Source organism: Sprattus sprattus (genome assembly GCF_963457725.1).
Source record: "Sprattus sprattus genome assembly, chromosome: 7".
NCBI classification, from domain to species: Eukaryota; Metazoa; Chordata; class Actinopteri; order Clupeiformes; family Clupeidae; genus Sprattus; species Sprattus sprattus.
The window spans coordinates 23,928,093-23,999,269 of record NC_137926.1 but is presented as its reverse complement, the minus strand read 5'-3'; the positions used below and the strand labels follow the sequence as shown (position 1 = coordinate 23,999,269).

At 42.8% G+C, this 71,177-nt stretch overlaps 4 protein-coding genes across 4 annotated transcripts; 1 reads left to right on the top strand and 3 right to left on the bottom strand.

The window, feature by feature from the left end:
- Positions 1-3,782: 3,782 nt before the first annotated feature.
- On the top strand, positions 3,783-15,128 carry prrt4a (proline rich transmembrane protein 4a; the record flags this gene model as incomplete). Its single annotated transcript, XM_080841762.1, has 3 exons — positions 3,783-4,605; positions 5,871-6,035; positions 13,150-15,128. The coding sequence occupies 3 exons, from the start codon at positions 3,783-3,785 to the stop codon at positions 15,126-15,128; spliced, it is 2,967 nt and encodes a 988-aa protein (XP_080697888.1).
- Positions 15,129-18,403: 3,275 nt separating this feature from the next.
- Positions 18,404-31,761, bottom strand: impdh1a (IMP (inosine 5'-monophosphate) dehydrogenase 1a; the record flags this gene model as incomplete). The annotated part of the gene is made up of 15 exons (XM_080842206.1): positions 18,404-18,425; positions 19,624-19,707; positions 20,119-20,262; positions 20,438-20,582; positions 20,675-20,818; positions 21,093-21,188; positions 22,270-22,360; positions 22,705-22,904; positions 23,369-23,456; positions 23,669-23,875; positions 24,093-24,167; positions 24,406-24,507; positions 25,675-25,723; positions 29,010-29,108; positions 31,541-31,761. The coding sequence occupies 15 exons, from the start codon at positions 31,759-31,761 to the stop codon at positions 18,404-18,406; spliced, it is 1,767 nt and encodes a 588-aa protein (XP_080698332.1).
- A 12,442-nt stretch (positions 31,762-44,203) lies between these two features.
- Positions 44,204-50,676, bottom strand: LOC308367771 (interferon-induced protein with tetratricopeptide repeats 2-like; the record flags this gene model as incomplete). The annotated part of the gene is made up of 3 exons (XM_080841761.1): positions 44,204-44,771; positions 44,990-46,324; positions 50,111-50,676. The coding sequence occupies 3 exons, from the start codon at positions 50,674-50,676 to the stop codon at positions 44,204-44,206; spliced, it is 2,469 nt and encodes an 822-aa protein (XP_080697887.1).
- A 4,997-nt stretch (positions 50,677-55,673) lies between these two features.
- LOC308367732 (TERF1-interacting nuclear factor 2-like) lies at positions 55,674-58,554 on the bottom strand. The gene is made up of 7 exons (XM_080841723.1): positions 58,487-58,554; positions 57,336-57,529; positions 57,154-57,258; positions 56,961-57,050; positions 56,531-56,641; positions 56,092-56,212; positions 55,674-55,762 (listed from the first exon to the last, which is right to left on the bottom strand). The coding sequence occupies exons 1-7, from the start codon at positions 58,512-58,514 to the stop codon at positions 55,704-55,706; spliced, it is 708 nt and encodes a 235-aa protein (XP_080697849.1). The 5' UTR covers positions 58,515-58,554; the 3' UTR covers positions 55,674-55,703.
- Between the last annotated feature and the right edge of the window lie 12,623 nt (positions 58,555-71,177).

Sequence of the window (71,177 nt, the reverse complement as noted above, 5' to 3'; positions counted from 1 at the left end):
ATCTGGGCCATTGTTTCACCCTGATCTCTCTCCCACACTCTCACACATGCACACACACACTCACACACACACAGGCTGCCCACTCACACTCAAACCTCATTTAGTGCCTTCCTGCTTGCTCATTCGGCACAACAAACACACCCTCACTGTCCAAGTCTGTCCACACCTCTCCTCAGTGTTTCCCCACCTCTAGCTCTCTCTCTCTCTCTCTCTCTCTCTCTCTCTCTCTCTCTCTCTCTCTCTCTCTCTCTCTCTCTCTCTCTTTCTCTTTCTCTGCACTCACTGTCTAGCCCTGATTCTCATTTTTTAAATCAATTTCTCACCACTTCCTCTTATTTAGTTTAATTTGTCTTCTTTCCTTCTACTTGGTCTGTCTCATTCAACCTTTTTTTGGATTTGTGTTTTAATTTCTGATACTTATATAACCATCTCCTTGCCTTTGATGTCCCACGCCACCCGTGATGATATATACCACTGAACAGAGAATATTTACTGTTTCATGCTCAGGATCACCTCAGAGCCCTTTGCATTTGTTTCTTTTTTCATTGTGTATGAATTCACATTAGACCACCAACAGTTCAGTCTACAGTGGAATGCTTTACAATACTCCCTTTCATAGAAACTATAAGCACGGTGATGTACTGTGTGATACATTTGGGAAGGAAAGCACCAGTCAGCATTATATTAGAGAACTGTTTGGAGTATTGGTCCATGTTGTGCCAAAGACTGACGGTATTACTTTCTCAGTAATGGAATGATATTTGCAGGGATGGTCTTCTCTCTGCTGGTGTCCTAATTCAGTCAGACCCCCTCTGGGTTTGTTTAAATAGACATTGATCTACATGCTCGCTGTGTTTGCCTCCCCCGTGGCCACACACACACGTCCACATTCACTGGAGTTATCGCAACAAAATGGCTGATGTTTGGTTCGGTTCCATCACATAAACCACTAAAAAAAATCACTCCAACAAAAGGAGGACCTGCAGCCATGATTTTATGTGGTCATAAACAAAGCACTGACTCTTGATAATCCAGTCTGCAGCCTCACATCGCAAAACAAACAGCAGATCACCTCAGAACCTCACATACCACTGCTTAGTCTTAATAAACAGCAGCAGCCAGCACACGGCGGAATATTAAAACATACAGAGAGTCCCAGACAGCTATTTCAACAACTCCTTCCCTCATGCCTCTACAAGAGAATTTAATCTCACAGCAGCCACTGATAGCAAACCTGGCTGCTTTGACTGCATTTCAGTGATGCCTAAACTATTGACCATGGTCTGTATTTATGGTGTCCCGATGCAGGACAATGGGTAAAAGATCAGACCTCCTCTGGCCCTTTCCTTGTCTTCATCTTGGCACATGCAGTGGCTGTCTATGTACGCACATAAGGTGATTAAATGACCACTGATCCTGGATCAAGAACAAACAACACTGGCCTCAGCCACGTACCAGCTTTGCCCAAAATAGGCCCCAAAGGCTACATCCCCTTTCAAAGCAAAACATACTCTTTCAGTGTGCAAAGTTCCCTGAGATTTTTTGCAGGTAACTTATAAAACTCTAAAGGGAGCACGGTTTCCCTGCACATTTCCTGTCCTAATGAGCCCAGATCTGATTGGAGAGGCTGAGCCTGTGACTGCTGAGTTTACTACAACCTCAGAGCAGTTACGTCAGTGCAGTCGAGAGGGTCATGTGAGATGTTATGAGGGGCAGTCACTCCGTGATTATGGAGGAACATCGTATTCACGTGGAGTGGGCCCCTCGGACTCAGGCACAGAACTGGGCAGATTTCGGCAAATGTTCCACCCCGAGAGGTTGGCCATAAGGCGTTAAGTAATGCTGTGGTGTTTGTGATGACTCTTTAATTGCCATAATAACATACTGTGCTGAAGGGGTTAACAGAACCATAGAGAGGCCCTTTCTCTCAATTTTTAAACTCAACTGTTCCTACAGTCATTCCCTCATTTTCTGCCACGCCAAAACATGTATACATATAAAGCAGTAAATTATATATGGAAACCTGACATTCACATCTCTCTCATTTTATTTGTTGTTTAGAGCAATACTTGACAATAATTCAAAGGTTTCTATTTCTATTCTTAAGTAAGTATAAAAATACAGATAGAGGCATACAGACATACAGTGAGACAGACAGTATGTTTATAATAATATATACACTATAATAATTATATCATCCCCTCAAGGGAATCAGTAATGAGATGGAGAAGCTAGGGGTATGTAAATATACCTAAAAGAGGAAAAGGGGAAGTGGAATAGGATGTGAAAGAGTGGCACATGAATGGCACATGAAAGAGTGGGGGATGGCGGTGCATGTGCTGGAGAGAGAGAGAGGGAGAGAGCGGGACAGAGGGAGAGGGAGAGACAAGAGAGAAAGGAGGGGGAGCACTATGTCACACACACGCAAGCACACACAGGCAGACAGAGACGTATCTTTACAGCAGTGCAGCATCGTGCAGAGGAATGACTCCATCCTTTCATCTCCTACCCCTCACATGTGCGACGTGTCTTCCAGGGTGAGTAACTTCTGCAGCCCGGGAGCTGTCAGTGTCTGAATTGTTTATGAGAAGGAGTGCTTGTCGTGGAACCTCTATATATTTGAGCACTTATACAGTCAACCGGTGCAGGGGATTTTTGCTCGTCTGGATGGAAATGTGGAGCAGGTTCTCTCTCTCTCTCTCTCTCTCTCTCTCTCTCTCTCTCTCTCTCTCTCTCTCTCTCTCTCTCTCTCTCTATCTCTCTATCTCTCTTTTCCCTTCTTTTCCTTTCCTATCTTCCTTTCCTCCACATGCTGAGGGCTTGCAGAATGAAATAGCTAGATCTGAAGGAGGGAAAGATCCAGGACACAGCAGAGAGAGAAACGAGCACTGATGAAGTAAAATTATCAAAGAGGGTAGACAGAGAGTAGATATATTGAGAGCTATTCAGAAAGAAGGGAATTAAGGAAAAAAGCACGACTTTGGCTGTTCAGTCATTTGGGCTGTCATGGCCATGGTCAAAGGCATATGGAACAGCGTGATGTGTCTGGGATACATGTCTGTCTATTTGTATGCTTGTTGAAGGGGGGGGGGGGGGGGCAGGGGGGTGTATGTCACACAGAGCAGGAGACGAAATCACGCACGAGTCCTCTACAGCCAGTGCGTGAAACTTTAATAAATTGAGTTAAACGTGGCCAGAAACTGCATTAGAGGCATGAGTCTCAATGTGTCTTTTTAAGGTTTGTTCGGTTTGGTAAACAAGAAGGCTACTATATTATATGTATCTTACACAGTCAGATCTCTTTTCCCTTTAAATATGTTGATCTGTGGATATGCCTGATGACTTTTTTTTAACCATTGCTGTAACGGTTCCCAATGCTGTTTGTTTTGAGCCCAAATCAGTACTAAAGTGCTACAGTCCCCAAACTAAAGGTGCGTCTGAGCAACTTCAATGTGTCTGTGCTAATTAAAGTAATTCATTAATTGGAATTAGTCGTTTCCCTCCTAATCTGGGTCGACTGAGTCGAGTCTGAGCAACAGTGACAAACACCACAGGGATTGTTTTTGCCTTCAGAATGTGAAATGCACCTGTAATTATCATTGTCTTTGTCTGCATGCTGCCATTGATGTTTTAACTATTCTTGGCAACCTTACAACTGTGGAACAGGCTCTCTACTTTGATAAAAATGCATTTTCTCTCTCTTGGTCTCAGTGCTGAAATTTGTGCCTTTTCTGGCTTGAAGTAGTGAGATGGCAGAGAGACGTGACTGAACAGACGGATTGATGTTGATGCTCTCAGGGGAGAGCACCATGTCTTCCCCCAGTGGAGTCCTTGCAGTGTTCCTCTGCTCATCCCTGTTTGGCAGCTGTCATGCCATGGCACTGACCACAAACATGGCCACTAAGGCCTGGTCAAAGATGGATGAAGTCAGTGAACCGACTGACCCCAATCTGCCATCGGACCTGCCAATGTGGACTGCCTTGGCCGGTGGAGCCAAAATGGCCGCAACGGCCTCTCCTCTTGATCTGTGGACGCCGTTGTCAGTGAACGCCAAAGAAATGGACATGCACAACGTAGGCTCACAGGGAGCTGTCGCCCAGCCGTCAAGTGAATTAAAAACTGTGCAGAGCGTAATGGAAGAGGGGACTTTACATTTTTCCGAGCCAGACGGTCACTCTTTGAAAGCCGGCACAGACCAACTGGTCAACAGCCAATCAGACTGGGCAGATGAGGAGCACATGTCTGACATCTACATCAGACAGACTGAAGGGGACTTGACCTTTGACACATCCTCCCTAGCTTCACAGACACCTCAGTCCTCTGTTGCTCCTCAAGACCGGAGCCTGATGGACACTGTGGGTACTGCCACCACAGCACCAGACAGGTCCTCAGTTGCACCTGACATGGGCATGTCGATACCAGCTCTCACACTTCACTCAGATACCCATGGGCAGGCACCCAGGGATAATACAGATACAGGTTTAGACACGGTTGCCATGGAACCACAAGGTGCAAGGACAGAGGTTATGACCTCAGTGCTTCATGAGGAAGATTTTGCAATAAGACCAACAGAGGAGACATCATTGATTGCAGACTCTTTCAGAGGTAGGCATTTCTCCAGGGTAAAGCTATTTGATTCATTCCAATGGTTTCCATCCTCACTACTGTCAAACATAATCAGAATTCCTTGTTACAAATCTTTTCCATGTTGTATGGGGCATGGTTACTCGATGACAGGTTTAGAAACTCATAGTAGAGCCCCCTACATGTCCTCCTCCACAGCTGAAGACCTCAGAGATGACAGTATAATAGAGGTCCTTTTGAATAAAGGCCAATAAAAGGTCATCAACGATAGAATTATCACCTTTTTGGTAATTTAGTTGTATTTATCATGATTAATGTTTGTAATTACTATTTTAAAGATTGGAATAAGTAAGGAATATTTGGAATTCATTAAAAACAAAGCAGTGTTTTTGTTTATTATTATTATTATTATTATTATTATTACTAAACTTGCCATTGGACATGTGCTTCAGGCTACTATGAAAGAGTCTAAGAATGGTACATGCCTATTTCATGTTTGTAAAGAATCACCACTGTCAAACAATGAGGCATCCCTCCCTCATCTACAGTAATTTGCCTTGAGCTGTTTAATGGGTGGTGGGGGATTTGTCTGTGTGATTTATCCTGTGATGGTCGGCACTTGGTTTTATATGCTGACAATGGTACAGTGCCGTACACAGCGCTAATGCTGCAGTACAACATCAGTATTCAGCATGCATGAGATTACCCTTCACCCGTCACAGTCTTTCTCGCTCTTCCTCTCTCTCTCTGTCTCTCTCTTTCTCTCTCTCTCTATCTCATGTAACGAGAGAGGATTCTCTTTCAACTGCACACATCTCATAGTAGAGCACCTATCAGAAACAAGTGCGGTTTCAAACCAGTTGTATATCAGACAGAATGAACAGAGATGCGCTTTATTACAAACTAACTGTGTAGATGCAAACACAGGAACAGAGATAGTGATCTGCCCAGCTTCTTCGCACTTCACCCCGCTATTTACCAAGCTAAAGCTTGTGTAGTTAGGTGTGTCTGAAAACAGTTTGATCACTAACGGTTAGTTCTTAGATGTGATTTGCGCATAGCTCAGCAGGGACAGGCTGTAAAACTGTATAACACTAAAACATTTTGGTGGCTGGAGTGTCTGATGTTGGCAGCAGTCCAGACACTGTGAGATGTGAGAGGGTCCCTGTCTGTTGAGAATGCTTACAGTTCTGAAGAGATCTGGGGGTTCTGTGTATGATAAACAAAGATGTTCTGCACCTCTGTCCAGAGTGAGTAATCAGATAACTTTTTGTGCTGATTTAAAGAATCATGGGATCAGTCAGACTTCAGGAGTCACGCAGGGCCATTTGGTGCAGATGGAGTCCAGCAGGAGAATGCAGGAGACCCAGGAGAGCAGGAGACACTGAATGATCCAGTGACAGCACCAGCAGCAGGGAGATCTCTCCCAACAGTTCACCCTGACATTACAGGTAAATGGGTCTGTCTGTCAAGCAGTCTACTCACATAGCCTATATTCTAATGCTAAACCTGGTTATGTGAGTAAAGTTTGATTGCAAATCTCAATATTTTCTGGATGGGCCAGTCTCCTAGGATCACAGTCTCATTTTCTGATCTCCATCTCTTAGTGGTTATGGAGAGGGCAGTGTGGTCCTAGAGTTGTCATTCATTGGATTCTATTTCATTGCCCTTCCTTTCCACGAGCCATGTTGTACGAAATATGCACATTTCAGGTCAAAATACAAACAGTAGAAAGTTATACATCGTACAGCTATATTCTCTCTGTTACGTTTAATACAATATGAATATTTACATCACAATACGGTGAATGGACAGTAGAGTGAGTGAATCGGTTCGCTGTTCAAAACGTAATTTGTAAAAATCAGGACAGGTTCTGTTTTTAAATAGTTACAAAAATTAGAGCAACTGACAGGAAGGTCGGCTCCCTCCTAATCTCCCGCTCTCTCTATCTCTCTCTCTGTGTCTCTCTCTTTCTCTCTCCCTCCCTCACTTTCGCTGACCCATTTTCTGCAGCCTACTTCCAGTGCTCTCCCTGTAGAGTGAGCCAACCAATTAGAAGACTATAGACTGCACATTTTCCTTTTACAATGTTTGTATGCTTCCAATTTCTTGGTGTATTTCTGTCCTCAACCCCGCAGCATGCAATCAACTGGAGGACCTTTCTCTTCACATTTCTGCCAAGTTCGATAAACTTTTAATCACTGGAGTATTAAGGAAAAGATTTCACACATGAATCAGGAGCTATTAAGTAGTCTTAAAGGGGCCATATTATGAAAATTCCACTTTGTTTAGGGCTTCTACTCGTTAATTTGGGTATCTGGCATGTTTAGCAACCCAAAAACTGCGGAAAAAAACAACCCCCGCGATTTGTTATGGTTCTTGTACGTCAGAAACGTCATGCTTGAGTGACTGCGAATGAGATTCCTGTGAACTCTCCCGTCACAAGACAATGGGAGGTTCCCTAGAATCCCTACATGGCCTTGGCCCACCCCCAACCTCACACCCCAGCCCCCCCCCCCCAAATCATTTGCCAGAGTGAATCATACCGTTTCTGCAAAGCTTGGGTATACTTTGAATAGCTAGCTAGCAGCATGGCGAAAAGTTCTGGAGCAAAGTTCTCAAGATGTGCTGTGGTCGGCTGCACGGATCCGCACAAATCTATACATCACGTTCCAGCCTCAGAAGACACAAGAGTGAAATGGATGGATTTCATTTTTGAAGGCAATGTCCCGGAAAGAGTTGGGAAACTGTTGTTTGTGTGCGCAAACCATTTTGAATTGGACTGTTTTACCAACCTGGACCAATATAACACTCGACTCGCAACAAGACTGACCTTGCAAGCGGGTTCAGTACCATCTATCCGTCGCATTTCAGACGAGGGGAATGTAAGTATTTTTAAAAATAATTCTTGTATGTGCATTGACCATTTAGTGTGGGTGGTTGGCAACGTAAGGAATGTAGTTGGGGAGACGTTAGCATTAGTTCGCTAGAAATGTGGGCAATGTGTTGAGGCTTTTCGTAAAAGTATCCATTACATAGGTAATGTATTTCACGTATGTGTACAACTTATTTAGAATGGCTGACCATACTTAAAACGGCAGTGAAAGATACTTGAGGCAACAGTAACTTTTGCCTCTATGAGTGGTGCGTGCGAGAGGATATTAGCATGCTAACGTGTTACTTTTCAGCAGCGAGGCGTTAGCTACAAACTCGAGTGTTGGCGTGTGCAGTTAGGAGTTCGCTAGAATGTGATACCTTATGCTAGTCATGTATGCCTTGTACAGCATTTAGTTTGAATTTGCCTATGGCAAACAATAAGATTTCTGTGAAGTAGTTTGTTAGGACTTCGAGGTGTTGGCACTAAAGCAACCTGAGGGGCTTTGTACAAGTTAGCGACATTAGCATCTTGTAGTGTGTAGGAGCCAGCTGACCCATCAATTGCTAAAGTGGCCAACGAATTTTTGTGTTAGACTAGCCTATTTAATCTTGGTTAACAGTAGATGGTTCGTTTGGATGTCTATGAAGGGGAATTTGTGTCAAAGTATATAGTGTCTTTACGTAACGAGAAATAGTTTTCTCATCCATAACATTCCCTTGTGAAAATGCTTTGTGTTGGGGCGGAGGGAGGTTAGTCACCTGCAAATACGAAGGCAATTAGTCCTGCTGGTGACACCTTCGACACAACAATGATGGGGTCATACATGTTAAATGGGCAATTAATTGTTCGTGAACGACGTGAGACTCACCTGCATTTACCAAAACCTGCATAACATTGCTGCTCTCTTATTGTTTAGGCAAGCACCTCTACTCAGGGCCAGAGAGAGAGGCTAAGTGGACCTCCATCCTGAACCATCTCCAAGACATCCACTCCCATGATGACCCTCTCTACCCAAAGTGTTTGCATCAGCCACGCATTTCAAGTGACAAAAGCAAATGGTTGAAAGCAGGTATGTTCACCCAATTTGCATTGTAAATGTAAGGCTTGTGTTTATCTATACATGTATAAACAAACCAAATAACCAATGCCATAATCACTTTGAAGCTAAATATATATATATATAATTTTTTTTTTAAAGGGACACCAGCCTTCTTCAAGTTAGAGAAGGCGTTGACTAACAGGAGGGTCCTGAAAGATGTGGGGAAGCTGAGCCCTCACTACCAGACCTCGTCGTTGGAGGCTTTCCACAGACTCATTCTGCGTTTTGTGCCCAAAAACGTAGTCTTTCCTTTTCTTGGAATGTTATGCAGGTAACAGTACGATATTTTTTTCTAAGAAATGTATACCTATTATGTATTATACTAACTATTATACACCCATTCACACATGCTCTCTACCTGGCAGCCCTGCATTTCAATGTGTTTAAAGTGAACTTCCCAAAATATAAGAAGGGCGAGTGCACTGCAAAGCCTGTGAAAGCAGATCCAACCTTCCGTGACTGGCACAGGCTTTATTTCAAATTCCACAAAATCAAACAATGTACAAACAGTATGTGAAACATAAATAGCATAACATTGTCTTTTTAAATAGTCTTCATAATAAATAGAATATAATTACCAAATAATTATAAAATATACAAAAATGTGCAACAATGTAAAAGTTTTGGATTGTTTTTTGTATTATAGGGTACTTGGATAACCTCTTGGACCTCATCTTTGACAAGGTTTTTCAGAACCCGGCCCCACATGTGAATGAGCTGCTGAAGATCCCAATACCCGCGTTTCTCTCTGCCCAATTTGAGAAACCGGACAAGCAGGAAGTTATAGACCGCTATGTGTCCAGGTTCAATCGAGGGCAGGTCTGAACCCTGTATACCTTCCCTGTGCATCAGGGAACACTCTGCGTATCTGGAGCACAAGAGGGCAGGACCACTCTGATTCTTCAGCCCAGATAGCCCCAACACCAGCTAACAAAACTTCTGTACCTGTAACGTCTGAACAAATGTGTTTTAGAGAATAAAAGGTTACACACATATAAAGTGTTCCTTTTTTAACAGTATGGCAATTGATAGCAAGAAGTGTAATTTTGTAATCAATGTTTTTAATATACCTTTGTATTTATAATATACCTTGTATTTATTACCTATGTACCAGCCATTACATTTAATAACTATGTTTAAAAAGCTCTATGGCATTCATTCTAGCAATCTTTCTGACAATAAAAGTGTGTATACACAGTTTTGTGTGCCTTCAGTGTTTGATAAGTCACATGTCAAAAATTGACACATGTAAGATGAGCAGTTAGCAAAGTAATACAGAGGGAAGGATAATTTATTGTATTTTTATTCTTGGTCATATTTGTATTGCAGAAATGACTGATAACTCATGCATACAAAAAAAAACCGTACTGCTCTATTCCTCTTTCACGTAAAGGCCCATAATCTGCCCTATATATGTTATGCATTCTGCAAAGAATAGACATTCAAACACAGGTTCAAGGCCTGGATGGTCAACCATGCATGCTGTCGGGTTCTCGAGCTGAAGTATTCTTCTTGTAACCTTGAATATTGAGAGTAAGTGACGTGGAATATTAAACAGATGATGACTGCATATTTACAATGTCAATGTAATTCACAAATACTTCTACCTGTGGTATCTCCCTGCAGCATACATTTTCAGGCTCCGTAGGCATTTTAGCACACTTGCCACAAGTAGGCTACACCTGTATAAACAAAGAGTATTATCAAGTGACAACCTTGCGGGTAAACTTTATTTGAACGTTGTGTTCATAATACGGACATAAGTCATCAAATACAACGATTTAAACGCTAATAAATGCAGGTAAAACGTTAGAGAGAGAGCCTATACTTTTATCTAACCTGCGAGGACGTGGGTGGGCCCATTATACATCTACTATATGCAACTCCGGAGTCCTGAGGTAAGTTGAGTGAATGTTCACAACAGAACGTACTCATCTAGCAATTATATCTTTATGGCGTTCCCGTTACTTGCATTTACATAAACACTTACAAACAGGAACTTATAAACACACTGTATTTGCTACATACTCCTACATTCACACATGGTTCACGTAACTAGATTCACTTGCACCATTATGCTACCAACCGCGAACGAGACTGTGGCCCATTAACAAACAAAAAAAGGAGGTTTACAAAGTTTACTCACCATTCAGAAACGTTTTGTTGAGCCCTAACTTCTTGAATATGTTCGGGAGCCTCTTGTTCTGACTCTGGCTCAAACAGATACGGTTGTACGATTCTATCTTCTGCAGTAGCCATATTGGAGGGCTAAAGCGAGCGAATCTTTTGGAGGAGGGGGAGGAGTGAAGGGGGGAGGGGGGAGCTGGCTCATTAGCATTTAAAGGAACAGGCACTCAATACAGGTCAATCTGTAGGGAGCTGTTTTTGACAGGGTGAAAAGGGTGCTGTAATAAATTATTCTTGTGGTATTTTGACCAAAATATTTTACTGGCATTTCATAAAGACCCCAAGGAACCATTTCAACTTGTGGTAAAATGGGCATACGATGGGTCCTTTAAATTACATTTGAACTGATGGGGACTGTTGTGGGACTGTAGTGTGTATCTGTGGACCATACTGTGGGTTGCACTATGGTCAGTGGCGGACTTACCATTAAGGCGAACTAGGCAACTGCCTTAGGCCCCCACCCAGCAGAAAGCCCTCGACGAGTTGCCCATTATGGCACCGATGGGCCGATGGGATGGCCCAAGTCCATAACCAACCCGCCCTCCCGCAGATGTTGTCGTTCGCGACAGTTTTCCTTGCTTCACAGAATATATTTTATACTTCTAATGACAACTAATTGGAATCACTGTCTGCTATTTATACTACTCCTAGTGACCTGTATTCACACTCATGGTTATTATTTTCTTTACTAATCTAATCTCCTCCGTCAGTCTTACTATGTTTATTTGTTATTAAATGTCAATCACTCTAGCCTAATACTTGCGTGTCTCGCTCGTAGACACCTTTAACAACCCTACACACACACATAATCACACACCCAGCATGCAACACTACCATTACCACTGATGTTTACACCCCATCGTATGCTCTGTTCTGTTAATTTCTACAATAAAGTTCAAACCAGTGGCAGCGTCGGACCTTAAGGGCGATTGTGGCGACGAACTGCCTTCAGGAAAAGGAGATTTTTTTTTCTCTGTCGGAAATTACCAAATGTCGAATCAGGCAACAGTCACGCAACAGTTGTGCTTCAGAAGGCGGCGACCCTATTTGGGGCTAAATGGAAATCGCCCCAGATCTCTCTCACTCTAATGTTAAATCCATTCTCTTTCATAAAAGAGGGCTCTCAATGCATTTTCCATGGCTTCCGGGAGGGCTCGCCATGCTCCATTCTTTCGTCATAAGTATAAGGACGTATGAGTTTAAAAAAAACGGTCAAGGCATATTCTGTCAAGATGTCTAACATTCAGTGCAACAACTGGAGTCACTCCTTGAAAGAAACTCATTTTTAGTCGGCGTACTAATTAAGATAAATTGACAACAAAACAATTAGGACTTCCTACACCAAATGTATCGATTCAACAGGTTTCTGCAAAGGGTGGATATTTTACACATATTTTATGTGTCCTGTAAAGCTATGTTGCATCGTACAACATTTGAGACATGTGGATAATGAAAAAGTGGGATAATTTAATGTGGAGCCAAATCATGTTTGCTTATGAAGGCTCCTGAATGCAACTTTCTTCCATATAACTAGCTACTGTAGCTATGTAGGTAGAGGGGAAATATTTTGATTGTGTGCTGCCATCTACTATACAAAAAGGTATTGCTGTATGAGTTAATCAGCCTACAAAAAAATTGATATTGCTTAATGTAGGATACTAGCCCAGAGTTAAGCATATTCATCTAGCAAACAATACCTACCTTGAAGTGTTACAATAGCCAGTATCATTTTATTCCATGTGTCCATCCAGGCAAATTTGTGGATCCAAATGTTATTAAAAAACATATATAATGTTATTTCTTTGTAATCATCCAAAATTATGTTAAGTGTATGGGTATTTTGCATACATTGAGTGGGCAACGCGCCGTATATTAAGTGGGCCGCTCTGACAGACAACTCCCGGGCCACTTTTTTCCCCCAGTCCGCCCCTGCTTTGAGGTGGCCCTTTTTTTTTGCATTAAAAGGACGGATGAAGAGGGCCCCTGGCTATGTTCGCCTTAGGCCCCCAAATGACTAGGTCCGCCACTGACTGTGGTTCTCAAATCATAGTTGAGTTTGTGGGCATGGATTTTGGGAGGGATGGAGCTGATTTGCTTCCTCCAGTATTTGCCCCCCCTCCCAATAACATCTGACACAAATGGCTGCAAAACGATCTCTCTCAGTAATGGCTCAATGGGCTTTTGATGCCTGTGGCCTCTCTGACTTGGTGCTGGTTATATTTTCCATGTTTTTGAGACATTTGAATATATGCTGATATTTTTGTCACCATCTGAATATTTTGAGTTTGAACATGCACCATTACAACAACAATAAAACTAGTGTAGCCTGGGCATGCAGAAGCCACAAATACACAACTTCTTTTTAAGTCATATTGTGACTCTTCCTCTCTCTCTACCATAGGCCAATCTCCAGATGATGCCTGGTCAGACACAGATTCATTCTCCGAGTCCTCCTCACTCCCAGACTGCAACGCTGTCACCACAGGGGTCTGCAACAGCTCAGAGACCTCATGGGCTCCTGCTCCCCCAGGTGACGTCAAGGGCAACGGTGATCTGGACGACCTCTCCTCGACTCCGTTTCTCAAGGCAACCATGCCCCTCCTGGTCCCTCTGCGCTCGGACTGGAACACCGCCATGGCAACGTGGGGCCTGGCATGGGAGGGGCATGTGTACGGGCTAGGCTGCGTGTTCGCGATGGTCGCTGCCGTGTCGGCCCTGTGCCTACTGTGTCTGCCACTGCGCTGGCCGTCTAGCTGCGGCCTGTTTGCCACAGCCCACTTCCTGCAGCTGCTGGTTGGATCCAGCCGGGCCTTCCTACTCTTCTACGACCCCTACGGACAACGGGAGCGTCTCCCCGGCACAGCCTTCCTCCTGCTGCATGAGGCGGCCTTCCCCTGCCTGACGGCTGCATTCGGCGTGGTGCTGCTGCTGTTGTCGGCCCGCTCGCGCATGCAGCTGCTGTCACTCTCCCTGCTCCAGCACTCTTCCTGCGCTCTCGCCTGCCTGCTGCTGATGCACGTGGGCCTGGCCCTAGGCTCTGTGGGCCTGTGGGTGCTGCTGCCCAGCCTGCCCTGCCTCATCCTTATCCCGCCTGGGGCGTTCGTGACCTTGGCCCCCCTCCTCTCTTTGGGGTACCTGCTGTTCTACTGCTATGCTCTAGCGGACGCTAAGCACATCTACCGGCTGAATGAGGCGTCGCCTGACCGATTGGCCGCACCGCGGGCCAGCCAGTGCCCGTTCTCGGAGGCAGGGGTGTGGGAGCGGGCAGCGGGCACTGGAGTGTTCGCCGCTCTCTTCCTGCTGGCATGTGGCGGCCTGAGGCTCTATGCCATGCTGCTGGCAGCTGGAGCAGTTGGGGAAAGCCAAGATGGGCTCCCTCCCTGGCCCTGGTGGGGGCTGCAATTCAGCTTGCGCGTGTGTGAGGCCGGAGTGTGTCTCACACTAGCCCTGATCGTCACCCACCCTCTCCTCTGCTGTGTGAACCAGGGAGGCGGCACGCCCAAATTCCCATGTTGGCCCGGGTTCACCTGGAGGTCAGGTGGCGGTGAGGCTGGGTCGGCCAAACCATCCCTGCTCGCGGGCGGCTATGGCTGGTCCTTACGGCCTGGTGAAAAGCACGGTCTCTGCGAAGGCTTCACACGCAAGGAGAGCGAGAGCGTGCCCCTTTACACGCTTGCGGACCAACGCTTCTCAGAGACAGATGGCCTGGACCTCCTCTATCCCAGCAGCCCCGTCGATCAGACTGCCAAGAAGCTCGTCCACACCAAGGTCGCCAAGGCCATCTCCACCGGGTCCTCCTTCAGCCTGGACGGAGGGGGCTACAGCGACTCCACTGTCGACCTGCGGCCACCGTCTCCCATCGACCTGCGGCGGAGCATTGATGAGGCACTCTTCAGCGAGTCACTGTTTTCATACAGCCTCTTCTGCTCCTCCAGACTCTCCCTGAGCACCAGGGGCCCCCCGGACGGCCAGCCCTGCAGGGCCCCCACCTCTGTCGAGCCCAGCCTGTATCGTACCTCCTCCTGCGGGGATGTGGACCTGCCCGCCGACGCCTCCAGACCCTCTAACAGGAGCATCCATGCCCAGAGAGGGGCCTGGAGAGGCAGCAGCTCAGCCTCACTCTGTGGGGGGCACTTTGGAGGTGCGCCTCTCACGGTCTGCTGCAGTCAGATACCAGGCCAGGAGGCCCAGGGGCCACCGGCCAGGCACCCATCCCAGCGGAGGTACCCCACTCTGGGCTCAACCTCTTCCAGAGAGAGCCTGCGTGACACGCAGCTGGAGCGGGAGCAGGTGGACGAGCTTGCAGTGCAGGCTGAGTTCATCAACGTGTGCCGGCAGATTGATGCACTTAGCATCAGCAGTGACACAATTGAAATGTAGGAACCTTTGAAGAAGAGTACATATGTCTGTGGGTGCAATGGTACTGTTGCACTTACACAAGCTGGACTCATGGAGAGATATGGACTGATTGGTGTGGATATATTTAAAATCTAAAGGTTTTTCGATCCATTTTTAGAAAGCTTCCCTGAACTTTACTCTCATGGAGAGGAAGAGATTTAATGTGCCATCTTGTGGTCATTTTTATAGAGTGAAGAGCAGTTGAGTGGTAGCAGGAAAAGCCAACAGGCACTTTTAGGTTAAAAATCTCTTACTCAATTTCACATTTGTAACTTGTAAAACGTTATAAGTATGTTATGTTTATATAATAAGATAAAGTTTATAAGTATGCATATTTGGTAAGAGTAATAAGGATGCAATAAAAGGGTACTAAAGACAGTTACTGTATTATGGTATGTAGATAGAGAAAAAATATCACTTTGAAGAAAACAATAGTCAAGTAGTGTCCTCTGTGGGACTAGAATGTGGACGTTTTGTTTTCACCAAAAAGCTATCAGATGAGACTTGGACTTTTCAGCATGGACTCATCTGTGAAGAATGTGAATTTCTGTGTAACGGTGTCCTGCTTTCTGCCCTGAAATTCGCCCTTTAAAGTGTTTCAAGCATCCATTTCATTCCAAAGAATCTCTCTCACCATGCTGTGCTGCTTACTGATACCATAATGAAATTACAATGATAATTTATGTAATGTTTTTCATTTTCAACTTATAAGACTATGCAAAATATATTGTCATACAATAGGTGGCTGAAAATACTAATAAAAAAAGATCCAGAAACTAACATAGCAAGGGTTGTGACGTAAAGTCAGCCTCTCTGTAAGCTCCCAGTTCTCACGTGAATTAGATCAAGTGGTGGTGCAAACTTGCTAAAGGCTTATGATATAAATAGCTCTTTTGGCAGCTCATACTTTAAAATCAATGTGGCATTGTACAAGTGGGTCAATACTCTCCCACATCACCTACCGCCTCGCTGACTGACTGACTGGCTGACTGAATAATATATTAGTTAATGCTGCTCCCTAGTGTTGACTGCAGGGGGGAAATGACACAACCGGGACAAGAGTTTGTAGTTATACAAACTTTATCAGTTATGCAATTTAGCAACAATGAGAAATTATACAAAGACTGAGAGGGAGAGAGAGAGGGGGGGGGGGGGAGGGAGAGAGCTTTACACAGAAGCGCACAAGGTACAAAGTGGGTGCCATTACAGTTGCAACTGGGCCACTGCTCAAAGACACTACTTTAATTTCCACAAGGTTCAAGTCCAATGAGGATGCAGACATAAACTACATTTTGATCATCAGGAATTAAATAAAAATAACCAAATTTATTTTAAAGTAATCAACAAGAAAGTTAATGAGTCATCTGAAAAAAGATAGACAATAGTCCTTGCTACATTAACAACTTTCTCTTTCATACAAATACACACAAACACACACGCACACACACACACAGAGACACATACACACATACATGAGAGAATGTTGCGAGTAACAGAATGAACGTAAAGTTGAATCTAACGTTTACAGTAACCTCAACATCACTTTCTTGGCTGCAAAACAACAACATCTGTATTTGAATTTGCATTGAACACGTCTAAATGACTGCAAAATAGATAGCCGAAAACCTGAGAAGCTCAAATCCACGACACTGAAACTAAGGCGCTAGAACCTCACTGAATGGCTACGTGGAAATCAGAAAACTGCCAGAAAACTCCGTCACATGAATCACTGGCTGTAGGTGTTGACCCTGTTACTATTTAAGAGTGATACAGTATGTGCTACGCTGCACACAGAAAAGTTAGTTTGAGTATACAGCAAACGCCAAACAAGCCAAACCATTTGTGTTCCCCCTTTCTGTTTCCAAGGAAAGAGCTGCACTTATTTCTGTGATATAATTTATTAACATATGTGTATGTTTTTGTACTAAAACAGTGGAAATTCAATTCAAAGCTATGGTGCGAAGTACAATCCTACAAAAATGTCTATTTGTAAGGCGCTCAGGTAAAAAGAGTCCCTGATGTTGGGCTTTACATTTACCCCCCCCCCCCCCCCCGTACCTTCCAGTCAACTCATTGAACGGCATGGAGGGGAATACACTAAGCAGGTTAGCACACAAGATAAACAGGCTATTGCTAGTTCACATAATCTCATGTTTGACCTGTAACACATTCATTTGATGTACATTCATTACAGAGACTAATTGTGGACAATACATGTGGTTCCCTCTGGGTACCAGTATTCTAAGGAACAGAAATATTGCTGGTCAGCCAAGGGTAGAACAGCACACACAGTTTTCTGCTCCTCTTTGGTCAATGAAGGTCTTCTCTGGACTTGGCAGAGGGCAGAGCTTCATAATATGATTTGCTGTGCAGCAAAAGAGACCTAAACACTTGAAAGACCCAGTGTAGTCCTTCAGAGGCCTGTGTAGGTGTTTGTGTGTGTGAAGGGGTATGTGTGTGTGTGTGTGTGTGTGTGTGTGTGTGTGTGTGTGTGTGTGTGTGTGTGTGTGTGTATGTGTGTGTGTGTGTGTGTGTGTGTGTGTGTGTGTCTGTGTGTGTGTGTGTGTCTGTGTGTCTGTGCATCTATTTCACACGTGTTCTGCTACAAGTATAACTGAATGGAGTGAACGTTGAGCACAAGATGTTACTTAAACTGATGAAAGCTCCTTAATAAGTCAATTGGTGCACAATAGACAACAGACACCAGTCAACACTCAGAATCTGCCAAGAGTCTGTTACTGAGCATTCTGGGTCTTCAGAGAGCTACAGTTTAGCTGATATCAGACACACTCACATACAGATTGGGATGTATTGTGAGAAAGTAACTGGAGGGTGCGGGAGCTAAATGAGGACAAAATGCTGCCGCCCTGCAGAGCAGTCCATTCTGTCTTGGAGTTTGTGGGTGTTCTTGTGTGTGCTGTAGCAGTTCTGGTCAAGGTGAAAGTCACACGCCGATTTTCTTCTTTCTTCGGGCAGCAGGCGTCCAAGGGCAGTTGCATCCCAAACACATTGGTGCTCTATACCACATGGGGTGTCCATAGGAGAGAGGGAAAGAGAGAGAGAGATAGAGGGAGAGGAGGGATAAGAGTACTCTACTCAGCTTGAGGAGAAGGGAAGGACAGCACAGCGTTAAGGTGGTGTCTCTGGGCTGGGGTGGGTTCGAGTGAGGCGGGTCTAGTCACAAGTAGCCGTTGTGTTTGAGTGACGCTGGGCTGGGGACGTTGGGAGCCACACGGCTCTGGCCTCCTCTGCCTCCTTCAGTAAAGCCGCTTTTCATAACTGCACACACAAAAGACAGATTGTGAGTGTGTTTGGCGTACACACACACACACACGCACACACACACACACACACATACATAAAAACATAAAACCATAAACCAACACACACATACATGAACATCGGTAATCCCATAGTCATTTTAGTATAGTATGTTGAGCTGTTAATTTCCCATGTGTTGTTGGCGCGCACACAAACACATGAATAATCCCATAGTGACTTCAGTGTAGTGCTGTAGGGTGTAATGCAGTTAATTTCCCACATGTTGATTAAGAAATGCTTATTAAACAACAAAACATCACGGAAGTCATTTGAAGTTCTTGCAAATGGAATCAAAATTCTCACAATTCCAGACAGAAATTTCAAATATTGTATTTACTCAGGTTCTAAAACATTAACACAGGCATAGTCTATGCTTCCCAAAGAATGGCAAGAGCACTTTAAAAGCCTTAGTTGCTGACTTTGAAAGAGCTGGAGAGAGACAGAGAGACAGAGAGCACTGGGAGAGTGAGGGAGAGAGATAGAGGGACAGAGAGAGAGAGAGAGGGAGAGAGAGCGTAAGCGAAAGAGAGAGAGGGAGAGGGAGAGAGAGAGAGGGAGAGAAAGTGCGTGCGAGAGAGAGAGAGCGCGAGACAGAGAGAGCGCGAGAGGGAGAGAGAGAGAGAGTGCTGGGAGATTATAATATAGAGGGAGAACTATGCAGTTCGAATTCAGCCACATGAGCCACTAAAACGAGAGAGAGAGGGAGAGTGCGAGAGAGAGAGCGCGATAGAGGGAGAGAGAGAGAGGGGGAGAGAGAGGGAGAGAGAGTGCTGGGAGATTATAATATAGAGGGAGAACTATGCAGTTAGAATTCAGCCACATGAGCCACTAAACGGAAGTCCACACTGGGAGAGATAATTTGCTAAACCCCTTTCACCAACAGGCACAGCATGGGGCAGTGGTTTAATAGCACAGGGTTGTGTGTACTTACATGGCACAAAAGAATATCTATGATGTGCACGAGTGAGAGAGAAAGAGAAAGAAACAAGGGAGGAAAGACAGAAGACAAATATCATAACTAACTGCTACTGTTCCAAGAAGAAAGAAGACACATTTCATATCTAACTGCTACTGTTCCAAAAAGAAAGAAGAGAAAATTGTATGTATATTAGCGTATGATTAAGCGGCCCCTGATTCGTGGAGAGGGATGACTTACGAGTGAAGACCATGCACGCCACCTTCCACTTGTGCTGACATGGTCCTCTTCTCGAACTTCAGCTCTCCAGAGTACATCATGGAGCTGGCAAAGAATGCAATCACACAGGGGGCATTTTAGCATGACAAATGGCACAGAAACGAACACACACACACACACACACATGCATAACCTGGTACACCATCTCGACACAAACTAAAGTTCAGCCTAACACATGCATACATAAGTAAACACATGCATACATAAAGATACAGTATATAATACAGATCCTGTATATAAGTACTAACTAGAGCATGAGACACTAATTAACCTCTCTGACTATTCATGTACATAAATTCACAAATGTGTCAATTCAACTCTCCAACTTGCAAGCCTATGGCTGCCCTATCAATATCATACTGTAGGCATTCCATCTTTCCCTGTAAATGTGGCAGTAGTGAGATTTTGCCAGGCAGTTGTCTGTGAGCCTAATGCTGCACATGTGCAGTATCTTACCGTAAGATGGATAGGCTTTTAGCCCCAATGTCCTGGCAACCATGCTGGATGCCAGCAAAGAGGTAGGGCACAAACTTATGGATGGAGCCTTTGTCTTGCACCGACCCCGATACACCTTGAGCCACCTTCACCTTATCGCCCTCACTATAAATGAAAAGACACAGATATGTTGACACACACTCTGTTAAGATCATTAACTAAACTTTTAATGTCATCTGATTTCATGATGTACAGTTCAGTGTTGTTGCAGCTCTGCTTTCTTACGGAGTCTGTAAGGAGCATAAAGGTTAAGCACAGAGTGCTGGCTGTGCAGCATTACCTGAAGTAGCGTTTTTGGCTGCTGCTGTTCTTCTCCATAGCGTCCAGAGAGCCCATCCCCCGGTACTTCTTCAGCCGCACGCCATCCGAGAAGAAATACTCTCCAGGGGCCTCCGTGGTTGCCGCCAGCAATGAGCCCATCATCACTGCAAACGCAAGGGTCATAAAATTATATTAAGAAACAAATACATAATCCACAAATGTGTGTGTGTGACAGTGTGTACAGTAAGAAACCCACCTGTTGATGCTCCGAGTGCTAGGGCCTTGACCACATGCCCCACAGTCTGAATGCCACCATCTGCTATAACTGGCACACCAAACCTGCGGGCATACTCTGCCACTTTATACACAGCTGTGCCCTGTGGTCGTCCAACAGCCATCACTGTGACAAACACACACATAAACAAAAAGACATAAATCCCTGTATCCAGTATGATGAAGTCACAATGTTTTGGTTGAATCTATCATTGTAAACCATTTCATATTCTGACCTACTTTCATTTTCAGTAACATGTATTTTTCTTTGCAGCAGGGGCTTTCAATACAAATCCTCCTCATACATTATGACACATATATGTGGTTGTGAGGGAGAAAGGGCACTTTGGAAGGGAACATGTAATTGTGCATCAGATTTCATTCTTGTGAGTCTCCCTGACCTTCCTGAGTGATGCAGATGGAGCCACAGCCCATACCCACTCTTAAGGCATCCACCCCCGCATCGATCAGGTTCTTGGCCTGAGCCGCAGTCACCACTAAAGAGAGAGATGATTATAATGACATGACCGAAGGTTTTTTTCATCATTCTAACAAGCCGCACAATTAATGCCAAACCCACAACAGTCTGATCTGATCAAATATAATCTAACATCCAATAATATAAAAATAATCAAAACCCACTTCAATTCCAAAACTAAACCACATCCAGTATAGACACCATTCAATCATCTAAAATGTTGACTTCAAATATGCTGCAGTATTAACATCATCCGAGGGGCTACTGTATCAGTGCCCTTAAACAGGATGCAATGTTAAAGTCTTTAATAAAAGAGCAATAATAAATAAGACAGTTCAACAAAGAGAAACCATTGCCATCACAACACTTGAGCAAACGCCAAGGCTTTTAAACCGGAGTCAATTTACAAAAAAATAGTGAGAGAGAGGAGAAAAAACTAAAGAAACACACACACACACACACACACACACACACACACACACACACACATAAAAACACAAACACACACACATACACACATGAATCCTGGTAATCCTATAGTCATTTTAGTATAGTGGTGTAGTATGTTGTGCAGTTAATTTCCCATGTGTTGTTGGCACACACACATACAAATGAAAAATCCCATAGTGACTTCAGTGTAGTGCTGTAGGGTGTAATGCACTTAATTTCCCACATGTTGATTAAGAAATGCTTATTAAACAACAGAACATTTTAAATGGAAACAAAATTATATTTCCTCAGGTTCTAAAACATTAACACAGGCATAGTTTGTTTCCCAAAGAATGGCAAGAGCACTTTAAAAGCCTTAGTTGCTGACTTTGAAAGCTGGAGTGAGAGAAAGAGCACAGGGAGAGAGAGAGATAGAGAGAGTAGAACTATGCTGTTACAACTCTGCCACATGAGCCACTAAATACTAAATTGTATGCGAGACAAGAGATAAAAAAGAGAGATGAGGAAAGAAAAATAACACTTCCAAACCAAGTGTTACACACTAGGCTGGCTGCAAAAAAAAATGCTGAAAGGACAAACCAGACAAGTTGAACAGGAAAAGTCACTAAGAAGACAAAAAAGGTGAAAGTGTGATAATGCGGCTGGTGTACCGTTTCCTCCCACCACCTGCAGCTCTGGGTACTTCTGCTTCATGTAGTTGATCATGCTGATTTGGAACACGGAGTTCCCCTGGGATGAGTCCTGGGAGCAAACACAGTAATTACACCTGATCTCCACACGGAGCTAGCACAGCACAGCACACCCTATTAGAAAACAACACCTCCATTGCATCCTCTACCTATGTTTTGACTATAATCCAGTCTTAGGTCTACTTATATTCCTCTGTTTGCGTGTACTCTCTAGTATCATTCTAAACATCACATCTTTTCACAGTGTGCAACAGCTCCAATGCAGCAATGAGCTCCAAATCACCACCTCCGTGGTACTAGTTAAACATATCTACATCCCAACTAAAGCACATCTCTTTCATTCAACCCTGCCCCTTAAGCCCACAGATGACCTTTGACCCTGACCGTTGTCCTCACCAGCACCACCACGTCCACCCCGGCTTGAATGAGCAGATCCAGCCGGTACTTGTCGTCGTCACGGGTGCCTACGGCTGCACCACACAGCAGCTGTTTGCGCGAGTCTTTGGAGGCAAGCGGATAGTCGCGGTTCTTCTTCAGGTCTGTCCGAGCAATGATGGCCACTAGCTCATCATTGTCATTCACAATAGGCAGCTTCCCTGAGGATGAGAGTAAAAAGAAGGAGATGCCATGTCTCAGACATACAACAAAGGTTTTAAGACGAGTTCTACAATTTAAAGTGTATACATTTACGTACACACGCTCAAGGTTTTAATAATAAGAGTGGGCATGGGTTTAAAAAGCTTCAATGCTGTGAGACGATCATGAATCATGAATTGACACCAATCTGCCACCAAAAATCATAAATACAGGGTCTAAAATCCTCAAACAATTACAGTATTCACCGTTAATCTTAATCCCTTTCTCCTCCATTACTGCTGTTTTAATCCTGTCTATCAGTGAGTTACTGAAAATAACAAAGACCATATATCAGTTAAATATTATAGAGGGGAAGGCAACATTTGCTCTTTTATACATGTTTTGCATAGTCTACCAGGAGTACAATGAAGTACAAAGTTATAACCCAGAATGAGTCGTGCTTTAATAGAGCTCCAATCCTCACCTTTCTTACTGCGCTGCAGAATGTCATTGGCCTCTTTTAAAGTCACACCAGCAGGAGCAACAACCAGATCCTCCCTCTTTGTCATAACCTGGAAGATTCACAATATCAAACCTTCGCCCCGTAGAAAGCAGCATTAAGCATGGCACACAGTATTACGCATTAAATATATTACAGATATCTATTGAGGTTAGACATGCCACATATACAAAGGAACAATACACACACATACAAACACAATCACACGATGGCAAAATGACAATGTCACCCTGTCATGCACACAACCAACACAGGTTCCTTTACCTCCTCCAGTGGCCTGTCGTGGTCTTTCTCAGACAGGAAGTCGATGTCTCGTGACGTGACGATGCCCATCAGCTTGCTGCCCATCTTGCCCGTCTCAGTGACGGGGATCCCAGAGAAACCGTGTCGGTCCTTCGCCTCGAACACATTACCAACCGTGTGCCTGGGACTCATCACCACAGGGTCTGTGATGAAGCCTTGCTCAAATTTCTGCAATTAACACACACAAACACAGACACCGAGGTGAGGCCTTGACCACAACACATTGCACAAACCGCACACACACAGATGCACAGACACTCACACAGACGTGCGCTCTCACACACGCACACACACACGCATAGACGGACACACAACTGACTAAATGGCATTCAACACACAGAGCAAACAGAGCTAACTGTGACCAAATCAAGCAAACAGATTGTACCTTCACTCTCCGAACCTCATTGGCTTGGAACTCTGGAGTGCAATTATGATGGATGATGCCAATTCCTCCCATGAGCTAGGCCACAAAACAATCAATCATGGACCAATCCAATTATTGATACAACTGTCTAAAACTGGTTATACAATAAATCTCTTTCTGTTGAACATTACATCACAAAAATGCACAAACACCAAGAGACTCATAGTGTAAAATGTATTGTATGTTATGTTTTGCTAGTCCACCTTGTGTAACTGAATAACCACACTGATTAAGTCTTAATTAATGACCGCCTCCCAAAAGATACTGTACTCACTGCCATGGCGATGGCCATGGAGGACTCCGTGACGGTATCCATAGGAGAAGAGATGAGCGGGGTCTTAAGGGTGATTTTCCGGGTAAGGGCAGACGTCAAATCCTAGGTTACAAGAGGGTATAAAAATGATGGTGCATTTTTAGGTAGAAGGGTGTAACGCCCACATGATCATCTTAATTTTTTTATGTTTTTTCCAAAGTAGTCTTCCTGGTGCTGGAAAAAGTCTTACCCCAGATAAGCCCAAAAGAATATAGGAATCTAACACAAATGACTGAGTCAGCAAAATAAATAAGCAACCACACCCAGACCCTTTAATGATATCCTTTTAACTCCCTGTTATCCAGTCCCTGGTCCCTGGCAAACTGATACACCTGTATCAATTTGCTTGAATATACATGCATGTACTGTATGTACGGTATATGTATGTATTCACGTATGCGTAAGCAGGAATAACTGGAAAAACACCATTCTGTTCATTTCTGTTAGTTACACTCTTAGCGAGCACCTGCCATCAGTAAGATTAAGATGGCATCATCTCATTTCCCCTCTCAGCTGGACTCTACTTTACCTGCCAGCTCTGAAAGCCAATGACAAAATCAAGCAGCTGTGGCCTGCCCATTACCCCAACCTCACAGTGATAACAGCAACACCACCAGACCAGACTGGCCATCAATCGTGGCACAGGCCAGACCACACTGCAGTGAATATAAAGGGTAAGAATGGTATCACAGTATGGTGCTACAGGCACGTAATCAGACTGACTCAAATGACCAACTGTGAGATAAGTGCCCTCTAGTGCTGGGATCAGTTCCGTTTACTGGTCAGCTGACTGTAAGCCAACATGAAGAGCGCTGTCTAGTTTTGAATAGATGCTCATGTTGTGGACTACCAGTGGTATCCGCAGAAAGAGAGGGACAAGCACCTTTCTCGCTGATAATGAGTTTTCAGCTCTGTCAGTTTTTGCAGTAGGCAACATCCCAGAGGACATGTAAGCTTAATCTGCCTGTGTCAACATGTCTATCTCACTTGGGAAAAGAGGCAATAACATATCCCCTTCTCTACCTACCTGCCCTCCCCTCCCTGTCATTAACAAACACACCTGCTTCTGCTTGAATCCTGAGTGTGTGTGTGTGTGTGTGTGTGTGTGTGTGTGTGTGTGTGTGTGTGTGTGTGTGTGTGTGTGTGTGTGTGTGTGTGTGTGTGTGTGTGTGTGTGTGTGTGTGTGTGTGTGTGTGTGTGTACATACAGTTATATTTCAACTAAACTTACCACTTCATCAGAAGTGAAGTCAATGAAACCAGGAAGGATGAGAAAGTCACTAAAAAGCAAATGAAAAACTGGGGTTAACATTATGCACAATAGACTCAGACCTTCAAAAGCAAGGGTTTTATACACCCACTTACTAACACACACATACACACATACACACACACACACACACACACACACACACACACACACACACAGACAGGTTCATTAACAGACCACAGCGAGATGACTGTGCACCTGCATGTTGTGGCTGGATGCAGCTGGACCGAAAGACAAACACAATCAGAGCATCTGCTGCTCGTTCATTTCAAGCCCACTTACAGATTGTGTTTATGAGAACCCACTGGCTGTTGAGTCTACATCACACCACACTTGGGCTCTTGTTTTCCCTCAGGAGGTCAGGCCGGGTCAATCAAGCCAGCCAAGAGCCTCTCAGGGCTACAACTTCAGAACACCTAATCAGCACCCATCCATGTGTGTGTGTAGAGCTAGGTTTCCATCCAACTGCTCCACATATTTAAGCGCATTCATGAAAAGTTTGTCATGTTTCCATTCACTGAGTTATGGCCGGTTCACACTTCACGATTTCAGCCTGATTTTGCCCCGATTTCTTCGTCGCCGACAAATTTTTTGTGTGTGTGTGTGCCTGTTTATGGGCGTATGTCTATGTTGCTCTCTTATGTACGTATATGTTGAGGTTGGCAAACACACACAAGACCAGTGGAGACAGGGGTTATATGCTTTGTAGCTAAATCAGCCACAACAACGCTTCTGTTGGAGTTGTCTGAGCCTGTAGTCATGGCTGAGCTGCTCAGAGACTACTTGGGAACATGTGAACTATAACCTGTATTACTTAAGGTCCTGAGTGTATATTGTGTACATGATACAAAACTACTGTCCTAGATCTTTAGGGTTTTGTCCTACATTCAACAGTTTTTATTTCCACTGTGTATGTGTGCGTGTGAGATTGAGCTCACAAGGTCCATGTCCTCTGGACGTGTACCTTATGTTGCAAGGAAGGATTATGTAATCTACTTACGACTGGAGAACAGTTAATGTTCTTAGATGGGGACTGATGCCATTATGTAAACATACACTTTATAAGCTAAAAAGGCTGAAAATCCAAACGGACATATCAAAACATAGAAAGATCTCTCCAAACAGCAAATGGCACTAGCACAGACTATGTCACAGTGTGCTTCCTGTTATATTCAAACACTAGACAATATGAGAGGAAATACATAATAAGAACATCTCTGATTCACTGACTGGAATTGACCAAACAAGAAAGAAACTGAGCAAAAACAAGCAAAATAGACAGTTAGGGAGTATATGTCTGTAAGTGAGTGACCAGTTTAGTCACTGTCCCATGGAGTGAAAGACTGAGAGACAGCAGCAATAAGTATGTGACTGTTTGGGAACACAAAGTAATGTGCGCCTGAGAGAATGAGGCCAGTCATAACTGAATGAACATGCAATCTCTTCAAGGGACTGAGCCCACTTGGCACAGGGAAGGGAATGAAAGAGATAAACGGTCAAACGGCCACTCAAAGCAAGGAAGTGAGGAAGCAACTGTCTCCTGCTAAAAAGAATGGCACCATGGACAACGTTCACTAAAGCAAGCATGTGGCCTGACTGCCAGCACCCAAGCTGTCCTCCACGGCATCTCCTCCAGATAAACCCTCCATTAGTCCAGATTAAACACTGCACCTCCTGCTGCCAGGAATAGACTGGAAGACCACCGACTGCTTAATGGCAGCTAATGACTGCCCATGTAAGCTGGTAGTTTGCTAATGGATGCGGTCCTGGTACACGTTAGTGCTCCTGCTGTGCTAAGATGTCCCCACACTGATTTCAAGTAAACAAGAAATGACAGCAATTCCCAAACACTGAGACTGAGATATCGGATGTGAGACATTGGTGTCAAATACCTTAAGTGTTGGACATTTACTGGGGCCCTGAGGTGACTCTGGTAGGGATGTACCAGGGTGGGGACAGAGACACTTTGTGCAACCACTAAAAAATGGCTGACACTGGCATGCTTCCTTGTAACCATAACAACTGTCGTTTCCCCATAAGCCCTCTACAGAGGAAGTGCTATAATTAGGTAAGGGGGAGCATTCTGTCTGCATGTGTTCTGAGGAAACCTGTAAAGTATACTGTTTCCATGGATACACTGTCTAAAGGTTTCGATGGAGGGAGTGATCTCATCAGCAGATGTCCACTGTGGATGTGAGAACTGTGTGTGTGTGTGCATGTGTGTGTGTGTGTGTGTCTGTGTGTGTGTGAGTGAGTGAGTGTGTGTGTGTGTTTGAGTGAATGTGCGTCCGTGCGTTGTATGGTGCGTGTGCGTGTGCGTGTGCGTGCGCGCGTGCGTATTAGCAATGCAAAAATCCCTTCCCTGTCCACTAATGGAGCAATCAGTTTATTATAAGTTACATAAACCAATATTCTGTAGGAAGCATGACATAATCTAAAATCACAGGCTGTCATGTCTTAGCCCTATACTCAGCATGCTCTAGGAACCCCTCATTAATTTCTTTATAAGCAATTACTGAATAGCCGCTCTATAAAAGCTATAATACTAGTATTATACTACTATGTATATGACACATAATTTCACGAAATGTACCTGTAAGCCATTTTCTAACCCTGTTACATTTGCTGTTTCACTGTTGTCTATCTGTCACTTTTTGCACATTGTAGTTCATCATGTGTCTTTGTTTATTTCCTTGTTTAACAATGAGTGTCTGGTGTTAATTGTATCATGCTTCTGCTCTCTTTGTTCCTGTTTATAGATCATTGGTTTTACATGTGTCTTGTTTTCTTTTCAGTCTTTTGTATTTAAACCCTTGTTTTTTTCAGTTGTTGGTCTGTCAATGTTTGTGGTATCACGTTGTTTTGGGGTTTTAAACTGTCCGTGCTTTGCACATCCTGTCTTTGTTTAAAACCCATGTTGTAAGTAAAGAATCCTTATTTTATTTCACCAAATTTTGCAATTGGGGTCCATCCTATGTTTGAAGCATGATTCCATCATTATAATGTGTAAAAATATCTATTTGCCTGCTAGTCGTTTGCAAGCATGTTGAGGAAAAACTTCTGAGCTTCTAGTCATTTGTTTTCAACTTTTCAACTTTTTCGACATCTTCCAAAAGTGCATAGCGTAGCTTTGGTTCTTCTTTGGTAGCTTTTGGGGTGTGTGAAGGTGTGTGTGTGTGTGTGTGTGTGTGTGTGTGTGTGTGTGTGTGTGTGTGTGTGTGTGTGTGTGTGTGTGTGTTTGTTGCGTCCTACAAGAATATTGTAATTCAGTTAGTGACAGAAAAGATACAACTTACTTATAAGTGAGACCATCTCCAATGGCAAAAAGCTGCTGGGCAGTCAACCCATCTTCTGGTACATAACCTGTACCGCCACTGATCAGGTAGTCTGCCATGCTGAGTGACAAAAGCGCACAAACAAACAATGATTTTTTAAAGAAGCATAATGAGACATTCTTAAAAAACCTGTCTTGGCAGAGTTGCAAATAGGTCATGAATTCCATAGATTTTTTTGTTTGTAGGCTACTGTTAGTAGACAAGCCATGCTGCTAACATGTGCTCTTAACCATAGAGAAAGGAAGACAGTCACCTGTCCTTACAGATAAGAAAACATTGTTAAAGTAGAGTAAGTGGTGCTGCAATAGGTTACATTCTGGATAAAAAACGAATTATATTGGAACACTAAATGTTCGAATTTTGAATTGTAATTGGAAAGATGTTCTTGCGTTTATATAGGACATATTTGGGGGTAGGCTATTATGTCTGTGAACTTGAAACTTGGGTAGAAGTTTGAAATATTGCCCTAGTAATTAACCTCATGAGATCTTCAAGCTTTACCTAATGTCATCATTGTCGTCTAGGCTACCTTTCACTGTACATCTCCACTTATTTGTACTTGTTTATAAACGTAGCGCCACGACAACTAAAGCTCTCTTTTCTGAAAATATATATACACATATTCAGTCAGGCTATCTAAAATGATGCATTCATGCATATCTGTCCCCATGGTTAGCTGAGCCTGCCGACGAAAATGAAAATAGATCAGCCTAACTGAAAGCAACAGCTCGCTCACACAGTAGTCTACTACTCACTGCGTTGCCCAATGAGGTCTGGCTGTGATAGTCTCCTGATTTTTTATCTGTTTTCAGAGGGAATGTCCCACGCATGCATCCAAATGTATCTGTTCGCCCACTCGCTCTTTCTAACCGGCAAGATAGTGGCAGCGCTGTCAGATTCCCCGATGTTGTTCATCGCTTGATGGAAAGAGGGATGGAACTATGGGCGCGTCATATCCTCCGGTCTAGCCCAACTCTCCTGTCCCTGCGAGATGATCTTTTTTGAGTGTGCTCGTTTAGCAGGACACACGGAACCACGTTAATATCGGTATCTATCTATATCTTCAATCACAGTTTAACGTTGTTATTTTAACCAGACTATATGGCCGACTCGTTTTTTCATGCACCAGAGTCACTATTTTCGTTTGGAAACTATTCCTATAATTCAGTGGAAATATCCGTTGGTGCCTGGGCATAAACCTCACCCAAACGCGCAGTCTTTCCCTGTTCAGCCCTAAGGGGTTTATCTATCTCGATGTTGGATTAAACATATAGGCCTAGCGGCCCATAATCCACCATTACAGTCTTTTCCCCGTCTCATCGGCTCTGAGTGCTTCTGAGTGAAATGATACTGCTGAAAGCACAGAATCTGTCAACACGGAAGCATGGCCAAGCCGAGACTGATGTACAGCAATTGTGTTGTTAGTGGTAGTCTTGTTGGCAACTTCAGTCTGAGGGCATAAGGAATAAGCAACATAAAAGGCTTTTAAAGGGTAAATATCAATCAAACCTCAGCCCAGTATTTTGCAGATTTAAAATCTCAAGTGACAACCTTCTTGTGTATACCTATAACATGTATTGTAAATATAAGATTATGTCAAAACTTGACATTTTTACAGATTTGTGGAATAGCAGAAAAAACATCTTCACGGCTCTTCAAAGAAATGTCTAGTGCATAGCCTAATTATTGCGTTTTTTTTTCAGTTGTCATCTTACTATCAAAGTGCTGGTTTGAGGAAATATTTTCTACTGCTCAATTCTCCAGTAAATGTTTTTAGCAGTCTGGAATGGACATTGCTCTCAGTTTAGAAGGATCTGTATACTTCCGGTAATTGAAAGTTACATATCAGTATGAGATGCCCTGAAACATCATAAAAGTATTATTATCTATTAAAATCTGTCTGACATCAGTGGTTTGTTTTGACTGCCCTGTTAACTGCCAGCTGCCCTGCAGGTTGGAACGTTCTTGTCCAGTAAGAGGATTTCTGTTACGTCACATCCAGGTGGAGGATCACTGTGCTTTTTAAAGCAAGGCTTTCACGTCACTACTTCGAGTCAAAACACTCTGGTTTCAGTTTGGAGTTTAGTTTATGCTATCTTCAACCACACAACATTTATTAAAGTTATGTATTGTCATTAGTACTGTATGCTGGAGCTTAATACATTATAGCTTAGAGACTGCGTCCTGTTCAGTGTCCTACTAGTTTAGGTTCTTTAGCTTATTCAGTTCCTCCAGTGAAAGTGCATATCTTATTTGCATGTCCAGAAACTAGACTCTTGTGCAACTAGACATTTGTCCAAAGTCATGTTAAAGCAATGACAAGAAATGGCAACATGCAATCATTTCAGTAAGCAGAGAAAATAAGTTTGTTTGAGAATGCATATTCGTTTCTGATGCCAAAGGAATTAAATGTATTTGTCCTCCAGTCTGTATTAAATGTATGTCAGCCAGTCTTATTTGTTCTAAGGCTAAATCACAGAATGCCCTCTCACCTCTCAGGTTCGTATCCAGCCTGTATGCGCGTGGCACTGTAACGCTGGGCGGCAGTCTCGTGCCCATGCCCGTGCCCGTGCCCGTGCCCGTGGAAGTGCTCTCCCTCTCGGGGTGAGAGTTGTGGCTGCGTTGGCTCCGTGTCCCCCACTATTCGCCGATAGTCTATTTGGTAGCTGTCCCGCTCGGAGTCGCCAAAGCGATCGTACCCATGTCCCTCCATCTCCTCGAAATCCAGTGTGTCGTCCTCCACCGTGCCCCTCCCAGAGGCCACCCAACCCCCCAGAACTGACACCCTCTCTCAAGAAGACAGGGGAAGGAGAATGGCCCTCTAACTGCCCGCTGATTTATCAGAGCTCTGGCACGCCACACGCACCTAAACACTTGTGTACTCACTTATGCGTTGGTGGCCTCTCAGACAACTGGTTTTGACAAGTGAATCCCTGGAAATGGCTTGGTGACTTGGGCTGTGTTTGTTCAGCTGACTGTCTATATCTCCAACGATGTCAACATATGTTTCTCAAAGATTCCTTGAAAACCTGTTTGGGCTTGCTCCCACAAGACTTAATCCTCCATCCTGGATACAGTTTTGTAGTGATCTTAGGAGTAATTCATTCAAACAGCTGCAGCAGCACGCAGAGGTTGAGAAGTTCCTGGCAGCTCTGTGGTCACTAAAAGCCTTCACATGGACATGTAGACATCCAGAGACCTTGTTTGGGAGTTCCACAGGTGGACTCGATCCTCCAGGTGAGACCTGGATGGTTAGGAGGACAAGAGCTCAATGGGCATCATCAGGACTGTAGGATAGAGAAAGAGAGAGAGAGTGAGCGAGCTAGTCTGCAGGTTTCCCTCTCTTCTCCGCCTCTTTCACTCACTGTCTCTCTATCTCTCTCTCCCTCTCTCTCTCTCCAGCTTAACTCTGTTTCTGACAGAAGCACGTCACTTTCACAAAGAGGATTGGAGAATTAAAGGGACGTGTGTGCCTGAATATGTGTATGTGAGTGTGTGCATGCACACCGAGTATCTGTGTATGAGTAAGTGAAATCTAGTGTTTGTTATTGTTGTTCAGTTGGGTGGGCATATACATGCTACTCTAATGCCGACCAGTGTCACTATGGAGATATTTAAATCTGGTCGTCTGAGTGTCTTAGGCATGGAAACAAATCATCTGCATACGGAGGCAAACAACATCAAATCCCTTAGAGTGCCCCGTCGCGATGCTCAGTCTTGGAAACAGCAGTGTGCCTAAGCTCTCAGGCCATAGGAGACGGTCAGGAAAAGAGATCAGGGAAATAAATAACACCATGCAAAAACTACACTTAATGTCTAAAATCATCCACATATGATTTCACTTTTAAAAGCTATTTGTGTAATAACACTGTGGAGGAGGTCAACTGATGTTTAAATAAAGATTCTGGTCTTTTTTTCACTATATCCATGTTGTGAATTTGATTGTGGTTTTATGTGTCTTATTCATAGGAGCACACTGAGTGAGTGTTTCATTTATGCTGGTGTATTAATGGGAATTGTGTTTGTTTCTTTCTGGTGTCCTTAGAAGTAACTTTACAGTCGTCAGTCCAATCCTGTTAGCTGTTTATCACTCCTTCTTCATCAGTCTCTCTGCAATCAATACGGCGAGAGGAAGCTTGCTAAGATGTCTGACGTTGGTTCTCTAATCAGTTAGGGATTCTGTGAATCTGATTGACATAGATTACATTTTCTTGTAATAGGTTATAGGTTTACAGTAGGTAAACTGACGGGAAGTATGTTTATTCAATTGTTTCTATCAATGTCACCACAGAGATGACTGCAAGGAGTGTGTGTGCAAGAAAAAATAGTCAATTTGATCAAATCCCTTCCACTGACAGATTCTCAATCTCAACGTTGGAAAGATCAGCATCATTAAGCATCAAGAGCTGTGTTTGTGTGTGAGTAAATAAGGTGGGTTAGCTGAAATCCCTCTGATGTATGTACTCTAGCCTCCTGATGGGATTCAAAACACTGTGCTGCTAGAAGCAACATGAGACCAATGGTGCACGAGTGCTCAACTCAATTAAAGACAAAGTCCTCGATTCTTATCCAATTCACTTTTGTCAAATTCATCCAATACCTCCTTTAACTTCACTTGGTGGATATCTTGATGATGTCACATTCACAAGAACATGGAAGAACATACATTCACTCTCTCTCACATAAACACAAGCACAGACACACACACCCACCCAAGTGTCTGAATGGCTTCATCTGCAGGTGACTGACTGCTTGTGACAGTTGCTGAGGGATTGGCCCAGAAAAGCTTCTTAGGTGCACCCTCCCGTTTCCACAGCAAGGTTACCGCGGTGACCTGCAGCCCAGCAAGCACCCCACTGCTCCCAATCAGCTCTCTCTCTCAATGCCACCCACAGCTGCTAATATTTCCCCCTCTCTCTGGACCAAACATAGCACGCAGTCAAGCAGTTCCTCGGGTGTTTTCCATGTTCTGTAAACACTTACACTGAGTGGTTTCCACAGGCAGGGGTGGCACAATAACAACGGTAACCCCTAATCTGATGCTTGAGTCAAGAGTCAGTGAAAGATCAGGACGCTGTCAAATGGTGGCTGTGTCAAGGCTAAATGTCCAGCAATGATTTGTTGATGTAAAATCTCAATTGTTCACACGCTTGTGATTAGGTCGGTTACTACCACTAGAGGGCACCAATGGCAACCATTATGAATATTTGTTGGCATGGCAACTATATAAAATTGGTTATACAGGTAACATATTTCATATGTTACTATAATACAAAGTAAGAATCATATTGTAGAACAACTCACACAAAAGCCATTTTACAGATCATCATCATAGCTGTGTAATGGCTTTACACTTGTTAAGGTCTCAAACTCTTCACGGGCTGGGCCTCAACAGAATGTTTGTCAGCATTTTCTGTTTGTGATTGACAGGTGCTCTGACAGCACAATAGGAACACTGCACTGAATCCAGTTACCTGGTACAGCACACAGGATAGGTTCAAAATGTCTCCAAGCAGATGTGTTGTGGATGCCATTTACATTGTATATTTGAAGCTTCTGGAAGGAAATCTTGAAGGGTCTTGTTTCAAATCAGCTCACTGTATGTAGCATTCTGTCTTCGCATTCTGGAAGGACATTGAAGGGTTTTGTTTCAAATCAGCTCACTGTATTTAGCATTCTGTCTCTCATCCCTTTGTGAATGCAACTGACCTAACTGTAGTTCCCTCAGTTGTCTCTCAGTGGATCATACTGGGTCATTATTACTGTTCACAATCATGTGCCGAATGATCTTTAACAGCTTAATACAGGAAAGATTACAGCAGCTATAGAACATACACAGTGAATGCAATTCTCATAATAACTTTAAGGTTGTTCAGTTATGGTACTGGTGGCTGAAATGACCATCCAGTATATTTGTGCATTGGCATTCTGGATCAACTACTCCTATTGCATATACAGTATCTAGTTCTTTATTTGTGAATATGGCCTCAAGGGTTTTTACCACCTGGGCCCTAGTTGTTGACTTTTTCCAAACTTCTACTAAGGACAATTAATGATAAAAATTGGTCCTGTATTTAGTTAGAATGCTATAACCTGTTGATTTCACATACACATAGAGTTAACCCACCTGACTGCCAAACCAACAAGCCTGGCTCTTTTGTACCCCGTTGACCAAGGTTCAAAGACGGTGAATGCTCTGTCCCTTTGCTATATATGGTGTCAGAAGTGGGAATTGATATACATATTTCTCACCTGTAAGATTACTTTTGGGATACTGTCATGTAGGGGTTCTCTAGAAGGCACTTCATAACAGCCCCAATTTCCACTGGAAGGGCACCCATAGGGATTGTCAGGTTTAGATCATTATAAAGGCTCCTTACAGAGTACTGTGTCAAGATTTCTCCACTAGAAGGGCAGTCATTAAGACACATTATACAAATGTCTTGCTCTAGAGGGCACATCTTATTCATTTATTGCATGAAGGGGCACCCAGAGGACACTCAATATTTTTTCCCATGTGAATGTGAATGTGAATGTGAATGTGAATGTGAATGTGAATGTGAATGTGAATGTGAATGTGAATGTGAATGTGAATGTGAATGTGAATGTGAATGTGAATATGAATGTGAATGTGAAGGACACTTCCTCTCGTTTTCGAAACTCTAGAGGGCACTTTAGCGATGCCTTTTCAACACCCCCACACATGAGTCCCCCAGTGGACCGCAACTGTTAAGGGGCCAGCATACTTTCTGCAAGGGTGTCACATTGTTGTGGAAATGTTGTGGAAATGTACTCATAGCAATTCATGCTCCCTAAAAGGTTGCCCGTGTTGCAAAGCAATTCACCTCCAGAACAATAGGTGGAGTAAAGTTTAATTCAAATATAGTGGAAATTCCATAGAGACCGCGCTACGTATTAGCATCAATCACGTTAATGTTTTTGTATATAAGCCTGACCTTTGCTCGGCAGATAGGTAACAGGTTCCCTAACAGAAAGTCTAAAGCTTGACGTTCTTTCAAACCTTTACTTTGGAAGCACTGTAAAACTGAGTAGACATGCAGAATACATTTTAGTAATCTCATCTCGTAACATTCGTTTCACATAGCATTGCATGTTTAAACTGTGATAGAAACTACGTTAGCTTAATGCTAACGTGTAGGGGAAATTCCATATTCCATATAGAATAGCGAATAGCATATTCATCAAAGTAAACAATTCAAACAAACTTCAGTTCATTACAAGTGGTTTTGGTTCACAAGATGGGTTATATAAGTGCTCATACTTTCTAACTTCTTCACACAAAAGCTCTTAAAGAGCATTCATCTTTTCTAAACATCTTCTGGGCTTTACTGGTTTTTAAAAATTGCGGTATGAAAACTGAAAATTGAGACTCCAGACAGGCTTGTGCTTGTGTGTATCTTGTGTACATTTGCGCGCAAGTCTAGAAAAATCGGCTGATGCACGTAAGACGTGAAAAGACGCGATTTGGGCTTGCAAGGGGCTTGCAAGGACCTCTTGCGCCTGCACTTGCGCCTCTGAAATTCTGGAAGCATTGGGCATTACTTCTGTTTTCAGTTTCAGTTGTTTTCAGCCAGAGCAGGATTGCTCCACAGTCACAGCTCAGGCATTCACCTGACCCAAACGTGCAGCTTTTTCTGCCTTTTCCAGCCCTCAGGGGTTTAATATCGATGTTGGATTAAACATATAGGCCTAGCAGCCCATAATCCACCATTACAGTCTTTTCCCCGTCTCATCGGCTCTGAGTGCTTCTGAGTGAAATGATACTGCTGAAAGCACTGAATCTGTCAACACTGACGCATGGCCAGGCCGACACAGATGTACAGCAAATTTGCTGTTAGTGGTAGTCTGGTTGGCAACTCCAGTCTGAGGGCATAAGGAATAAGCAACATATAAGGCTTTTAAAGGGTTAATATCAATCAAACCTCAGTCCAGTATTTTGAAATATAAACATTCATGTGTGTGTATTGTAAATATGAGATGATGTCAAAACTTGACATTTTTACAGCTTTGTTAAAATACCAAACAACATATTTGTGGCTCTTCACAGAAATGTCTAGTCACTAGACTCTAGTGCATTGCCTAACTATTGCTTTGTTTTTTTCCCCAGTTGTCATCTAACTTTTAATGTGCTTGCTTGATTAAATCTTTTCTACAGCTCATGGGTTCCAAGGCTGTTTCTCTGGCACGAACACATTACTTCACCTACCGTATGCTTTCAAGAACTGACTGCCTCAAGCAAACAGTGCTGTCCAGTAAATGTTTTTACAATGTTTGTCTTGAATGGACATTGCTCACAGTTTAAGAGGTATAGTATACTTTTCCAGTCATTAAAATGTACATATCCGTATGAGATGTCCTGAAACATCATAACAGTATTATTATCTATTCAAATGTGGTTTGAATGGTTTGTTTGACTGCCTTAGTCACTGCCAGCTGCCCTGCAGGTTGGAACGTTCTTGTCCAGTAAGAGGATTTCTGTTACTTCACATCCAGGTGGAGTATCACTGTGCTTTTTAAAGCAAGGCTTTCACATCACTACTTCGAGTCAAAACACTCTGGTTTCTGTTGGGAGTATAGTTTATGCTGTCTTCAACTGAATTCAATTCAGTTCAGGATGTTGATACTTGTTTCTCAGAGTCAGTTTGTTCGTAGGGGCTAAGTAATGGAGTCATGGAGACAGACATTGTGAAGAGAAAAGTGTTTGCCAAAACGGGTGAAGATGGAGATCCTGAAAGGACAACATCCAAAACAAATGATACTACTACTACTTTTACTTTTACAAAACTAATCCCAGGCGCTACTTTCCCTTTATCTCACACACTTTATCTAGAATCATATGATCATTTGCTCTCTATTCTTCACATTCAGTTCTGTGAATAAAGTAGCACAGCACAACATCTGAGCGATTTCACTTGATAAATATATTTGCAATAGTTAAACATTAATTAAAATGACTGCTCTTTAAATATATACCTAACCTGCAAACCTGGGTCCAAGTGTCCAAAGGTTTTGACATTTTGCAACACATTTTGAACTTTCTGTGGTTCCATTTGTAGGGTATCCTCCAAATGTAAGGGGTCTTCACCAAACCATGTAGCTGCCTGTAATTGTACAATTGAGTAACCTTCTTTTGGATACTTTAAAAAGGAATTGAATAAGCTAAATTAATTTTAGGCCAAGATTACACACCTGATGGAAGCTAGGCACCGTCAGTAGTTTTTCCAGTCTGCACAGGAATTCCCACACCAGTGACTGCAGTGCTGTGTCATATTTGGGACCATAATGCAAAGACTAGATGTCCTGAAACAATGCAAATGGGTCGGGGATGGTGTTCTATTTTATATTCATTGTACATACACAGACAAAAATGTCAGCACCAGGTAGTACACGTTACAGTTGAGTATTTTGCACCATTCACCTTCTGTCACGGAACGAACACACGACAACTGCGGGTTTTCGTGAATTCAATTCAATTCAATTCAATTTTATTTGTATAGCGCCATAACAACACAATTGCCTCTCGGCGCTTAACAGGGCCCAGAGCCTGAACCCCCTTAGTGCATGCACAACGGCAACAGGGGCAAGGAAAAACTCCCTGTTAGGGAGGAAGAAACCTTAAGCAGAACCACGGCACATAAGGGGGGACCCATCTGCTTGAGGTTCGCCGGGTGGAGACAGGAAGGTGGGACGGGGGGAAGGGGGGAAGGGGAAGGGTAGTGTGGCAGAAGGGGAAAGGAAGCAACAGGGGCAATACACAGCCAGCATTTGGTCACTGGACATATGTGTACATAAATCTGGTGGTAAATACATGATACAGACAAGACCAGATTACTGTGGCAATAGGGTTACTGTTACAGGGGTAGGGGATGTAGGGACAGAGAAACATTTCGGTGGAGGCAATAATTTATATTGTACATAAATGCTAGCATAGGATATTGGGTAGAGTAGGTGTACGGCAATGCAGTGGCAGTGGGTGCGGTTGGCCAAGGGTTTCTCTAGGTAGACCAGGTAGAGAGACTACGTGCAGAGTGGTGGGGGTGGGGAGGGAAAGTTCCACATCCATCAGCGATTGGAACACGCCTGGCTCCGGGGAGGCAGTGGACCTTGCAGGGGCCGCTTGTTGAAGGGGGGGGGGGGGGTGTGGACATCTCGGACCATGGAGCTGCCGATGACCAGAGTGGGGGTCATCACATCCAGCGGTAGAAGTCGTCAAGGGGATGATGACTGAGTTGAGGGCCCAGGATGGGGAGCAGGGCGGCGTGGGCGATGCTGGTGTTGCTCTGGAGCCGGTCTGCAGGGGCGTTTCGGGGCGGGCTGAGGAGGGGAGTGATCAGGCCCAGGAGGCTCCTCCTGATCCATCTAACAAACAGTGAATGACTGTTTATTTCGCGAATGGATTGAGAGCACAAACAAACATGGATACCGAACGGCAGTACAGGGTGCGTTCGCTCCTCGGGCGTAGTCCAGGCCAGGAGGGGCGCAGGCTCGCAGCACTGCTGAGAAGAAGGCCCAGGTTCACACGAACACGCAAAACAAAACCAAGAGCCAAGCTCTGACGGAGAAGGGCGAAACTTAAACACCAGGAGGGTAAACAAAACACGAGTCTCACTCGAGTAGGCGATAAACGAAACTTACAACAAACAAACAAACACGGAGGGTAACGCACAACGGGATACGGGGCGAGGGTTCAGGTTGCTATTGTGCAGGGAGAGCTCTAACGTGTGGTCCACGTGAACGTACTACACCAAACAATAACCGACACTGAGTGTATGTGAGTGGGGTATAAGAGGGGACTGTGACAGGTGATGACAATCAAGGCAGTGCAGACAATGAGACCCAGGAGGACTAAACGAGGGAAACTAACAGGACACAGGAGAAACCAATAAGACAAACAAACCCGGTGATGATTGGGAACAGGTGAGGGGTGGAGAGACAGACAACAACACGAGGGCACATGGCAAACACAAACAAACACGGAAAATCACATGGTGAAAAGCAGGAAGTGCAATGACTAGACAAGGGAACCGAGATCACCTGACACACAAGGGAGACGAACTAATAAACAGAACAAGCGGAATGACAAGGGGAGGGCGTGAGGAGACAGACACGAAGATACAAAGGTAAACAGACACAAATGAAGAAACACGTAACACAAGGGATACATACAAGGACACAAGCCAGTGAACGATGTGACCGAACGTGACTTTGAAAGTGCAGATTGGGAGAGTGGGTGATCTGAAAAGGGGGCGTGGTCGGAGCAGAGCTCCGCGGGTACCTGACACCTTCTTAGTGATTTGTCCACGCCTTTCCCAGAAGCATTTCTGAAGATTCTTAAAAAGACTTTTAAGAATCTTCAGAAATGCTTCTGGGAAAGGCGTGGACAAATCACTTGCCCGGCTTCCAGGACAAGCACATTCCGTGTCTGGGCATGTTATTTTATATTCATTGCGGACGATTTTTGAAAATTGATTGAACTCCAGATTCATCAGACGTTTCTTCCCTCTGCTCTTTTTACATTTATTCATTTAGCAGACGCTTTTATCCAAAGCCACATACAACGCACATACACATTTTTATATTTTACACTGATGGCACACTGCACATCAGGAGCAACTACAGGTTCAGTGTCTTGCTCAAGGACGCTTCGACAGGGAATTGAACTAGCAACCTTCAGCCTTCAAACCTTCAACCTTCAAACCTTCAGTTTGAAAGACTTTATATAAACATTATGCATTAGGTAGGCTAACTGACCAATAGTGTGATAAGCAGATATTCTCTGACTGCAATGTATCTTCTGTTAATGTTCAAAGTAGTAATTAGCCTACGTGTGGACGGGCTTTGTCGCAAATATCTTATCAACATTGCATTTGGCCTATTTCCTTATTGATTATCTTGTCCAATATTTCTCTGAAGCTATTAGGAGCCAGATTGATTGAGGCCATTTATATTCTGGGTCTCATCTGGAAGAAAGGGTTCTTCTCTTGAGGACTCCTCAGGATGGTTTGGATCAGATCCACAAAGATTTTCACAACATCATCTACCATTGGATCTCCACTCTTTTGAAATACAACAATAAGCAGTGCATAAGGCAGGGGATGCATTTTAGAAATGTTACGAAGAAGATGAGATAACCATGTTTCAAATTTAGGCCTGGCTGCCAGAGGCATGGACACAATTGACTGTGTGAAAAGTGTAAGCCTTACCTGATCAGAAGGTGATTTAACAATCCTACTGTACATAGTCTGTCCAGGTGGGGCTGGAGTTGGCTCAGCCTAGTATTTGACACGGCGCTGTTCTGCCACCTGCCACTTGAACGCTGAAAGCAGCCGCAGTGGTGGGACACAGAGGAGCAGGGAGGAGAGGGGAACTACAAAACATGAAACGTTAAACCAGTGTCATTAGAATTAATATTGCGTTGAAATATTAAGGGCTAAGTTGCTGCTGACGGTGATAACCGCACATTGTGCATAGAATGGTGAATGGACCATCATTTATTTAGTTAATGGTTTGTTTTCATCTCTGCTCTCCTCGTAGCTACCATCACCGTTACCTAAGCTGAAAATAAATTGATCAAAAAAAGAATCAGTTCATTTTTAAATACGTGTATATACAGTACCTGTATATATACATAGCACAAAAAGTAAGGACATTTGTGTTTGGTAGATTATTTTTTTTATTGTAACAGTGCTTCTTGGCAATACATCTTATTCCATTGGCAAGCCTGTTTATTTCCCTTTTAAATGGTGTCACATTTGTAAGGAGCATGCATTTGGGGGATGAGCAGCAGAGCTGAGTATGTGGGTTGCGCCCATGAAAAATGAGCCGAATCTTCTCTGCCTGCTCACACAAGGCTTGTCATCATTGGAGGCAATCTTAATTCAGAGAGATATTGAGATGAGATTCTGAAACCAGTGGCAATCCCATATCTCCACAGTCTGGGATCGAACTCTATCCTCCAAGAGGACAACGCTCACCCCAAGAGAGTGGGATTTATCAGAGACTTCCTCCAGAATTTGGGAGTGGAGAGGATGGAATGGCCTGCCAGCAGTCCTGACCTCTACCCCATTGAACACTTGTGGGACCAGCTTGGGCGTGCTGTTCGTGCCAGAGAGACCAACAGAACCACGTTGGCTGACTTGCAACAAATGCTGGTTGAAGAATGGGATGCCATCCCACAGCAGTGTGTTACCAGGCTGGTGACCATCATGAGGTGGAGGTGCCAGGCTGTTGGCTGTGTATGGTTCTTCCACACGCTACTGAGGCTCCTGTTTGTTAAATAAATAAATTGTTAAATTGCCAATATGTCTTGTTTCTTCAAACTTCAATAATCCAATCCAACAAACACCGAACAAGAGTCAATGGCAGAATAAGCTGTTTGGCATTGGCAGAGAAGATTTGTCAAATGTTTCATGGGCGCAACCCACATAGCACAGCAGAGTATGTGGGTTGCGCCCATGAAACATTTGCCAAATCTTCTCTGCCAATGGACACAAGAAAATCTCTAAACAGTTGAAAATACCCATTTCCTCTATCATGGAAATAATTAAGAAGTTTAAGGCGACAAGAGATGTTAAGAATCAGCCTGGAAGAAGACGTGTCTGTACATTGACCCCACGCACCGTGAGGGGGATGGTTCTACTGGCAAAATAATCTCCAAGGATCACAGCTGGAGAATTGTAGAGGTTAGTTGAGTATTGGGGTCGGAAAGTCTCCAAAACTACCATCAGACGCCACCTACATCACCACAAGTTGTTTTGGAGGGTTGCCAGAAAAAAAGCCTCTGCTGTCAATCAACAAGTTTGCCAAATGTAAGTCAGACTTTCAATGGGACCGAGTTATATGGTCAGATGAGACCAAAATAAAGTTTTTTGGCAACAAACATCAAAGGTGGGTTTGGCGTAGACAGAAAGATAGCCATAATATAGAAAAGCACCCCATACCCAATGTGAAGTATGGTGGCGGATCTTTGATGTTGGGGGGCTGTTTTTCTTCCAAAGGACCTGGACATCTTGTTAGGATACATGGTATCATGGACTCCATCAAATACCAGCAGATATTAAATGAAGACCTAACAGCCCCCTCCAGTAAGCCTTAAAATTGGCCAAGGTTGGACCTTCCAGCAGGACAATGATCCAATGCACACCTCAAAATCAACACAAAAATGGTTCACCGACCACAGAATAAAGGTTTTGCCATGGCCATCACAGTCCCCTGACCTAAACCCCATAGAAAATCTGTGGGAAGAACTGTAGCCAAGTCTACAAACTTTGACCTCAGATTCTGAAGGATCTGAAGAGATACTGCATGTAGTAATGGTCTCAGATCCTGTGCCATGTGTTCACCAACCTCATCACGCATTATAGGAGAAGACTTAGAGCTATTATCTTGGCAAATGGAGGCTGCACAAAACATTACATTAAGGGGTGCCAATAATTTTTTTAATGTCAATGTTTTTTTTTTTTACATATAATTTTATGTATATTTTTGTGTATATTTCGAGTGAAAGACTGAGAGGATAAACAGCAAAGACATATTTTTTCATAGCCTGTTTTGCTCATATTCACTAGGGTTGCCAATAATTGTGGAGGGAACTGTATGTGTTGATTATTTGCCCTATAGGTGGGGCCGATGGTTTTCATATTTTCTTTGTCCCATTTGGTTTCCTGTAAGCAGGCATTGGGCTGTCGGCTGTCTATTCTTTGTCAGTGAAGATACCTGTTTAGGCCTATATGAACTTAAATTATTTTTTGACAAAAACACAATTAATGCACATGTAGACCACTGAATGAATTCTTATTTATCATTCACAAAACAGAATAGTTTTCACACAAACATTCAATCTGAGCTTTAGACTATGTTATGCTATGTTGCACACCAATATTACACACCAGCAGTTTGTCAGATATTCAGAGCTGAAACATTTATTAAGCATACATCTTATGGCTTGTTTATTTAATTTCCTAACAGCAGAATACATACACACCGTAACATATATACACAGTAACACCAATAAACTAATATATGCAAATAAAATTCTGTCAAAGTCAGCAACAAAAAGCAGTCTGGAAGTCTGGAAGCCGACAGTAGGCCCACTGACATTTGCTGCTCCTACTGGAGCTGGAGCTGATTGTCTACTACTGCTTGTCTACTTCAGACAGAAAAGCCAAGATGTCATCTCCCTCCTTGGCTCTTATTTTAGACTTTTGACCTGCTATCTTCATAAGTCTCTCCCGAGCCTGACTCCTGTGTCCGCAGTCGATCCTGATTTTGTACGCCTTCTTGAACTGCTCTATGGCCTCGGTGGTGTTCTTCCTCTGGAACATCAGGAAATTCCCATACTTAGTGTGGCAGTGCTGTTGGTCGGCATCGGTCAGGGACTCATCTGAAAGCAGCCTGGTGAAAATGGGCTCGGCCCTCCCCAGCTGTCCGCTTTCTTTATAGGCTTCCGCCAGATGCACCCAGGCAGGTGTGTTTGATGGCTTCAGCTCCACGGACTTGCGGAAGAAACGGATGCTTTCGGCGGTGGCTGCCTTTACCTCTGCACCTCCAGCACTCATCCCGCCGGACTTCATATCGATCATCTTTTGCCAGTGGCACAGACCGATCTGGTGGTAGAGGGAGGAGGAGTTGGGATCTCTCTTGGCAATCTCCTCGAGCATTTCTAAGGATTTTAGTTCGCCACCTCCTGTCACTTTGTCAGCACTAGGGAAAAAATGATAAACGCATAATTACAGCTGGTCAATACACAAAGAGATTAAGGCTGTACATACAGAGCCATACATACATAAATATACAGCTTTGGCTTGAACATACACAGGCTTACATTTGCAGGTACTTTACATAGCAGACACATTACATTACATCACAGTTACTTTGAAATCCTAACTATAACAGTAACTACACTAATGATCATATATTACCAAAGATGTGCTGCTGCTGCTGGAGCTGCTGCTGCTGCTGGGGCTGGCTGCCTGTCCTGCTTGTCTACTTCAGACAGAAAAGCTCTTATTTTAGACTTTTGACCACCTGACTTCATTAGTTTCTCCCGAGCCAGACTCCTGTCTCCGCAGTCGATCCTGATCGTGTACGCCTTCTTGAACTGCTCTATGGCCTTGGTGGTGTTCTTCCTCTTGTCCATCAGGAAATTCCCATACTTAGTGTGGCAGTGCTGTTGGTCGGCATCGGTCAGGGACTCATCTGAAAGCAGCCTGGTGAAAATGGTCTCAGCCCTCTCCAGCTGTCCACTTTCTATATAGGCTTCCGCCAGATGCACCCAGGCAGGTGTGTTTGATGGCTTCAGCTCCACGGACTTGTGGAAGAAACGGATGCTTTCGGCGGTGGCTGCCTTAACCTCTGCACCTCCAGCACTCATCCCGCCGGACTTCATATCGTTCATCTTTTGCCAGTGGCACAGACCGATCTGGTGATAAAGGAAGGAGGAGTTGGGAGCTCTCTTGGCGGCCTCCTCGAGGATTTCTAAGGATTTCACAGTGGAACCCTCTCTCCTGAAGTATGTGGCAATGTACCTAGTTATCTGGGGCGTGTTTGGACACTTCATGTGGGCCTTGTGGATCAGCTCTCTGGATTTCGAAGGATTAAAGTGTTGGAGTTTCAGGGCTAAGAGGACCATCACCTCAGCGTCGGTGGGGTCGAGGTCCAAGGCTCTCTGTAACTGTTTGGCTGCAAGGCTGTCTTTGGGCTTGACCTTAGCATCCTTCCAGACAAGCTCCTCCAATCGGTAAAGGACCACAGCATAGCCAACGTTGTAGGACACACTGTCAGGCTTGGCTTCCAGAGCCTTCTGGAAGCTCTCCTTGGCCCTTGGATAGAACTTAGCCCCCAACCTTAAGAAGCTCCACCCTTTTTCAGCTTCCACAGCGATCTCTCGGCCCTCACATGTGCTCTTCAACTTGCCGAGGTAAGTCTCCATGTCATCCAGTTTGCCCAGGTGATGGTGCAGCCAGGCGAAGCTGGAGTAGGTGACCAGGAAGTCCGCCTTATCTCGCTTGTCCTCTCTCAGCAAGGCTTTGGACTTGCCCAGGTATGTAAGGGCAGTGTCTGCCTTCCCCTGCAGGTGACTCACAAAGGCCAGGATGTTGAAGTAAGAGGCGTGGTACTTGCGAGGACAGAACTTGATACGGTTCAGGAGTTTCTCTGGGACGCCCTTCAAGTCGTTGATGTCATCTTTGTCCACGTCCCATGTGAAGAGACACTCAACATTTTTTAGTTTGCGGCCTCCTGTCACTTTGTCAGCACTAGGAGAAAATTAATATACGCATAATTACAGCTAGTAAATACACAAAGAGATTTAGGCAGTACATGTTTGATATTTGTAATGTAAAATTGTATGATCATTATTTTGATGTACTTTAACTTTTGATATTTGTAATGTAACGTATTTTTAAAGTGTTATATTGGTATTTTGATGTATGTTTTACATGTTTGATATCTGTATTTATTACACGGCTCTTCTTAATGCTGTAGAATGCTCCATTCACTGCGCTTCGGGGTGTTGTTCGCCCCGTTGGGAATATTTTTGGAGAATGACCACCGGCCAATACATTATCCCTTACGTAAATTTTATATGTGGACCCCACTAAAAGTGGGGATCCTTCTAAATAAACAAATAAAGAGCCATACATACATAAATATACAGCTTTGGCTTGAACCATACACAGGCTTACATTCGCATGTACTTAACATAGCAGACACATTACATTGCACATTACAGTTACTTGAAACCCTAACTATAACAGTAACTACATGAACGATCACATATTATTACCATACAATGTTTCAGTGTGTGTGTGTGTGTGGGTGTGAGAGAGAGAGAGAGAAAGAAAGCGAGAGCAAAGTTGTTATTGGTATTGTTAAAATGTACCTCATGTCGTCTTGAGGTCGGCTTCAGTGTTGAGCTTCTCAGTATTCTCGAGTGATACACTAGGCTGCCACCGTGTGGAACTCGCTCTTATACAGCGTCAGTGCCCGTCTACTCGGGAAACCAAAACTGAGAGGAAAGGAAAACGAAAGTGGGCCATCTGAAAATCCCAAGTAATAACATGTAATAGCCACAAGATGGCAGCCTTATCTTGGCGCAGCTAGTCAATGATCTAAAGGGGCTTGCTTGGTTCTGCGTTGGTGTTAATTGTTGCGCAAAATTTACTCATAGCAGTTCATGCTCCCAAAGGTTGCGCGTGTTAATAATAATAATAATAATAATAATAATACATTTTATTTATATGGCGCCTTTCAAGAGACCCAAGGTCGCCTTACAACATTGAAAAAATTGAAAAATACATTAAATTATAAAAATACATTGAAAAAAATACATTGAATTATAAAGAAAATACATTGAATTATACATTATATGGCAACAACTTTACAGGTTATAGGCCTGCTTAAACAGGTGTGTTTTGAGTAGTTTTTTAAAAAGAGCGATTGAGTAAGGGTCAATGTTCCTGATGTCAGGGGGAAGGGAGTTCCAGAGGTGAGGGGCAGAGCGGCTGAAGGCTCTGGATCCCATGGTGGACAGATGGGCTTGGGGGACGGTCAGGGTGATGGAGGAAGCAGACCTGAGAGACCGGGTAGGGACATTGATGTGGAGGAGGTCAGAGAGGTATGGAGGGGCGAGGTTATGGATTGCCTTAAATGTGTGGAGGAGGATTTTGAAATGTATGCGGTGTTCAATGGGAAGCCAGTGGAGTTGATGCAGAACGGGGGTGATGTGATTGATGGATGGCGTCCTAGTGACGATACGGGCAGCAGCATTTTGTACCAGTTGGAGTTTATGGAGAAGTTTGTGTGGGAGACCAAAGAGAAGGGAATTGCAGTAGTCCAGGCGGGAAGTGACAAGGGAGTGAACCAGGATTGCGGCGGTGTTGGGAGTGAGTGAGGGGCGGAGGCGGTTGATATTGCGGATGTGAAAGTAGGCAGATCGAATGGTGTTGTTGATGTGGGTATGGAATGATAGGGTGCTGTCGAGGACAACACCCAGGCTTTTAACCTGAGGAGAGGGGGTAACCAAGGAGTTATCTATGGTGAGGGTGAAACTGGGGTGTTTGGTGAGGGTGTGTTTGGAGCCAATGAGGACTGCCTCAGTTTTTCCACTGTTAAGCTTCAGGAAATTTGAAGAAAACCAGGATTTGATTTCCTGTAAACAGGCACAGAGGGAGGAGGGTGGGAAGGTGGAAGTGGGTTTGGTGGAAACGTAGAGCTGGGTGTCATCCGCATAACAGTGGAAATGAATATTGTATTTACGGAAAATCAGTCCAAGTGGGAGGAGGTATATGATGAATAGGATAGGGCCAAGGACAGAGCCCTGGGGAACACCAGTGGAGAGGGGGGATGGGTGGGATGAGAAGGATTTTAACTGGATGAATTGAGTACGTCCAGAGAGATATGAGCGGAACCAGTCCAGGGGTGTGTGAGTTCTGCCAATGGAGGCTAGCCTGTCAAGGAGGGTGGAGTGGGATATGGTGTCAAAAGCTGCGCTCAGGTCGAGGAGGATGAGGATGGATAATAGTCCAGAGTCAGCTGCCATCAGGAGGTCATTAGTAATTTTGATGAGGGCCGTTTCTGTGCTGTGGCGGGGGCGAAAACTGGATTGGAATTGTTCATAGAGGTTATTGTTGGAGAGATGGGCATGGACCTGTGATGCCACTACCTTTTCCAGGATTTTTGAGAGAAATGGCAGTTTGGAGATGGGACGAAGGTTATTGAAGTTGTTGGGGTCTAAACCAGGTTTTTTTAGCGTGGGTGTCACTGCAGCAGATTTAAGAGAGGATGGGACTGAACCAGAGGTCATGGAAGAATGGATAATGGCAGTTATCAGGGGCAGTAGAGAGGGGAGGGAGGCTATAACCAGGGAGGATGGCAGTGGGTCGAGTTGACAGGTGGATGATTTGGATTTCCGGATGGCATCTGATAACTCAGCGGCAGAGGGGAGTTGGAAGCATGAAAGTGGTACAGAGATGGGGGAGTGAAGAATTAGAGGGGGTGGACAACTAGACATGTGAGGGGTAAGTTGCTGGTGGATGGTGGCTATTTTTGTATTAAAAAATGACATCAGGGTGTTACAGTGGTCAGTGGAGTAGAAGTGTGGGGGAAGGGAATCTGGGGGGCGCAGTGTGCTGTTGACCACTGAGAACAGGGCCCTAGTGTTCCCAGCACCAGCAGTGATTTTTTCTGTAAAGTGTTGGGATTTAGCTGAGGAAAGGGCGTCTTTGTATTTGATGACGTGGGCATGATAGATCTGCTTGTGGATAGTGAGTCCAGATCTTCTGTAAAGCCGCTCCAGCTGGCGCCCTTTGGCTTTTAGCTGACGTAGGTGAGGGGAGAACCAAGGGGCTGGGTGGTTGAATGAGACAGTCCGAGTTTTGAGGGGAGCAAGTGAGTTCAGCAGAGTTTGGAGACCATTATTGTAGAGAGAAACCAGATGATCCGGGGTGCATGGGTAACTGATGATGGGGAAATTATCAATGCCTGTTCTGAAATCAGCTAAATTGATGTTTTTTATGTTACGGAAGGACATAGCATGTGACTGTTTGGTTCTGGATAATGTTAAAGATAAATTAAACGAAACAAGCATGTGATCAGAGATGGGGAGATCGACAGCAGAACAGTTAAAAGGAGTGGCACCTGAGCAACAGACCAAGTCTAAAATATGGCCTTTGGAGTGGGTAGGGAAATCAATATATTGTTGTAGGCCAAAACTGTCCAGGCAAGAAGTGAACTCCTTAGTGGAAGTATTATTAATGTTGTCCATGTGAATATTGAGATCACCCAGGACAATTATGTTTGATGATAGTGAGCAGATGTGGCTGAGAAATGTGGTGAATTCATCAATGAAATCCTTATTATGTTTCGGTGGGCGGTAGATGTTGACTAAAACAGTTGGAGTGGGACCATTCAATTGTAGAGCGACAGATTAAAAGGACTGAAACACTGGCACGGTGACAGGCGAAACCTTCCAGGTCTCGCGGTGAATTATCGCGAGACCACCTCCTCTGCCGGTGTGACGGGGTTGAGAAGTGTAAACAAACCCAGGTGGAGTAGACTCATTCAGCTGAGAAAAGTCATTGGGTTGCTGCCACGTCTCCGTTAGACAAAGAAAGTCATACTTGCGGTCGAGGAGGAGGTCTTGTAGTAGTTGTCCCTTGCCAGTGATGGAGCGGATGTTAAATAGCCCAAGATGGATGTCACTGTGCTCGTTGGAGAAGCCTGCGGTGGCCGACCTGGGTAGGCTGGCTAACGCGCTGTGGTCCACCTTTCTGAGGGCATATCTCGGAGGTCGGCGGCGGGACGAGGACCAGAAGGAGCCGATAGCAGTGGAGTCATCGATGGGAAGGTGAGCGATATCCGGGAAGTGGTGTACAAGCGGTAAAGGTGACCGCACTCCACTCTTCCTAAATCGCACCAGGGCTCCAGATGGGATGTTCGCATCCGAGCAGCATGTCCGACCATGGGAGACGAATCCTCCACCGGAACCTCTGTGGATGTAGCGAGGGCGGCGAAGGAGTCCAAGCTCCCTGAGGATAGGGTTGTTCAGTCCAGGAGTGGCTGCGGGGCGAAGGCGGCAGAGTTGCGAGCTGGTATAGCCGAACACCATGGTGACCGATGCCGCCTAGCCTCGTCAGCTACACTTTGGTGAGATGGAGGAAAGTTGGAAAGCCGTCAGTCCAGGCGAGCACGATGGCTGGATCCCTGAGCCCTTTCCCTTAGAGGCCTTTTCCAGTTGGGACGGACAATGCCGGTGTCTTTCACTTTCACTTTCCACTTGCTTCTGAAAGGCAGATTTATGGTCAGAGGCCCAAGCGCAAGTCTAGAAAAATCGGCTGACGCACGCAAGACGTGAAAAGTCGCGCAAGGGGCTGACCATAAATCGGCCTTGACTGGCTTTTGTCGCCACTGTCTTTGTGCTGTTTTACATTATGGTTTAATCTTGTCACTAACCACAATTTGCCATACTGTAATTTCCATGTAACAAACTGTTGTTTTAGAATGTATTGAAAGGCTTACTGGCATTTTGTACGCAACAAATGTTTCAACATGCTGATTGCAATATATTCAATTCATATTATTTTTTTGACATGTTAACCCATCACCTGTATAAATATTGTCGAGTGTCAAGTAATGCAAACATTCAGACTGACTGTTCAAATATTTTTTCATTTAGTGGTTAAAACGTTGTAATTATAACTGTGATACAGTTCCACTGACCGTCGCACAACATAGCCTATTTGAGTTCCATCCTTGTCATCGGAGTCTCAGTTTCTCATTTCGCAAGGGTTTGTGCGGACGCGTGGGTCAAAGTATCCACGGAGGACTGCACAATCTCTCAATTATTATTATTTTTCTTTTTTATTACAAATCTCAGTTTGCTCAAAATGTGGTTACGGCTTCTTTTGTTCCTACAAAAAGTGTATGAATGAGGCCCCAGGTTCTGCCTTGAGGCAATTCAGATTGATAGTAGATTGCCAGTCACTTCGGACAGTAGAACTGCAATTGGTGTGACAAGGTGGCGAAGAGGAATACAGCCCATGGCAGAAATACTGGGTGAGGTAGTAATTAGAACCGAAAAACAAACACAAGCCAGTTAGATAAATAAGCATTAATCCTAATCTTAACATTTGATCTCAATGTATAATAGCCTACTGTAGGTGTTTGTTGTGAAGTCTTTTCAAAGTTATTGTACATACAGATTCCATTTAAACTGATATGAATGACATCAAGTAAAATGAAGTTCTAGTTCATTGTACAATATTAGTTTATTAATTTTGTAAAAATGTACAGCACAGACTTTTTTTTATAAATATGATTTAATGAATATCTGGTTGGGGGCAGTAGTTGCAGAACAATTTTGACTGTATCAAAACACAAGGTCCAGACGGGGGAAGACATGACTAAAGGCATGTAATGGACACAACAGACAACAAGAATAGGAGAATAAAGGGGACAACTGATTATATGGTAGGCTATAGATTAGACAAGTTTCTGATCAAATTATAAAAAAATTACAAGGGTGAATTTTGAGATGTGATTTATTTCACACAAACCGTGTGGACTTATCAAACAAAAGAAAGAAAGAACACAATGAAATCATCAGAAAAATAAAAACTTGGAAGGACAGAAGTTTTCAAAAATTGGTAAAAAAATTGGGGAAACTTCTGAGGCAACTGTATAGCTGTTTACAATTAGGTTCACTTCAACCAAATGGAGACCAGGTCATGCATCCAGTGGTGAAAAGGATGTTTCCACGTCTACACGTTTTTCTAAAGGCTGTTACATTATACTGATAAGGCCACATCTACAGGGGCCTGGGGATCATCAATAACCTAAATTATCTTCATGTAATCTACTATAGGAATACTCCTTTACCCTTTAAGCAATGCTTTAAAAGAGCATCTAAACAAAACTGGACTCCCTCTCTCTGTTTTCACTTATTTTCCAAAACGGAATGGGTACTGGATTTTGTTTTGAAAACATTAATTTGTAGGGGATATTCCAAGAACATTGTTGAGTGACAAACCTGAGTAAGTTAACTCAGAGTAAGTGGTAAACTCTCTCTCTCTCTACACACACACACACACACACACACACACACACATACAGTCATGGACAAAAATGTTGGCACCCATGCCCTTCTGTCAGATAATGCACCAATACTCCCAGAAAAGTGTTGCAATAACAAATGCTTTTGTATTCACATGTTTATTTACTTAGTTTACATTGGAAAAACACAAAAAGTCTGACAAATAATGCCAAATCTGACTTTATTCCACATAAAATTAAAAAAAGGGGCGGACAAAATGATTGGCACCCTTAAGAAATAATTGTATTTTAAGCATGTAATTCTCCTTTAATCTTCATTTAAACTCACCTGTGGCGAGCCACAGATGCTGGTAATATAGAAATCACATTTGCAACCAGTTAAAATGGAGCAAAGTTGACTCAACCTTTGTGTTGTGTGTCTGTGTATACCGCGCTGAGCATGGGGGAAAAAAAGAAGAGAAAAGAATTGTCTGAGGATTTGAGAACCAAAATTGTAGAAAAGCATGGACAATCTCAAGGCTACAAGTCCATCTCCAGAGATCTTAATGTTCCTGTGTCCACTGTGTGCAGTGTCATCAACAAGTTTACAGCCCATGGCATTGTCACTAACCTCCCTGGATGTGGAAGGAAGAGAAAAATTGATGACAGAATGCAACAAAAGATTGTTTGAATGGTGGATAAATAACCTAGAACAACTTCCAAATAAATTCAAGCTACCCTGCAGACAAAGGGTACAACGGTGTCAGCTTGCACTATCCGTCGCCATTTGAATGAAATGGGATGCTATGGTAGGATACCCAGAGGACCCCACTGCTGACACAGAGACCTAAAAAAGCCAGACTTGAGTTTGACAAAACTTTCTTGGGGAAGCCAAAATCATTCTGGGAGAACGTCCTGTAGATGAGCTGGACCGATGTTTTGGGGTTGCTTTGCTGCTTCTGGAACCTGATGCCTTGACTGTGTGCATAGCATCAGGAAATCTGAGGACTACCAAATTATTTTTGGGCGCAATGTAGGGCCCAGTGTCAGAAAGCTGGGTCTCCGTCAGAGGACATGGGTCTTCCAGCAGGACAATGACCCATAGCACACTTCAAAAAGTACCCAGAAATGGTTAAGACAAAGCACTGGAGAGTCCTGTGGGACCGAGATGAGTCCAGATCTTAATCCCATAACACAACTGGGGCATGATCTCAAATCAGTAGTTGGGAGAAGGCACCCTTCAAATGTGAGAGACCTGGAGCAGTTGGCAAAAGAAGAGTGGTCCGAAATTCCAGTAGAGAGGTGTAAGACACCTCATTAATGGTTACAGGAAGCAATTGATTTCAGATATTTGAATTTCTTTATTTTTAAGGGTGTTCTCCCCATTATAAAGTTGAGGGTGCCAATCATTTTGTCTGGCCCTTTTTTGAGTTTTATGTGGAATAAAGTCAGATTTGGCATTATTTCTCAGATTTTTTGTGTTTTTCCAATGCAAACTAAGTAAATTAACATGTGAATACACAATCATTTGTAATTGCAACACTTTTCTGGGAGTAGTGGTGCATTATCTGACAGAAGTGCAGGGGTGCCAACATTTTTGTCCATGACTGTATATAATTGGGGGGAAAAAAACCTTATTTACTGGCTTCAGGTCAATATAAGAAACCTTATTTGATTGAGTAGTGATAACCAATTTACAAAAGAACGAACATTTTTGATGGTCACAAAGCTTCAAAATGGTGCAGGCAAGTCAAGAAACAAGGTAACTTCATAAATATGAACCATTGGATATCCAGTCATTTCTATTTGATTTACCTGAACATCCCTTTTAAGTGTTAACAGACGCTTTCTGCACAATTATCCAAGCTCGACAGATGTGCACACTAAACACTGGCATTAAAGAGTGAAGGACCTCACCATTACTGAAATCTCTACAGATGTTACCTATGCACACGTTGATGAATTCTCATATTGCAACGCTGTGTAAATCTTTTCCCACATTGTGGACACTCATGGGGTTTGTTCCCTGTATGTATTCGCATATGTCTCTGCAACCCGGTCATTTCGCTAAACTTCTTTTTACACACAGTGCAAGCATACGGTTTCTCCCTTGTGTGGACTCTCCTGTGTGCCTTCAGCTTTTGTGACACAGGGTAACATTTCCCGCAGAACTCACACTTGTATGGGCGCTCTCCAGTATGATATCGTGTATGTACCAACAATCCTCCTGAGGAAAGGAAACCTTTTCCACAGACAGAACACATATAGGGTCTTTCACCAGAGTGCAATCGCTTATGAACGACCAGAGCTCCCCCCCGGTTGAACCCCTTGCCACAGACTGAGCACTTGTATGGCCGTTCCCCTGTGTGTATAATCATGTGTTTCACCAAAGTGCCTGTACATGTAAATGTCTTACCACAAATAGCACATAGGATTCGTTCCCTTGTGTGAATCCCTTTTGCATGGGTTTTGATGTGTCTAGTCAGACTCGATTTGTAATAGAAGGCTTTGTCACATTCGGTGCATGCATATCGTAGAAGCCCCCTTGTAGAGCCAACAGCTGTGTTGACTGAGGTAGAGGCCATCTTGAGCAAGCAGCCTTCTGGTGAGGATACCCCAGGCTCTTCTCCTGAGGAAGTTGGAACCTCTTGCTCACTCCTGTTGTTTAATGTGCTCTCACACTCCCTCATGTCATCTGCAGGTTACAAATCATTTTAAACATGCAAATCACATATACACAGGGCAAACAAATACTTGGTCTATGCAGTATATTTCAGGAACCTGGGTATTAATCACTGGGAAGCTTTACTCTAGCAATTTCCTCACCATTGGGTTCATTCTTTTTGTCCACATTCCCATGTTTGTCTTCTTCATCCACGTCCCTCTGTATGTCTTCTTCATCCCCATCTCCACAACTGTCTTCATCCCCATCTCCACAACTGTCTTCATCCACGTCTCCACATCTGTCTTCTTCATCCACGTCCCTCTGTATGTCTTCTTCATCCCCATCTCCACATCTGTCTTCTTCATCCACGTCTCCACATCTGTCTTCTTCATCCACGTCTCCACATCTGTCTTCTACGTTCAAGTGCATTTCTGCTTCATTCATTGACCCTTGGGTTTCATGGAGTTTTGATACAGATTTTTCAGCTTGTCCACAGGGACTTGGAGAGAAAGAAAGTGAGGAGAGAATAGTGTTCGCCATGGTAACTGAAGATGAGGAACCTGGTAAAGGACATTCCCCCCAAAAAGGGATTCAACACACTTACACATCACAGTATTCAGACCCTACCTTACCCCCATGCAACTGTAGTTTATTAAGAATGATATGATCCGCTGTTCCACAGTTGCAGTGCTATGAATTAAACTATACAACAAATCTACATTTGTAGAACATAAAATATATTTGCAACTGCAAAACATAATAAGCTTTATACTGCTTTTACAAGTATTACATACTTCTATGTACATTCGATGTTCATAATATACACACCTTTGTCTAAGGGTTCAATATTTTTGAAGTGAAGCAACAAATGTTGAACTTCTTTTGAGTTGTACACCATTTTAAGGGAATCCTCCAAGAGCGAGGGGTCGTCCTCAAACCAACAAGCTGCCTGTAAGGGTTAACGAGTAAGAGTGATATTTCTGTCTAACTAAACACTAGCCATACTAAATAATAGCCATTTCAGGTCAAAATAAAAGACATGTTCTGTACAACTTTGTACCACTTGAGAACTTGCTCTGTGAACATCAGTCTATTCCTTGTTAGTGTGATTTGATCAGAAAATAATCTGATTGACCTGACCAAATGACAATGACTGTATGATGATGCCAATGGGCGGGTCCACAATTTCTCATACTATGGCAGGTTGGTACTAAATAACAAAAAAAATGGAAATGAACAAAAAATGATTAATCCAAAGATTACACACCTGATAGAAGCTAGGCACTGGTAGTAGTTCTTCCAGTCTGCTCAGGAAATCCCACAACAGAAACTGCAGTGCTGTGTCATATTTGTAGCCATAATGCAATGGGTAGATGTCCTGAAACAATGCAAAGGGAAAACCATTTCATGTTTAATTACCTGGCTGTTTACTGTGTAGCTTTGTGCTCTAGGTCAGAACTCCAGAACCGTTTGCCTACATATACAGCCAAAATGTATCAGTTTGCGTCAAGTGATGCATGTTCACTGCCAAATGTGCTGTTGTTAGTGTTCGCAAGGTTAGCTGTTAGCTCTCTAGAAAAAAAATCCATTATGCCTCGAGGATTTGACTACTGGGGTATTCTAAATACTAATCCCTACTATTGCTTTTGCCAGTGATTTCTGTGAAGCTCACAGATTGATTGTGTTTCGAGTCTCACCTGGAAGAAATGCTCCCTGTATGTAGGACTCCGCAGGAGGGTTTGGATGAGATCCACAAAGTTTCTCACAGAAGCCTCTACTGTTCCATCCTACCTTTCAAAATGCAATGTTACAACAGACAGCGCATACATCAAAACAAAAAGTAAAACTGATAACAGAAAGTAATAGTGCAGAGTTTAGTGTGATACTTACACTATCAATGGAAGCTGATTCAGCAATCCAAAAGAGTCTGTCCAGGTGTGGCTGCACTATTGGGAGTGTTAGTGATGGCTGGTCACAGCATAATTCTAAAATAAACTAAACACAAACATGTTTGGGTGTAACAAAAACTAAAGCACGTCACATTATGTCTAAATAAATGTTTGCACTCTCACCCTAGCTCTCAGGCCAAGGCATAGTTCAACCCTTTCCTTAGGACTCAGTAGGTCTGGGACAATCTCCATGACAACAGAGACAAACTCCTCCAGCTTGTTGTAGTATTCGACTTGGCGCATCTCTGCCACCTTCCACGTTAACGCTGACAACAGCCGCATTGGTGGGAGCCAGAGACTCAAGGAGGATTGAGGAACTACAGGAAACACATAATATTGGGGGGAAATGTCATGTACTCTGATATAATACGCTGATCCTTATCTTTGAAAAAAAAAAAAAAAAAAACTTTGTTGGTCTTTACTACAGATTTGTGGTCAGCTAGCCGGTCAGTGATGCTCTGAGCGCAAAACCTTTGTTGGTCTTTAATACAGATGTTCAGCACATGCTCTGTGCTTCCAAGAGTCCACTTATTATATGTTTTTATTAAGTAGGTCAGAGAGTGAGGTGTGTGAAATTGGATAAAAGTGTGTCGGACATTTTTGCACGATGCTGTGGCAAAAGCTAGTACCACAGGTGCACTGGAGTCAGGTAGCCTACTGCTAAAAAATGTTAAAGCTCTAAAGGCCAAAATATATTTTTACGACTGCATTATTGGATGGACAGACGGAAAGCTCTGCAGACTTGTGAACATTTATGGCTCTCGGTTGTGGGGGTTGCAAAGCTGTTAAAAGAAAAGATGGTCGAGCAACCTCCGTAGATGGTCAAATGTGTGGGTAGTAGCATGCTAACATTAGATAGCTGGCTCAGACACCTCACAAATCCCCTAAAACGTATTTTACTATAAATGTTCACGAGTCTGTCGATGCAGCTGCGTGACATGCAGCAGTCGTAGAAGCATATTTTGCCCTTTAGCATCATGTAAGCGATGAATGTAAAATTATCTTGTTATAGTTATGTAGCCAACTGTATATCGCAAGCTGATTTACACAACATTACCAAATAACATAGCATATAACTACTTACCCAGCTAGATAGTTAAATTAAACACGATATTCAAATACGGTTATGGAAAGCTGGAGTCATGGCAAGCCAAAATAGGTAACGGTAGGGTAAATAAGACTAACATTATCCACGTTATAACATATTACCCCATAGCGCTAACGTTCACAAAATCCCTGAATCAGCAAGGCCGAAATCTGCAAGACAAGCAAACCTTTGACACGTTTTCGATACGCCGACATTGGGTGAAAAGTTTTCTTTCAGAAATATCGGCGAAATATCATAACATCAATTTGTAGAGAGGATCTCGGATAACATGCATGGAAAGTTAGCAGCGTGAACCTAGCGGGAATAGAACGTTCAAACCGGTTAGCCAAACTATCAAAATAAAAGTCCCGCGATTTATACGGATCCACAGCTGTTCACAATGGGAATCCCTAACAATAATGATAATGAATTCCATGCATCCACCGAACGGTCGAAATTTCGCCTTTTAATGTATAAGAATGAGAAATGAATGAAGATGTTTGGTGGAAACCTTCCAGATTGTTCAAATTACATGATAAAAGTAGCCTACTATTTTTCAATAGCTCTAAAAATGGCTCTATCTTTTTCAGGGGGATATATATCATTTGGGATACATATATCATTTGCCTTATTCGAGAAATAACTTATTTCTTATTTGAAGACCAAAGAAACTAAGAGGGTTACACTACAACACATGGGGGTAAAATGAAATCCTTACAACATGACCTTTCAAATGATATATGGATTATATGTCCTGAATCGCTTTTGTGGCATTGGCGGGGCATCTTGTGCCCGCTGCACCATTCGCCATAGACACGGATGGAGAGCACACCTAATATTCAAATAGCTGAAATAAGAAAACTAAATCTTGTGCACCTCAACATGGGGGTAAAATGACATCCTGACAACATGAACTTTCAAATGAAATATGATTTACAGGGCCTGAATCACTTTTGTGGCATTGGTGGGGCATCTTGTGCCCGCTGCACTATTCGCCATAGACACGGATGGAGAGCACACCTAATATTCAAATAGCTGAAATAAGAAAACTAAATCTTGTGCACCTCAACATGGGGGTAAAATGACATCCTGACAACATGACCTTTCAAATGACATATGATTTACAGGGCCTGAATCGCTTTTGTGGCATTGGCGGGGCATCTTGTGCCCGCTGCACCATTCGCCATAGACACGGATGGAGAGCACACCTAATATTCAAATAGCTGAAATAAGAAAACTAAATCTTGGCTGGAGACAAGCTCTCGACACCAGTGACTCGCCTTATTATACTCCTATACTGAAATGCCGCCATTACATCAGTGTACATACAAGTGTCGTCTTAGAACTTTCACTCTTACTAAACTTATTCAGCATATTGGACTTGTCCATGCCCACGAACCTAAATTCAGCATCACCTGTGGCTTGAAAGACTGTCAGTCATCATTTTCGAAATATCACTCATACAGACGGCATGTTTACAGAAAACACAGACAGAGCTTTTTTCCTTCAGAGAACAATGACATTATTGAAATATTTGGTCTGAAATTATATGTGATGAAATTGTATTGTATGTGATGAATTAAAATGTTGTGTGATGAAATTATAATTATTATTATATGTCATGAAATTATATGTATGATGTGAACATAAATACATTTTGTAAAATACAACTTTTGAATATACTTGCTTGTTGTGCATATTTCCATACCACCTTAAAATGTTACTTGTGTGTACCCTTGGAGGACAAATAAGTACCTTTTAAGGGTACTATGGTAACTATTTGTACAGGTACATTTCAGTCATTGCAGGTACACATGTGTACCTTGATTGTTACAGATGACAAGGGTACAGAAAAGTACCTGCAAGCATGGGTACATTATTGTTCTTCAAAAGGGTACTGCCCCAGCGACAAGCATTTGTACCGACTTAGGTACACACTGGTACTTGCATTTCTTAGAGTGTATTGTGCGCTAACGTTATTGGGCGGCTGGTTGGAGAAGCGCAGTACAAGCGCACGCAGAGAATAACTTTCAAGAGCGCAGTAGCGTACTTGTTTATGGAGACGTTCTAGAGTAGGCCTAGAAGATATACAAATTATAGACACACTGAAGTCTTGGGGCAATTGTTGTTGTGAGTTTTGTCTTTTACAGTGGGAGAGGATGAAGCTACGCCATATGAATATAATTTAAATTGGGATGTCATTGAAGTTTCTGTTGTTATCATGTGAGGTGTCTCAATCCATCTCTTTCAATTTCAATTGGCTTTATTGGCATGAATGCACGATACACTGTTGCGATACACTGTTGCCAAAGCACTCAAACAATACAAAAATTGTGATAACAACAACATTAGTGATAACAACAATAGCGATAACAACACACACACACACACAGAGATCAGCATATAAAAAAATAAATAAATAAATTAAACAAAAAAAAACATCTCTCTCCATGTCGGTCTGTCTTATTTTGTACAGGTTTTTGTGTTGGACTTCCCTCCACGTCTAAACGAAAGTGTGGAATGCCAGGCCCACATGAGGGCTGAGTTCCACAGAGTGGCGACTCGCCTTGGGGTCCGCTACATGTCGATTAGTGAGCACTTCCCGTTGAATAAGTCTGAGTTATGGTGCAGGGATGGTGTAATGGCGACGGACAAACGATGCGTAAAGCAGTAATAAGAGACTTTGAGAATTTTGAAGTAGGCTAAAGCGTCAACAGATGTTAACATCAAAGGGAGTACTTTAGTTACTCCAAGACTCTGATGCGCAACAACAAAACGATAATAATAATAACAATAATAATAATAATAATAATAATAATAATAATAAATAACAATAGTAAAAGGCCTAAAATAATAATAATAACACTTAAAACTACGCTAAGTAATACATACAATAATGAAGTAAAATAAAAATAATAACATAAAACATAAATAAGCTATAAGTAAAAATAATGCACGATAAATAAACTAATATAAAAATGTCTTTGTTTTGTCCTGCATTACATTCAGCATAGTAGGTATAAGTGTAAAAAGGGTTAGGGTTAGAGTTTACGCAATAAAGGATTAGCCTTGTTCAGTTGCTCAGTACACACTGTGTGTAATGCAGGTTTGGCTCTTCCTTGCAGAAAACAAAGAACAAAACAAAACAAAATGCTGGTGGTGGCATTCCTGGTTTACCAGGATGGGGTTCAACTCCCCATGGCATTTTTGGTCTGTTCTCTTTAGGTTGTCTTTAGTTATCTTTAGTGTCAAATGTCAAAACTACTATAAAAGCTGCTGTCAACCTTGGATATAAATGTGTATTGTTTTTAAGACTGTGTGTATGTTTAAAAATAAATAAATAAAAAACAAATTAAATTCAGACAGACTATCTAAGAACTGAGAATAACAGGGACAGGGTCACACAATCAAAATCTGTGGATTCTGCCTCACTCAAGATCCTCCCTTGCTGATGCTCTGTCCTGACATTCAGTGTGGTCTCATCTTTCCGTTTTGCCAGTCTGTCCTGATCTCATCTGGGTCTGGGTCTGGGTCTGGCTCCGGCTCTTTGGATGCAGCTGATGTACTGGGCTCATCATCTGTCTGATTATATATTATTATTGTTACCATTATTATTATTACCATAATCATTAGTATTATAATGTCCACTCATCTCACATCTGGTGATCAGCACTTAAGCCTACCTGCCCTATGTGTCCTGGTCCACATTTTCCTCTGTCTGGAGGTCTGGAGGCTTGTGGCTGCTCCGCATCTTAAATGTAATGTAATTGTGAATTACATTAGTAGGCTATAATATTAGTCTGTGTTATGGAGACTATGTTGTCTGGTCAGAAATGCTTAGAAGCCACTGTGAGATCTGATTAAAAGGCCTGAGAATGATCCAAAGATGAGGTTTGTCGTAAAGGCGAGATGAATGGAATAAACACAGGTTTGTATTGAGGTAGGTGTTGTTGTGGAGACTCTTGTTTTCTGGTGAGGAATCTGTAGAAGCCGCTGTGGTGCATCTAATTAAAATGCCTGAGAATGATGTTGACTCCAGTTTTATATTTATTAATAAATTGAATTGAATGTAATGGAAATGATATAGGGTGTGTTTGTGTGTGTCTGTATGTGTGTTTAGGTCATGTATGTGTTTGTGTGTGGGTGTGTGGTTCTGCAAAGAAACAGAATACAAACTACTTAGCAATAATACTATATGAATCTCTCAATATAGGCTACAGCTAGTCACAACCTAACATTCACAATAGCATTAATCAACAAGTTTGTCATCTAACTAAATTCACACTACTACCTACATTAATCACTTATTATTACACTTATAATTACATTATATCTGCTAAACAGCACAACTTACACTAAACATATCCCATCCCTAAATCGCTAAAGAAGATTATATACATTTATAATTTAACCGCGAACGGCATTAATTAAATATACACCCGCGATCGTACAACGGATTTAAATATCAATGCTCGGTTATCTAAACACATACTGTAAGCAGAATAAACTAAGCATAATAAAGGAACATTATTAATACTTACAAGTATCTGAACGCACACGATTTAAATGATAATATTTAAACGGTAAACGTATGCAAACCAACTGCCTTCACACCAACTCTCCAGCCACTGTTCTCCTCTTCAAGCGACTGGGTACCTAAAGTGCAAACATCTTCCTGACTCCACTCTGATTGGGTGCACGAGTGGAGCCATGAGTAGGCTATGCACGCACTACAGGAATGACCCAACAACAGCGAGTGCCAAATATCAACAAATAAAACGATGCAAAGCCGTCACTACGTTGCCTATGGCTCCCTATGCTGTAAACGACTGAGACACGCTTGCAACGTGTGTCCATTTTACTATCAATTTCTGCTGTTTATACTATTCGCTGTCCTAAAATATTGAAGACAGACGTTAAAATGATTCTAGCAAGACATACCTACAGCCAAAAGTGTGATTTCTGTCAACAAATCGAGTTTCAGGAGAGCGTTTAATTGTACTTTTATTTTGACGGTATATTCTGCCGTTTCGGACTGACCGGACGTCTTATTGCCGCTACAGAAATCCTTAAATCCGCTAGTTTCACGGAACCTGAAAAGTTTGAGATTCAGGAAATGGTATCTCCCCGTAATAAAAGTTATCAAACTCTGCCTGGTCAGGCCCCTGGTGCAGCTGCAGTGGTGGGTGCCAGAGACTCAGAGAACAGGGTAAATGGAAGAGAAGAGAAAATTATAGTTTATAGTTTAAGTCTGACTGACACTTCTATACAGAAGTTACCAGAATAGTTACCAGCGACATAGAACAGAATGTCTGGATGTACTACTAGGCCTAAATATTTTCAGAGTTTGTGGCGTGTAGCGGGAGTGTGTAGAGAGGCACCCGCTATCCGCCTCTGCCCACTGCCTGCCCCAAGATCACTCACAAAGATTCCTACCTCTTATCCCATATGGATGACGCCCTCGATGACATTGGGGGGGGGGGGGGGGGGGGGGGGGGGGGGGTCCAAATGAACACCCATAATTACCCATAATTTTTTTTCTTAAAGTGCATTGCCTACAATTCTTTATTTATATATGAAAATGTGCACATTAAAGGCACCCAGTGCAACTTTATGTAAACATTCAATGAAAAATAAACATTCAATTTCTAGTCTTTTTTACATGTAGTAAGTTTCAATAACTCCATACCATTACATATCGACATTCAAGGAGCAAAGTTGAGACGTCGTTGTGTGGTGAGAACTGATAGAAAATCGTAAACAACAACAATCGCCGGTGGGGAGAAGCCATTTTTCCATTGACTGGAAGCCTGCTTTATTTATTGTAGGTTACAAAAAATTAAGAAAATGGCGGCGATTGTTGTTGTTATCGATTTTCTTTCAGTTCTCACCACACAACAACGTCTCATCTTTGCTGCTTGAATGTCGGTATGTAATGGTATGGAGTTATTGAAACTTACTACGTGTAAAAAAGACTAGAAATTGAATGTTTATTTTTAAGCCTCGAAAGTTGCACTGGGTGCCTTTAAGAACATAGTTTCGAGGACTACATTGGCCATTTTAATTCAAATCTAAAGGAATAGTGTAATTCATCTGAGACAGTGACTGCCCCTCCATTTTGTTTTAGTGAGTTGCTTACTGTTTAACTGAATTTAAACACACTTACCAGTTACAATTATGCCTTTTCTCAGTATTCAAATAAAGCGTGGTTACGCCCTTGGGTGTATTGCCCTGAGAGAAAGAGGAGAGTGTCACTAAAGCTGTCGAGCCACTGGGTTGATCTGTTTCCGTTTAAGCTAAATTCCGAGTCCAGCTGGTAGGGAGGAGGAAAACACTGATTGGCTCCTACCAGCTCCTGGCTCACTCTTAAAGAGAGGAGGAAAACACTGAGACTGAGGGTGCAGCGCCCACCCCTGGGGCACTCAGAGCGACAGCAACAACTCCCAACGCACCTGAAGACCGTGTTGCAGGTAGGGTCAATGGGGCCATGTGGTGTGTAGTGGAAGTGATATGTGTGACTGCCTGAATATCCGTACATGCTTGTCATTTGATGTACTCCCAGTGTTCTGTGCATAGAATCGTATGTCTAATGATCTAATTTGGAGGGTCCTCCCGTTATGTTAATGTCTCAGAGTATATTAAAAAAATGACAGCACAGGATAAACGCCCCGTTTTGAAAAGTGGGTATACGCAATGCTGACTGAAAAATAAGTGGGTATACTCCGTATACCAGCGTAAACCCTGGACTACACCCCTGTGAGGCAGTAATTAGAGCTGAAAAACAAACAAGAGACAGTTAGATGAATAAGCATTAATCCTAATCTTTACATCCGATCTCAATGTATAATACTGTGTATTATTGTTGTGAAGTCATTGTGAAGTTTTGGGTAACCTATTTCAGTGCCTTGCAAATGAAAGACTTGTGTGCAACTCAAGGTACATATTGAACAGATTCCATTTAAACTGATATGAATGAAGTGAAGTTAGATGAAGTGCTTGCTCATTGAACAATATTAGCTTATTCATTTTGTAAAATTTTACAGCACAGACTTTGTTATAACATTTGATTTAATGAATATCTGGTTGGGGGCAGTATTTGCAGAACAATTGATCAAAACGGGGGAAGACAAGGCTAAAGGGCTATAATGGAAACAACAGACAACAAGAGTAGGAGAATAAAGGGAATTAGATGGTAGGCTATATATAAGATATATAGTAGTAGTAGTAGTAGTATATAATGAAATAACAAAAAGTACAAGGGTGAATTTTGAGAAGTGATTTATTAAACACCAACCGTGTGGACTAATGAAACAAAACAAAAAACACAATGAAATCATCTAAAAACTTGTAAGGACAACATTTGGGGGAACTTCTGAGGTAACTGTACTGTACTACTGTTTACAATTGATTTCACTTCAACCAGATGGAGGTGGACTAATGCATCCAGTGGTGAAAAGGATGTTTCCATGTGTACACGTTTTACATTGTTACGTTACATTATACTGGTTTATACACATTTACGGGACCTGGGTAGGACACATCAATGACCTAAAGTATCTTCATTTAATCTTTAGAAATAATCCTTTAAGGAATGCTTTAGAAGAGCATTAAAACAAAACTGGACTCTGTTTCCACTTATTTTCCAAGACTGAATGTGTGCTGGATTTTGTTTTGAAAACACAGAGGCTGGTTCATTTGCAGGGGATATTCCAAGAACATTGTTGAGTGACAAACCTGAGTAAGTGGTGAACTCTCTTTATATATATATATATATATCAGAGGAGGTTCTTCCATTGAGGAAACGGAGGAAGAACCTCCCCAAACTTTTGAGAATGTATTTTTGAAATTGAACTGACTAAACTCCTTTAAAAATGCAGTTTGATATCAGTATTTAATACTATGCATATTATAATTTGTTTCCCTGAGTTAAAATAACATTAGCACCCCCTATCGTAAGAAGAAATTACTGCACGGAGGACGTCCTCCCTTTGGCTCCCATTGAAATCAATGGAATCTGTCTCTGATACTGGCGGTTCTTGGGGCTCATTCACTTACATTGCCCAGGGGAGGAAAGACCTCCCTAGTGTCTGAGTCTGCGCCAACATCGCTTAACCAATAAACAACGGATTTGGCGTTGGAGGGAGGGGATTCGGCATTAATACCAAAGAAGTTTCCCTCTTCAACCATTCTGCAGAAGGATATCGATAACATGTCACCCTTAAAAATTGTTGTAGAAAGATTGCAAATAAAGAGGACGTGCAATGGAGAACGAAGATATTGTTCATGTTTTATTGAACAAACCGTTTCATTCATTGAGTTACAGAGAGGAGGTTAGTATCAAAACAACAGGGAAACCTGATCCAAAAATCCAAGTCACTAAACCCAATGGTAAAACCGCTGCCGTATAATGCTAACTGGTAGGCGAAATACTTATAGCTCACTGGTACCATAAAAAAACAATCTGCACTGTTTTGTTTAAATCATTCATACGCCTATTGTTAGTCTGACTGTTCACGTTCAGCTGAAATTCTGAATGGAAATTGTTAATGAATGTTTCAGAACGCGATGTGTTTCGTATCTATTCTAATTAGCCTACTTGTAATTTGGGCATTGGCCTCATACTAGGCTACTTTGAGTGATAGCTGTAATAATCTGGCATAATCTGATGTTAATGTTAATAGTTCTGAAATAATGTTCTCTTACTTGTTGGCTTTGTTACTTGTTGTTTAATATTGTGGAAAGGATGTTAGTGAATGATTCAGAGCATGATGCATTTTAAATGGCATCACTTTTGGTCTTGTGTCTTAATTTTTTTTAAACTATTTCAGCTGAAAATAAAATTAGTCAAATAATAACCTTAATAGCTTTAGTAATTAAGGGGGGAAATAGGCCAAATGGTAGGCCCAAAATTTAGAATTTAGTTTTTCAAATCAAGAGTAGGCCTGATTTGACTTATTGGCTTTGCATCCTTTCCTTCTGGCCTTGTCTAGTCCAAAGACATGCAGCCCACCAGCTTTTGAAGTACAATGGTGCCACACTGGTGGCTTTGTATCAATTGTATCCCTGCCTGCTATTTTGTAGTACTGTAGTCCACAAAAACACCCTGAAACAACTTGTATCTCACATACTTATGCCACCAACGGAATAAACAGGCCAATGGCAACCAGGTGCACAGGTCTTCCTCCCTCACTTTAAAAACCACCAGCCGCCACTGATATATGTATATATACATACACACATACACACACACACACACACACACACACACATATACAGCCATGGACGAAAATGTTGGCACCCTTGCACTTTTGTCAGATAATGCACCACTACTCCCAGAAAAGTGTTGCAATTACAAATGTTTTTGCATTTACATGTTTATTTACTTAGTTTGCATTGGAAAAACACAAAAAATCTGATAAATAATGCCCAATCTGACTTTATTCCACATAAAACTCAAAAAAGGGCCGGACAAAATTATTGGCACCCTCAACTTTATAATGGGGAGAACACCCTTAAAAATAAAGAAATACAAATATCTGAAATCAATTGCTTCCTGTAACCATTAATGAGGTGTCTTACACCTCTCTACTGGAATTTCGGACCACTCTTCTTTTGCCAACTGCTCCAGGTCTCTCACATTTGAAGGGTGCCTTCTGCCAACTACTGATTTGAGATCATGCCCCAGTTGTGTTATGGGATTAAGATCTGGACTCATCTCAGTCCCACAGGACTCTCCAGTGCTTTGTCTTAACCATTTCTGGGTACTTTTTGAAGTGTGCTATGGGTCATTGTCCTGCTGGAAGACCCATGTCCTCTGACGGAGACCCAACTTTCTGACACTGGGCCCTACATTGCGCCCAAAAATGATTTGGTAGTCCTCAGATTTCCTGATGCTATGCACATAGTCAAGGCATCAGGTTCCAGAAGCAGCAAAGCAACTCCAAAACATCGGTCCAGCTCCACCATATTAGCCTGTAGGGGCCGTGTTCTTTTCTTTGAAGGCCTCATTTCGTTGTCTGTAAACTACTTTACCAAAAAGTTCTACTTTGGTCTCATCTATCTACAGGACGTTCTCCCAGAATGATTTTGGCTTCCCCAAGAAAGTTTTGTCAAACTCAAGTCTGGCTTTTTTTAGGTCTCTGTGTCAGTTTATTTGGAAGTTGTTCTAGGTTATTTATCCACCATTCAAACAATCTTTTGTTGCATTCTGTCATCAATTTTTCTCTTCCTTCCACATTCAGGGAGGTTAGTGACAATGCCATGGGCTGTAAACTTGTTGATGACACTGCGCACAGTGGACACAGGAACATTAAGATCTCTGGAGATGGACTTGTAGCCTTGAGATTGTCCATGCTTTTTTTTCTCAGACAATTTTTTGCTCTTCTTTCTTTTCCCCATGCTCAGCGCGGTATACACACAGACACAACACAAAGGTTGAGTCAACTTTGCTCCATTTTAACTGGTTGCAAATGTGATTTCTGTATTACCAGCATCTGTGGCTCGCCACAGGTGAGTTTAAATAAAGATTAAAGGAGAATTACATGCCTAAAATACAATTATTTCTTAAGGGTGCCAACAATTTTGTCCGGCCCTTTTTTGAGTTTTATGTGGAATAAAGTCAGATTTGGCATTATTTGTCAGATTTTTTGTGTTTTACCAATGCAAACTAAGTAAATAAACATGTGAATACAAAAGCATTTGTAATTGCAACTCTTTTCTGGGAGTGGTGGTGCATTATCTGACAGAATTGCAAGGGTGCCAACATTTTCGTCCATGACTGTATATAATTGGGGGGGAAAACTCCTAATAAAAGAGTCCTACAACTTCATTCTCCTAGCAAAAGAACGCCACAGGGCTCTTCTATTAGGAGGTTTACAGTACTTCCTCTGAGTTAACTTACACTGGTTGCAATAAACCACATACCCTCCGGGCTTCATCTTTTAAAAACAGAATATTTCAGAACATCAGAAATGTTGTTTACTGTTTACTGTTTATTGACCTGGTCAATTTGAGAAACCTTATTTGATTGAGTAGTGATAACCATTTTACTTTATGAAATGCTTGCTTGCAATATACAAAAGAATGAACATTTTTGATAAGTCACAAATCTTAAAAATGGTAAACGCAAGTCAAGAAACAAGATAACTTCATTAATATGAACCATTGGATGTCATTTCCATTTGATTTACCTGAACATCCCTTTTAAGTGAGACACTTTCTGCACAATTATCCAAACTCGACAGCTGTACACACTAAACACTGGCATTGAAAAGAGTGAAGGACCTCATCATTATTGAAATCTCTACAGATGTTACCTATGCACACGTTGATGAATTCTCATATTGTAATGCTGTGTAAATCTTTTCCCACATTGTGGACACTCATGGGGTTTGTTCCCTGTATGTATTAGCATATGTCTCTGCAACCCGGTCTTAATGCTAAACTGCTTTTTACACACAGTGCAAGCATACGGTTTCTCCCTTGTGTGGACTCTCCTGTGTGCCTTCAGCCTGTCTGACGTAGGAAAACATTTCCCGCAGAATTCACACTTGTATGGTCGCTCTCCAGTATGATATCGTGTATGTACCAACAATCCTCCCGAGGAAAGGAAACCTTTTCCACAGACAGAACACAGATAGGGTCTTTCACCAGAGTGCAATCGCTTATGACTAACCAGAGCTGCCCCCTGTGTGAACCCCTTGCCACAGACTGAACACCTGTATGGCCGTTCCCCTGTGTGTATACGCATGTGGCTCGCCAAAGTGCTTCTACATGTATATGTCTTACCACAAATAGCACATAGGATTCGCTCCCTTGTGTGAATCCCTTTTGTATGGGTTTTGATGTGACTAGTCAGACTCGATTTGTAATAGAAGGCTTTGTCACATTCGGTGCATGCATACCGTAGAAGCCCCCTTGTAGAGCCAGCAGCTGTGTTGACTGAGGTAGAGGCCATGTTGAGCAAGCAGCCTTGTGGTAAGGATACCCCAGGCTCTTCTCCTGAGGATGTTGGAACCTCTTGCTCACTCCTGTTGTTTACTGTGCTCTCACACTCACTCATGTCACCTGCAGGTTACAAATCATTTTAAACATGCATATCGCTTTGGGCACATCACATATACAAAAGGCAAACCCATTCTTGGTCTATGCCAGGGGTACTCAATTAGAAACCCATTCCACTCGCCAAATTTCCATTCAGTCCAGGGTCCGGAACAGTGACGGTCAAAATCCAAAAACATAACTCCAACTAAAACTTTCGAACTATGATGTGGTCTGGCCTTATTTGTGTGAAAGGTGACACTTTTTTTGTAGTTTAAACTTGGGCATAAAAGGTGTGAAGGCCAGGCGGAGGCACTGATGTAAGTGTTCATTAATGAGTGTGCTCCTGTATTTGTTTTTCATCATATTCATGGTTGAAAAGGCAGACTCACAACAGTATGTTGAGGTATGAACGCTCATGTTGTGTGACTGATCAAACTATTACACTGCATGTTGCTTGGTGTGATTGATGATGGTTTATATTTCTGCCCCTTACTTCAGAGTTCTGCGGGTATTTTTGATCAAAGTTTGCATGCTTTGTTTCACAGTGACGTTTCACGTTACCACTATTTTCAAGGGCAACTGTCTCGTTGTAGATTAAACACACCGGTTTTGTTCTCCCCACAGGCAGCACAAATGCATACTTGTCAGTCCACTCTGTTTTAAATTCGCAATTCATTGTCGGGTTTAAAGCACGCCATGTTTCAAAAAATACCGTTCACAATCTAACTTCCTGGGTTGTTGCCATTGACACACAACCTGTGCGACCCACAGAGCTCACGGACAAAATTGATAGAAAAAGATAGAAAACCACATTGAGTAGGAAAAAAAAAATATAT

Bases quoted from the DNA above. Each gene is read 5' to 3' on its own strand.
- LOC308367732 (XM_080841723.1), bottom strand. From the start codon at position 58,514: ATGTCGGCGTATCGAAAACGTGTCAAAG. The intron at 57,051-57,153 runs GTAAGTATCACA...TTTGAAAGGTAG, and splicing joins AATCAGCTTCCATTGATAGT to GATGGAACAGTAGAGGCTTC. The intron at 56,213-56,530 runs GTGTGTAATCTT...TAACCCTTACAG, and splicing joins CAGTGCCTAGCTTCTATCAG to GCAGCTTGTTGGTTTGAGGA.